At 43.5% G+C, this 60,948-nt stretch overlaps 3 protein-coding genes across 5 annotated transcripts; 2 read left to right on the forward strand and 1 right to left on the reverse strand.

The window, feature by feature from the left end:
• Positions 1 to 12,282: 12,282 nt before the first annotated feature.
• FAM210B (family with sequence similarity 210 member B) lies at positions 12,283 to 24,953 on the forward strand. The gene is made up of 3 exons (XM_035123047.2): positions 12,283 to 12,962; positions 23,245 to 23,420; positions 24,566 to 24,953. Exons 1-3 carry the CDS (start codon positions 12,498 to 12,500, stop codon positions 24,780 to 24,782), a joined length of 858 nt encoding a protein of 285 aa, XP_034978938.2. The 5' UTR covers positions 12,283 to 12,497; the 3' UTR covers positions 24,783 to 24,953.
• A 1,885-nt stretch (positions 24,954 to 26,838) lies between these two features.
• AURKA (aurora kinase A) lies at positions 26,839 to 40,382 on the reverse strand. Of its 2 annotated transcripts, none has more exons than XM_035123044.2 (9): positions 40,206 to 40,382; positions 39,446 to 39,505; positions 38,703 to 38,964; positions 36,698 to 36,776; positions 33,311 to 33,502; positions 32,025 to 32,163; positions 30,683 to 30,831; positions 29,164 to 29,338; positions 26,839 to 28,602 (listed from the first exon to the last, which is right to left on the reverse strand). In XM_035123044.2, the coding sequence occupies exons 2-9, from the start codon at positions 39,497 to 39,499 to the stop codon at positions 28,411 to 28,413; spliced, it is 1,242 nt and encodes a 413-aa protein (XP_034978935.2). In that variant the 5' UTR covers positions 39,500 to 39,505; positions 40,206 to 40,382; the 3' UTR covers positions 26,839 to 28,410. The 2 variants fall into 2 exon arrangements, with proteins under 2 accessions (XP_034978935.2, XP_034978934.2); XM_035123043.2 differs by having other exon boundaries at positions 40,127 to 40,382.
• Positions 40,383 to 43,228: 2,846 nt separating this feature from the next.
• Positions 43,229 to 60,713, forward strand: CSTF1 (cleavage stimulation factor subunit 1). 2 transcript variants are annotated; one of them, XR_009557958.1, is made up of 6 exons: positions 43,229 to 43,477; positions 43,946 to 44,141; positions 45,392 to 45,669; positions 46,771 to 46,968; positions 48,054 to 51,178; positions 60,024 to 60,151. XR_009557958.1 is itself a non-coding variant. In XM_035123664.2 (6 exons), exons 1-6 carry the CDS (start codon positions 43,301 to 43,303, stop codon positions 60,281 to 60,283), a joined length of 1,500 nt encoding a protein of 499 aa, XP_034979555.1. In that variant the 5' UTR covers positions 43,231 to 43,300; the 3' UTR covers positions 60,284 to 60,713. The 2 variants fall into 2 exon arrangements, 1 of the variants encoding a protein (XP_034979555.1); XM_035123664.2 differs by having other exon boundaries at positions 43,231 to 43,477; positions 48,054 to 48,444; positions 60,024 to 60,713.
• The last annotated feature ends 235 nt before the right edge of the window (positions 60,714 to 60,948 follow it).

Here is a 60,948-nt window from a genome sequence, read left to right on the forward strand (position 1 = left end):
TCCATACATCACTACAGTACTGAATTAAATGGACCAATGACTAAAGCAGCTTCCTAGGTTTCTATGTTCATTGGGCCACCATACCAAGAGGAAGAATTAAACATATTGAGTGCTGTCTTCTCCCCACTCCCTGGCATTTATTATTTCCTATTGAATTATTCCAAATTACCGTATCCTACTCTGACATACAAGATGGCACCGTACGTTTCTTACTTGCACAATTGCTTCTTGAATCATATGTCGCCTGGAGAGTTTGAAGTAAATACAAGTTAATCCTTAAATTGGTCTCCTTCATTTTTCTGAAGTGTTAGTTCTTTGATTGAAAGGTGGGGAGGTTTCTCCTACTGTGTAGGAGGCAAAGACGTAGATTGTTATTTAACGGGCTCAGTCATTTCCAGACTTTGGGGGGATTTTAGCCTTACCTTAGCAACCTGTTTGTAATCAGATTCTGATTGGTATTTCAGGCTGAGTTAGGGCTAAAGTTGCTGCAGAAATCCATTAATAGGTTATTTCCCCATGTTTCCAGCAGCTGCAATGGGAGGGGGAGGATATAAGAATCAGGACTGTACTGCTTTAAATCCTACCCTTTTGTAACAAAAAGAAAGTTATAACATACAAAAAGAAAGAAAAACAAAAGAACAAAAAGTTACCTCCCGTTATTTACAGAACGCTTTCCTTTCTCTTGCTATAACTCTTACTTCCCATGTTTCCATTTCTTCACAATGCCTATAAATTAAACCTCACCTCTCATGTTTTCATTCCAAGCACGCCACTAGATTATTTTTTGTAATTTCACTTTCCAAGTAGTTTTGTACATATTCCCATTCCTTCATTATTTTCTTCCTTGGTACATATTCAGTTTTTTTTCTGTTTTGTATGAATGTGAAAATTTGTATTAGTTGATTATTCTATCATATGATTTTGGGATTGTGTTTTCTGTTAAGTTATTTGATGTTTTGTTTTTGTTATATGCTTTTAAATCTTCTTTTACTTTTACTTTTTTGTTAGTATTTTGAGAATTTTGTAACTTTTAACATCTAAATAAAGCTTATTTTAAATTTTAAAAAATTAAATCCTACCCTTTTGAAGCCACTAAGTGAGGTAGAAAAGGTAATGGACCCCCCCCCTGGATGGTTAAGTCCAGTCAAAGGCGACTATGAGGTTGTGGCGCTCATCTCACTTTTAGGCTGAGGGAGCCGCCGTTTGTCCACAGACAGCTTTCCAGGTCATGTGGCCAGCATGACTAAACAGCTTCTGGCACTATCAGGGCACTGTGACGGAAACCAGAGCGCATGGAAATGCCGTTTACCTTCCCGCCACAGTGGTACATATTTATCTACTTGCACTGGTGCAGTTTTGAACTGCAAGGTTCACAGAAGCTGGGACAGAGCAATGGGAGCTCACCCCGTCATGGGGATTCGAACTGCCAACCTTCCGATCAGCAAGCCCAAGAGGCTCAGTGGTTTTTAGACAACAGCACCACCCGCATCCCTAAGGCCACTAAGTATCCTTTGCAACACACAAGTATCTCTAGTGGTTCCCTCTAAGAGCTAAATAGCTCAATAGTTTCATTGCAAAAAGGCAAAATAAAAAGGTGATCGGTTCCCCCCGGCATCTGATCACAGCCCAAATCAAACCCCCTCTGTGGCAGCTTGAAATCATTATGATTTTAAGACTAGCTCCATCGGGCTTTCACAACAACTGCCCCACAGGGCTCTTGTGAGACTGTTTGTTCTTCTTGCTCAGTTCCTGTTCGCGCTGGCTCAACCTGACCATGCCCACATTTTATTGAATAGCAGGACCGATACCCACCCTCACAGCTGTTGTGAACAAAGGACAGGTGCAAATATCTTATTTCTCTTGCGGGCTCAGGCACAGTTACCTTTCACCTCATGCTTTTTAGGCACAGGTCTGCATTTTAAAGTGCTGTGTCAGAGCACTTCCGCCCCCCCCCCCAGCGCTTTCCCAGCAAAATCCCACTCTTTAACACTGAATCGGAACAAACAGTCATTTGGGTTTTCTGTGGGTTGCTGTTTGCTTCGATTTAGCCTCAAAGAGTGGGTTTCTGCCGGGAGAGTGACAGAACCAAAAAAAAGTGCTCAGACATGGCAAATTAAAGTAGGGTTACCATTTTTTCAAATCCAGGCACAAAAGGTTTTGGGCTTCTTTTTTTCAAGATCTCAAAAAAGAAGTTTTTGACCTTTTTTTAAAGGAAATTCACAAAAAATATAGACATATAGGCTGCCATACGTATGGATTTTTCCAGACACCTCAGCGATTTCTGCCTGGTCACTGTTACTGACTGCCATATTCTGGCTATGTCCAGGAATTTCCGGACATATGGCAACCCATAAACACAAAAGGAAGTCTGGATGAGCCCTACGTGAGTGCACAGTTGCTGAGGTTGGTGCATTTTGCAGGAATTGTCTGGGGTGCGGAGCAGCTTGCACTGTGAACTGATGTACCGTTATGAGAAAGGGAATAAGAGAGATGTTACGTACTGAGCTGAATCCTAGAACAATAGGATCCAGAATGCAGCAGTCTGATTGGTCTGCAGGAGCCACCCAATCCAGCTCCAGGTGGAAGTGAATCAGCAACCTGTTTGGCCTGCAGGAGCAGCCAATCAGGCTGCTGGCAGAAGTCAATCCGCAACCTGATTGGCCTGCAGGAGCAGCCCTGAAGTAGCCAATCACGCAAGGCCTATTGTGTAAATAATGTATATAAGCAGACGTTTTTGGGGAAAGAGCCATTCTTCTCTTCTTCCTCTATTGCTACTACAAGCTGAATAAAGAGAATGAAAGTCACTCATAGACTGCCCATCTTGCCCTGACCTCTGTTGATCTTCCTTCAACATTGGGCTGATACTCCTAGGGTTGTTGACCTCATGCCATATTTCCTTTCCTTCTTCCTTCATGTTTCCCTCGTGAGAGCAGCCATGAGGGCAAGCATAGCTTATTGCATCTCCATTATAGGATGATAGATCTGGGGAACTTTCCTACCAACATGGATTTCCAATAATAAAGATTAGCTTTCTTGTTTTCTTAAACCTGGTGTGTGATTGTATCCAGAGAAAGTCACAGAGCTACGTTCTCAGAGTTCCCTAGTAAGGCGGGCCAACTGTTAAGCCATTCTGAGAACTGGAGCTCTGTGAAGAGTATAGGGGTCTCGGAACTCTTGTCACCCTTAATAAACTACAGTTCCCAGGATTCTTGGGGAGGAAGCCATGACTGTTTCAAGTGGTAAGATGCTGTTTCGAATGTGTAGTGCAGATGGAAGCTGAGAAGTAAGAATTTGCGTTGCGGCTTATCTGCACTTAGCTTTCCTCTGCTGTTTCCAGACATGGTCCATGCTTAAAAGCTCCAAAGCTCAATCCATGAAAAACCACAATGGATGTTTGCTTCAACTGAGCACTAAACAGGGTTTTCGCAGGGAAAGCTCCACGGTAAAAACAAAAAAACAAAAATGCTAGAATTGGACAGAGAGGTTTTAAGTGTGTGCAAAGAGCAGGGCAAAAGGCAAGTGTGGCTAAGCCCTTAGTCTTTCAGCAAGTGAAAACACACACACACAAAAAAAACTCCTGGCCAGTGGTGGCTGTGGCTCATTGGGACTAGTAAGGCAGAAAGCCAACAGCAGGCAGAGTCAGAGCCAAGGGGAAGCAGAGTCAACCAATCCTACTTTTCTCTCCATCCTCTTCCCCATGAGTTCGGCAAAAGCAAATCTGGGACTAAAATGAGGGAGTTGGTCATGTACCCCCTCAACTGTGGACATCCCAGAATTACAGAAGCCATCCCGGCTTCTGGTTGGATCCTGGGGTGTCCTGCTTTGGCTCCCATGAGAGAGCAGCCCCCAAAGACCTCTGTTTTGGGGGAGGATGCTCTTGTGCGAGTCACCTGGCTCCAGCAAGAGCCCAGCTCCAAAAAAGATATATGCCCAGGTTCCCCCCCTGCAGCATGTTGGAGAGTATGTGATAGGTGGTGCCCCCCCCCCTGGAGTAAGAAAGCAGGCAATTGGAGGGTGGTGAAGAGCAGACTAAGGTTGGGTGGAAATCAGGCACCCCATTCACCCTAAAGGACCAGTCTCCCATGCCCAAGAGTGCAATTGTCATGGGTTTTCGGGTGTAGCTGCTCCAGCACCTGGAGCGGTGGGGACGGGGCGATCCGCACACAGGGCTACTGTAGCGACCTGCGAACTGGGGTGCCGCGGCAATCCGTGCACAGGCGCCATGGCAATCTGCACATGGGGGCACCGCGGCAAGCTGCCCATGGAGTCTGCCTGGCAGACGCAAGCCGCATGCTGCCTTTTCGGGGACCACGGGGCCCCAAGCCACCACGTCACTCCCAGGAGAGACACATGGCTCGGGTGCGCTGCAGACCAGGCCCCGCGGTAAGTGCCGCCCCCCGCAGAATGCCATTTTGTCACCCCCCTCAAGGATGACACCCGGGTGGACCACACTCCCCGCACACACACCCTTCCTATGCCCCTGTTTGAGTGGTCATTTTGTAATGTATGAAGAAGTTCTTGCTGGCCTCTTCTGGCCACTCAGAAGTCTGCGCTGATCGTTCCTGGCATCTAATCATTCCGAAGCAGAGGGCACCCAGTGGAAGAAACCCTCCCCCCCCCCACATGCCCATAACATATTGGGCTAAGCTGCAAGCCACTGATCCACCAAAGTGCTCACTATCGCAAATCAAAGGAGAGACACGGTTGTCAGAGCGCCCATGAGCCCTGCCTTTTTCTTCCAGCACGGATGCTCCAAAGTCACTGGATCTCCTACGTGAATACTTGGAGGAGAAAAATAAGCAAGCACGATTTGAACTTTCTACAAATGTAGATTAATTGGCTAAATAGAATTCCTCATCAGGCTCAGCCGCCTACACCAGCTAATCGGAACTCTCTGTAGCGAGAGGTTGTTTACTGCTGCTTCAACAAAGATCTTACTACAGAGACTGGAAGGGGCCTGAGCATAAGGGAGTGTTTGTTCTGCAGTAATCGGTCCCCAGATGTCTCACTGCAGTGCCAGCAAGTGGAGAGTTTGCTTCTGAGCGCCAGGCTCCAGCTGCAGAGCAAAGTAGCAATGGAAGGCAAGATGTCTCCCTTTCATTCCAGATTGAATTAATATGGGGCAAATGGAAGCCAATCATCACAGGGCCTCGAGCAAGCCTGCAAAACCTGTGACCCGCGAAGTGTGGAGTGTGGCCTGCCTGCTCCATTTTTCCAATTATATTCAGGCAGCAAAGATGTCCCTGGCAGGCTGCCCTAGATTGCTGGTGGTTTGCATTCACCTAGGTAGGCTCACAAGCTGTATTTGGAGGGTGTATTAAGGGGCAAGCTTAATGGACCAGCTGAGCAACTGGTCTATGGAATGCCACAACAGCATACCCTGACGTCTTATTCAACAACAACGTCTTATTCAACAACAACAACAACATCAACAATTTAAATGTTATTTATATTATTTATTTGTGTTGGGGGGTTCTCCAGATTTGGAGGCAGTGAAGGAGACATGAAGGGAGAGGAAAGGAAGAAGACGCTATTTGCACAACCGGAAGCTGTTTTGACTTAACTCAAGTCAGCTCTCTGTTATTCGGAGGGCAAGTAGTACTGTTAAACTTCATTTTTTAATCGTGTATATTTCTTGTTCCAACAGGCTTGGGGGAATGGATAATTTTTAAGTTGTAGGCCAAAAACATCTGGAGGGCCGAGGTTGAGGAAGCCTGATGTAAAAAAATATAATAATCATAATATGGTGTGAGTCTCCAGGAGATGTTTTATATTTGGCAACAGATGATTTGAATTAAAACAATGTATTTACTCCCAGCAGCTGGTAGCAAGAAAGCAAATAATCTAAGATCACAAATAATGGATGGATGGACAGAAGAAATAAAATAAAAATTCTAAGATCCTTCCATACTGCATTAGTGGAACCTCATGCAACCTCTTGTCACTAGGTGGCACTCACCTATTAAAGGTAAAGGTAAAGGGACCCCTGACCGTTAGGTCCAATCCCAATCCCAAACTTTGGGGTTGCTGCTCTTATCTCGCTTTATTGGCCAAGGGAGCCGGCGTACAGCTTCTGGGTCATGTGGTCAGCATGACTAAGCCGCTTCTGGCGAACCAGAGCAGCACACGGAAACGCCATTTACCTTCCTGCCAGAGCGGTACCTATTTATCTACAGTGGTACCTCTACTTACGAATGACTCGATTTACGAATGTTTCTACTTATGACTGGAGCTCCGTCCGCCATCTTGGATGCTGTTTAGATGGGATTTTTTTTTACTTATGAATTTTTAGATAGGGTTGCTTCGACTTATGAATTTTTTCTCCCTATGGGATTTGACTTACAATTTTTTTCAACTTACGAATGTGCGTTCGGAATGCATTAAATTCATAAATAGAGGTACCACTGTACTTGCACTTTGATGTGCTTTCGAACTGCTAGGTTGGCAGAAGCAGGGACAGAGCAATGGGAGCTCACCCTGTCGCGGGGATTTGAACCGCCGACCTTCTGATCGGCAAGCCCTAGGCTCTGTGGTTTAGACCACAGCACAACCCGCGTCCCACTCACCTATTAAATGTGCCTAAAAGAGTTAAGACTCATCTGCACTATATATTTAAAGCAGAATCACACCACTTCAGTCATGGCTTCCCCAAAAGAATCCCAAGAACTGTGGGGTGCTGAGAATTGTCGGAGGACTCCTATTTCCTTCACAGAACTACAATTCCCAGGGTTGTAAGGCAAGAAGGATGGATGGTTAAAACACATTGTAGCTCTGCAAATATGGAAGGCGGGTTGGTGGCATCATCATTACAGCATTTCAGTACTGTGAATTGATGGCCAGTGCTCAAATGAGATAGACCTATTTCCTCCAAGCTCAATCTGGAAGAGAAGGTGATACATCTTGCGGAAGAATAACACTATTTCCTTGGAGCATTTCCTTGGAGTTGGTTTTTTTGAGAGGGGGGGGAGCCTACCATTGAAATGATTTGTGCCTGTTCACTAGGCTTGCCGTATTTCAAAATGTGAAAATCCGGACACAAATGTTGCAAAATCTAAAAAAAAGAAGTTGTTTTTTAGCTCTTTTTAGGGAAATTGGCCAAAATCTATACTTCCAACATTGGTTGCCACCAGGAAAACTGGTTGCGATTTCTGACCAGGACACTGTTTCCAACTGCTGTGTTCACACTTTAGCACGGTTCCTTTTCTGAAAATGCAACAAAGAAGAGGCCGCATCTGCTGTCTGGTGCAATTGCCAGTTTCAGTGAGTTATTTTGCACGAATCAAACTTCTCTGAACCGCTCAAATAAATAACCTAATAACGAAGTGCATCAGCCCTTAAGCTGCAAACATCTGAGCCTTGAGAGCAGCACCTACCGATTTATCATCCATCTATTTAAGGGTGGGCATTGTATTCAAGGAGCCCAGTACCTACCTTGCAGCTATACAGAGGGTCCTGAAAATATGCCCTCAGTTTCTGTTATGTACTGAGCTGAATCCTAGAACAATAGGATTCAGAATCAGCGGGAGCTACCCAATCCAACTCCAGGTGGAAGTGAATCCGCAACCTGATTGGCCTGCTGGAGCAGCCAATCAGGCGGCTGGCAGAAGTGAATCTGCTACCTGATTGGCCTGTAGGAGCAGCCAATCAGGCTGCAGGCAGAAGTCAATCCACAATATAATTGGCCCACAGGTGTAGCCCTGAAGTAGCCAATCACGCAAGGCCCATTGTGTAAATAATGTATATAAGCAGATGGTTTTGGGAAAAGAGCCATTCGTCTTCTCTTCTTCTCCTTGATGAATATGAGCTGAATAAAGAGCATGAAATTCACTCTCGACTCCGAGTATATTTCACTGGCGACGAAGGTGGGATCCTGCTGAGCTGACCGCCACCACGCACTGCACGACTCCGAGTATATTTCAGTTTCCAAACCTTTCGGAAGAGCTGGAGTAACGTATTTTCACTGAAGATAATCACCCTGGGAACCAGAGGATCATGTTTACCTTCATGAATATTCAGCAGCTAGTACATCCATCCACCTTCAGGTCTGCAATTTGAATTCCATGTTTCCCTCTGGGACCTGTACCACTAAGCCTGGTAAATACTTTACACGTCCGTGGAGAGACTCTGAGCGCAAAGGAGCAGCATAAAAGCTAAACAGAGATTAAATATGAATGGGCTGAGCTGCAGCATTTAGTAGTTAAAAGCCGCATGCTGTGCTTTGTAGCGATATGGCTTTCTCACTGGTGTCCTGGGATAATGATTCCAAGTTAAGGCATCTATAGATGTTACGCAAGAACCAGTACAGCTTGCTATTTCACTTTTCCAAGCATGCAGAAGCTTAAACCAGATACAAGGTTTGTAAAGACCTCATAATACTGGCACAATTGCCTGAAGTATTTATTTGTTTAAGTTATTCATTCATTCATTCATTCATTTATTACATTTATATCCCCAAGTAGTTTAAGGTGCCACACATGGTTCTCCCCTCCCCATTTTGTCCTCACAACAACCCTGTGAGGTAGGTTCATCTGAGCGACAGTGACTGGTCCAAGGCCACCCAGTGAGTTTCATGTCTGAGTGGGGATTTGAACCCAGCTCTCCCAGGTCTTGGTCCAACTACCGGTATCTAACCACTACACCACAGTGGCTCCCATCCTTCTGCTCAGCTATATCTGCAATACAGCCTCATCCCATACCAGCCGACTCCATCCTTAGGAGTGGACTCTGTTCATAGTCCCCACGAGAATCTGTGGTGAGGGGACTCATAAAATGGCCTTCTCTGTGTTGGGGCCTTGACTCTGGAATGATCTCCCCCCAGAGGTGAATGTCTCCTTTGTGGTTGGGGTTTAGATGCCAACTAAAACGGTTTCTATTTCCCTAACCCTTTCAGCCTGAGATGGTAATAGTTTCCCTGAACAGCAATGTGTGGGTTGTGTTTTTTTTAATTGCGATTACATAATTAATGCTTTCGTTTTATATTTGTTTTGTTCCTTAATCCTTTGTCGCACACAGCCCTTTGCTCTGTCCAAGGAAGGGTCATTTATAAATACAATAAAATGAACATGTAGCGTGATGCAGGTTGTTTTTTTCTGCTTCCGTTTTTTTTGTTTCAAAGCAGGCTTAGCAGAATCTTGCCCTCCTCCCGCCAACCACAAAAGGGAACTGTACGGCATACATGCTCATCATCTGAGCAACAGGCTCACCGGCTCCAATGTGGCGGGTTTAGATATCACTTCTTAGGCAAACCCAACAGATGTTGCCATCAGCAGAAATTATCCCTGCAGACAGAAGGCCAATGTCACCAGAGCATTTCCCCCCTCTGTGAAAAAAATACCTGGAAGCAGTGTTACATCAGAATATGTAACACACAATGGAGAGCTGCTGTGGCAAAGTGCTTCTTACAGTGTCGGACCAGGACCTAGGAGACCAGCTGACCTTGGGCCAGTTACTGCTCCTTATCCTAACCTACCTCACAGGGTAGTTATAAAATGAAAATAGGGAGAGCCATGCATGCCACCTTTTGCTCCTTGAGATATAAATTCAAGAAAATAAAGTGCATATGAATATTATGGGTGATATGAATGAGGAGTTGTTCAGATGAATCAAATCTCCTGGGATAGCTCAGTCGGTGGAGCATGAGATTCTTTATCTCAGGGTCGTGGGTTTGAGCCCATTGGGCAAAATATTCCTGTGTTGCAAGGGGTTGGACTAGATGGCCCCCAGGGTCCCTTCCAACACTGCAGTTCTATAATTCCTGCTCGTGGAGCCAGTGGAGGTTGATCCATTTGGGCAACTGGGGTGGGTGCTGCAAACTTTGTACAAAACTGCAAATTGAGTTATTATGTACTTATTTCAGTTATGGAAATAGATGCATTTAAGAACCAAATATATTACTATTACCATGGAAATAATAGGGGTCCTAATATAAAGTCAACTCATTTATTGCAAACTGAAGACATCCTACCCTGTCCTCTTTCATTGTCACACTCCCATTGTGACATTCCCATGTCCTTCACCTCTGGTACCCAATGATCAGGATAAAATATGAAACTCTGGGACAAAACTAGACATGTTGGCAGAGAGATGTGATTGCATCTCTGGGATTTGGTGTGGCTTTGCTATTATGGGACTGGAGTTCAGCTTGACTCCTAGCCAGGTGAGGCTTGCAACAGCAGCAGTGCCATCCTGGGGCCTAAGTTGTGGGGTGTCCCGGGAGAGCAAGGCAATGCATCAGCCCAATGGGACTTGGTTGGTATGTTGGCCCCAGCAAATGCCCAGGTATGCAGGGGATTGAAATGATGGTGAGTGCTGTTGAGGGGGCAAGACTCCAGCATGCCTTAGAAATGTCACACAGTATTCCAGGTCCTGGAGCTGAACCCGACAGCCCTACACATCTCTTTCTACACAAAAGCCTTGATTCAAAGGACCAGCTCATACAATTTCTGAGAACCGGCTGTCAGCGAAGGAATGCAAAGCTCCCTTGAAGATGCTCTTCTCAAGACCCATCTGTTCTGCTGTGCAGTTTTATCTCGAATGTTCCATCTCCTGTCCGCACACATCCAGCCCATGCTCCTTCTACAATGCTGCTTCGCCACTGTATCATCTTGGGCCGATCCCTGCAATTCTCTTTCGCTCCAAATTTGCATGGCTTCCCAGACAGGAAAGCTCTTGTTTAGGTTATGGCCTGGAAGTCTACAGCACTATAGACGTAACAAAACAATGTGCCTAAGGAAGGGTGGAAAATTAGAGATCAAAGGGATCCTTTTTGATGAGAGAGAATGCCAAACATCAGCCCTGCCGATACTGAAACAGAAATCCCTTTCAAGTCAAAGTTTACAAAGGCCCCCTCTGCCCTCTCTTACTTGCAATTCCCAGATCTGCATTTTTAAAGGATGCGCCAAACAATTTTGCTTATTTAGTTAATGGGAATCTTTTCAAACAACACAAAAGGGAAAGTGCAATAGTTTTGTTGCAAACTGATCCCATTCCCACCGATCCACCCGTGGCATCCAACACAAGACAAATCGGAATAAGTGAATAAGCTTTGCACCTGTGCCATTTATAGACCTCCGTGTTCAGAGTACTATAGGGCAGCCGCTTGTAAGTATTTTCTGGTTGCTCCTGTGATTTGGAATGCTCTTTCCCTCAGTGACCCACAAGGCAACATCATCTATTTTAGGTACCTCCTGAAAACACACTTGGAAAAAAAATACAGGCTGGAGCTGGTTTTAGACCAGCTTGTTTGAGCAGGGGAGTTGAGAGGGTGATGGGGGCACAACTGCAAGCCTTTTGGGGGATATATGGATTATCTAGACCAGGGGTCAGCAAACTTTTTCAGCAGGGGGGCGGTTCCCTGTCCCTCAGACCTTGTGGGGGGCCAGACTGTATTTTGATTAAAAATATGAATGAATTCCTATGCCCCACAAATAACCCAGAGATGCATTTTAAATAAAAGCACACATTCTGCTCATGTAAAAACACCAGGCAGGCCCCACAAATAACCCAGAGATGCATTTTAAATAAAAGGACACATTCGACTCATGTAAAAACATGCTGATGATTCCCGGACAATCTGCGGGCCGGATTGAGAAGGCGATTGGGCCGCATCCAGCCCCTGGGCCTTAGTTTGGGGACCCCTGATCTAGACCCATTCCAATCTGGGTTCCAGCCTAGCTTTGGGGCTAAATCAGCCTTGGTCACCCTGATGTATGACCTTCATTTTGAAGGATAAGTGAATTACTCTACTGCACTCCCTCTGAAACACCATGCAGCCTTGGTGACTTTGAGAGTGCTTCTTACCAGGCTTTGGATACTATTTTGGATACTTTTGATACTATTGTACAGCTGTTTTATTGAAATTATTTGTATGTTTTAAACAGATTTTATATAATGAGTCCCATCAAAGGAAAAAGACGGTGCATTAATTAATAATTAAGCCATTCCCTGCCAGAGAAAGCTTGACTAGAGCAGCTACTCTGCGGATTTGTGGTTGAAGGCTGGAGATGGCGCACCTATTGCATTCAATACTGACTTTTAATTACATTTTTAATCGCTTCTTTCAATTCACCGCGCATTGTAAACACGATGTAAACAAGAACCGAAAGAAGCGTTTGGAAATGCGTGGGGAAATCGTGCAGCGAATTAGGGCAGCGCATCGCAATTGCTACCCAAAGGCGGTGGTGGGGAGACATTCATTGGTTCCCCGCGTCCCCCCGACAGAGAGCCCCGGCGATTTGCAAGTGCTCCCTGCCGAGAGGCGAAAGTTTGGGAGGAAGAAGAAGGCAGAGGCCTGAACGACACAGCGGCTCTAAGCAGGCTCCCTTGCCCTGCCCAAGACAATCGGGGCGCTGTCCCTTTAAGGAGGAGGGTGCCTGGCAAGGCGGTAGGTGGCTGTTTTGCGCTCTCTCTCCGGGCCTGATCAGCCGCCTCCCTTGGCCGGGATCCGTCGGCCGCTTGGGCTGCCAGCCGTGGGAAGCCGGCGCAGCCCCTCTGAGGCCATGCTGCGGCTAGGCCGGCCGTGCGCTCTGCACGAGCTCTGCCCCGGCGGGCTGTTGCAGGTCTCCAGCAGGAGCGTCGCCTCCGGGGAAGCGGTAACCGGCAGCCTCCCGGCGGGCGCGGGACTCCCGATCGGCCAGGTGCAGCCCAGCCCGGGAGTCGAGAAGCGAGCGCCGCGCAGGACGCACTGGAGGGGCAGCCGGAGGCTCCTGCGGGAAGCGCTGCTGCTATTGCTGCAGCAGCAGCAACCTCCAAGCCCCGGGCGCTTCTGGTTCCCGGCCGCCGGGGCTGATCTGCGCCGAGGAAGAGAGGGCGACCCGTTGCTGCTGCTGCCGCTGCTGCTGCTGACACGTCCTCTGCCACAGGCAGAAGGGGAGGCGGGCGGCCCCCGCCAGCTGCTCTCCGAGATCACCCTGCATGCGGTCGGGGGCGGCGGAAAAGGCAGCGGCGGCCTCGGATCCAGGAAGGTGGGTGAGTCAAGCAGCCAGCGCGAGCTGTGGGTGGTTAAAACTCGGGAGAAGCCGCAGTTCAATGGGATCCCCCGCAAACGTGGGCAAGAGTTCCACTGAGCACGAGCAGAGTGTCCTTTCCTAGGATCCAAGACTGGCAGAGGCCTGGTTTAAGGCCTAGGCACCTCTCTCTCTCTCTGAGGGGCTTTTCTGCGGTGGCTCCCCATTTGTAGAATGCTCTCCCCAGTGAGGCTCACCTGGAACCATAGCTGCCAAGTTATCCCTTTTTTAAAGGGATTTTCCCTTATGCTGAATAGGCTTCCTCGTGAGAAAAGGGAAAACTTGGCAGCTATGCCTGGAACCTTCATACATTTATTTAGGCACCTCTATAACAGGCCCTTCGGCCTTTTAAATGTGCTTGTGAGAGCTGGTTATTGGTTTTGTTTGACTTTAAGTAGTCTGCCTTTTCATTTTGCATTTTTATGCTGTAAAACCGCCTTGTAATCTTTGGATGAAGAATGATACGTGCGTTTAATTAATAACAATGACAATACTAATATTTGTAGTACTGTTGCCTTATTTGGTGCCTGGGAAATGACACTTCATAAAGCCACTAAGAATCTACATAGAAGTACTGCATACATATACAGTATTGTTAACCCAGTACAGTGGGGGGGGGGCCTGTCTGTGGACATTCAGACTGCTACTCCCATGGTCCCTGGCCATTGCCCCTTCTGGCTGGGGCTGATGGGAGTTGGAGTCCAACAACATCAAGAAGGCCAGGAGGAGTTGCTCAGGCCTCTTGCACAACATTCCTTAGGACATGAGAGAGGCTGAGGCTTGCAGAAGGCCAGGTGTTTAATAGCAAAACTTCGTCATTTGCTGACAGTTCGCCCTGGTGACTGCTCTATGCTGCACTAGCTCTGTTATTTCTTCGTATCCATCAGAACCAGCACTTCTCTCTCTTATTTTTATTATCTGTATGACTTGCATATTAATGTTATTACTTGTATAACTCCTGCCTTCCCACTGCAGAGCAAAGCCTAGGCGGCTTTAAACTAACATGATAAAAACAGCACATGATGCACTTTAAAAAAAAATGGATCAAGCAAGGCAGAGGGGGGCAGCATCAAAATACAAATTACAGTAGATGGTGGTGATATCTGAAAACAAGATCGAGCTGAAGAGCTTCTGAAACGAAATTGTTTTTGCATGATGACAAAATGCCATTGATGAGGCAAAGTAGATATTCTGGGGTGGGGAGTCCCAAAGCCTGAGTGCCACTACTAATAATTGAACTTCTGAAGCTCATGGGAGCAGAGAAGAGACTTCTCCAGTTGTATGAGAGGAAGGGAAGATATCTCAGTCCTAAATGGTTAGGGCTTCTGTGCTCTTTGCCTCTCTGTTGCCTACCGTATATGCCTGTCCTGTTGTTATCAGTCTGTTCTTATTGTTCAGCTGCTTCATTTCACTCTGTTGCTCTGCTTCTGTACAGCATCTGGAAACCATTGGTGCTAAATGTTAAATAACAATGGCCAGGTACCATGTAAGATTATGTCATTGAGCACTGGCTTCATTAATCCAGAATCTTTACATGGACGCCTGCAGGATTTTTTTTAAAGAGAGGGCCAAAGTAAAATGCTGAAAGGGGGAGCCAGCTAATTTCCTACAAGTAATTAGAGGAATAGCATCTGTATATTTTGTCGCACATTTTAGATTTTTGCAATGTTAGACACTTACTTTAAAAAAGTGCGGGGGAAGTATTTGGGAGTTGTGGTTCCTCTAGTGAGGAGGGGCAATTGCCTGGCTGGTCATCACTCACCCTTCACCCTATTTGGCCATCCAAGAATCATTACCTTTTATTGGTACTTTGACTTGGTAGCTAATTTAATTGGTAGCCATTGCAGATCCCTCAGCACCAGCGTTACGCGTGTATGGTAGGATATGACACTATGATAATAATGAAATAAATAAATAATAATAATATATTACTTATATCCCACCCATCTGGCTGGGCCTCCCCAGCCACTTTGGGCAGCTCCCAACACAATATTAAAAACAAAATAAAACATCAAACATTAAATACTTCCCCAAACAGGGCTGCTTTCAGATGTCTTCTATAAGTCAGATAGTTGTTTATTTCCTCTGACATCCACAGAGAGGGCGCCACCACCGAGAAGGCCATCTGCCTGGTTCCCTGTAACCTCACATCTCACAGTGAGGGAACCACCAGAAGGCCCTCGGAGCTGGACCTCAGTTTCCGGGCTGAGCGATGGGGGTGGAGACGCTCCTTCAGGTATACTGGACGGCGGTGGCCTTATTTTTCCTACCAGCAAAAATAATCTCATCTAGCACAGCATCCTTTTCTCACAGGGGCTGACCAGATACTTGTGGGAAGCCTGAAAGCACTCTGCCCACCTGTGATTCTCAGCAACTGGTAGCAACAGTAGAGGCAGAACACCACTAACAGGACTAGTAGCTTTCCCTCCATGTTCAGTCCTCTGTTAAAAACATTCAAGTTGGTGGCCAGCACTGCCACCTCTGGGAGCAAGTTCCGTAGTTTTACTATGAGCTGTATGAATTAAGTGTTTTCTTTTATGTGGCATGAATCTTCCAAAATTCATTGGATGTCCGTTCAGTTCTAGCGTTTAGGAAAAGGGGGAAAAGTATCCATTTTCTCCATGCCATGTATAATTTTATAAACTTCTATCATGTCACCTTTTCTCTAAACCAGGGTTTCGCAAACTTGGGTCTCCAGCTGTTTTTGGACTACAGTTCCCATCATTCCTGACAGCTAGGGGTGATGGGAGTTGTAGTCCAAAAACAGCGGGAGACCCAAGTTTGGGAAACCCTGCTCTAAACTAACCCTTTCTTCATTGGGGAGTTGTTCCACCCCCTTTTTTCCATTTTGGTTGCCCTTTTCTGAACCTTTTCCAACCTTGCAGTATCCTTTTCGAGGATGTTTCTTAATTCATTTTCCGATGCATTTGTTTATATTTGTTTTGTGCTGGAACGGTTCAGTTTAAATGTTGCAATCAAACTTCCTTTTCTAGAGATGCTCTTAACGATCCTTGGAAACTTGCCTGGCATTATATGTGTATTTTTCTAGAGCTGATGACCCTAGCCATGAACTGCCCCTTGTGTTCATTATTGACAGAAATCAAAAGAAGCTGTAAGGCTCATTGTCCCTCTCAAATTGCTGGCCTTTTTTTCAGCTGGAGGCACTTGATGCCGTTTTGAGCAGAAGTGTTGGAAGAAGAGGAGCATAGTGATGGGGAGCTGAATCGCTGCCAGTTCCCATCACTTCAGGTCCTTGACAAAAGTTCCTTTCTCTCCCTATTTTTTTTAGACCACCTACAGACTTCCAGGCTTTTATCCATATGCCCTTTTCTTGGTTGGGTTGAAACACTTCATTTGCACCCATTATATGGCCTTTGCCTCTCTTAACATTTTCTAATATTACCATGAGTATTTTTAGGGGGCAACATGAGATTAGCAAAGTTTCAAATGGCATATTTGGGGGGGGGGTTGCAGAGGAAGAAACATTCTCCTGTTCAAATTTGCATTTAATTTTTTGGTGTATCATGATAGGCCTTTTGCACAACATCACAGTTTTAAGCCAGCCCCTTGCCCCAAAACAAAACATAACACTTAGAGGTGCCAACGAAGAAAGATCAGTCTAGGCTGCTACCCTATACCAAGTAAGCCCATTAAACCGAATGGGACTTATCTGTAAGAGGATGTATATGGGATTCTGCTGTTCGTTGATTAATTTTCTTTCTTTTAAAGGAATGTACATATTACAATTTTTTCGATATAATACACAAAAGTTGCCAAGCATTGTTTGGATGAACTTGATATTTCCTTTTTTTTCCATTACATGTTACGGCAACACACCAAAATACCCTCCTATCAAATCAACCTGTTTTTCATCCTCATCTCCGCCATGTAAAACTGGCTTTTACCAATTAAATGAAAAGCTTCAGTTGATCGACCTATTAAGGGCCGCAGCCCCTATAAGCAAGATTAGCTTGCAGGGTAGGCAGCAGAGATCACGGCACTTTCAGGAGGGCGTATCTTCTAGGTATCGTCTAGCAAGTTCAATGGGGCAAAACGATATTCGAAAAATAGATGTGGGCACGGCGGGTTTGCATTTTGGGTTAGGTGGACACGGCAGGGGGGAACAGAATGGCATAGGGCTAACAAAGGACTGAAGGTGGTGAAAGGGAGAGCAACGGCTCCTTTTGAAAAAGAGGCTCTGGGATCCAGTTTGCTAGAAATCCACACGCGGAACCATAAGAGAGTCCTTCTGGATCAGACCTAAGGTCCGTCTAGTCCAGGATAGGGGATGTAGCTCACTGGAAGCATCTGCTTTTCATGCAGAAGCTCTCACACTATTATTATTATTATCATTATCATCATCATCATTTAAAACCTGAAGGAGCGTCTCCACCCCCATCATTCAGCCCGGACACTGAGATCCAGCACCGAGGGCCTTCTGGTGGTTCCCTCATTGCAAGAAGTGCGGTTACAGGCAACCAGACAGAGGGCCTTCTCGGTAGTGGCACCCGCCCTGTGGAACGCCCTCCCAGCAGATGTCAAGGCAATAAGCAACTATTTTACTTTTAGAAGACAACCGAAGGCGGCCCTGTTTAGGGAAGTTTTTAATGTTTAATGCTGTACTGTTTTTAATATTTGGTTGGAAGCCACCCAGAGTGGCTGGGGAAACCCAGCCAGATTGGGGGTGGTTATAAATAAATAAATTATTATTATTATTATTATTATTATTATTATTATTATTATTATTATTCTATTTATTTATTTCCAGCCCATCTGGCTGGGTTGCCCAAGCCACTCTGGGCGGCTTCTGACACATATAAAAACATAATAAAACATCAAACATTAATAATAACAGTCTGATCCAATACAAAAACAAGTTCAAACTCAAAGGTTCTGGAGACTTTCTGCTGGTCACTGAAAACAGTACTAAGCTACATGGACCAATGGTCTGTCTTGGTGTAAGGCAACTTCCTCTGTTCATGTTCTCACAGTGGCCAGGCCAACCACAGGTGCCTGTGAGATTCCCACAAACAGGGCTTGAGGGCCACGGGACTTTCCCCACTTAACAGTTCCCAGCTACTGGCAGCAAAGGCATATTCAAAGACGGAGCAAGCTTGTTTCCTACTGCTGTGGAGGGCAGGACTCGAACCCATGGCTTCAAGTTGCAAGAAAGGAGATTCCGACTAAACATCACCAAGAACTTTCTGACAGTAATAGCTGTTCGACAGTGGAATGGACTCCCTCGGAAGGTTGTGGATTCTCCTTCCTTGGAGGTTTTTAAGCAGAGATTGGATGGCCATCTGTCACGGATGCTTTAGTTGAGATTCCTGCATTGCAGGGGGTTGGACTAGATGACCCTTGGGGTCCCTTCCAACTCTATAATTCTATGATTCTACTGCCTCCAACAATGGAGATGGAGCGTAGCTATCATAACGAGTAGCCATTGAGCTAGTGTTGCCTCTGTTATACTTCATTCAAAGGTGACCTTAACAGCAAGAGAAATGTAATCTGTACACGCCCGGGGAGTTGCAAAATGCCTACCAAAAAGACAAGGCATGGTTTGGGGAGATAATACGAGGAGAGGGTGAAGTAAGAGCTCTTTCTTCTGGCTTCCTCCTCTCTCTGGCCTGCCTGCCGGTCATCATCCAAACAGCAGCCAACGAGCACACACAGAACAAAGGTCCCAAAACAAAATGCACAACATTGTATTGATTTTCCCTGCTGAGCAAAAGCCAAATTGTGTCCCAGTCGGGCGCTGCCACAGCCAGTTTCATTGTCAAATGGGAAAGCATTTTCTCTCGCTTCATGCCTCTCCTCGTGACTGCTTTAAGCGTCTGCAAATTATCCCAGTCTCCTTTGTTTGTGTGTGCTGTTTCCTTTTGTATTTTTAAAAAATTATTAGTCCAAATCAAAACAAGTTAGCTTTTCTCCAGTTCTCTTGGCTAGGGCTTTGTTGCTAACCAAATGCATAAAAAGCTCGGGTGCTCAGAAGTGAAAGGGAGGAAGGAGCACGGCCTGTTGTCGCCTTGCAAGTTATCCACCAAGCTGAACGTAGCCCAGGAGCTCACCAAAGAGGTTCACCAAGTGCTTCAGAAGATAGGAAGCTGCCTTAAATTGAGTTAGAGCATGGTGCCAATAACGCCAAGGTTGCACTTGCAGTTATGATCCCTGTAAGGGACAGCTGCATATTCCTGCATTGCAAGGGGTTGGACTAGATGTTCCTCAGGGACCCTTCCAATTCTATGAATTTATGAGTCAGGCCATTGGTCAATCTAGTAGAAGGATAGGGAACCTCAGGGCTGGGCTGTGGTAGGGTCAAATGCAACCCTCTTTCTGGCCCTTGGCTCCCCAGGCCGCATCCCCTTCTCAACCAGATACCCCATCAGCCCTTTTTCATACCCTTCCAGGGGTTTTTTTCCCCCTGGCTAGAAAATGTCCTTGAATTGTGATAATGCTTCTTGATTGCCTGGATGGAAGACAGAGGTGTGTGTGTGTGTGTGTGTGTGTGTGTGTGTGTGGGAGCTAGTTACTGTACAACCGTTGCCCACTTTTGCCTTTGGTCTCACCCCCCACTGGCATTTGGACCAGTTAGGAATGTGGCCTCTGAGGGGGAAAAAATTCCCACCCCTGATCTATCCCAAAATATACTTCAAAGAGTGCCCAAATACCTTGAAGAGTGCCTCTCCAATATGTTCCAGCCTGACCATTGAGATTGTCAGAAGGGAACCTTCTTAGGGTGCTATCATATAGTGAGGACGGGGAGCCTTCTCAGTTGTGGCACCTTCCCTGTGGAACTCTCTGCCACTGGAGGTCCATCAGCTCTCTTCAGTTTCATCAGGTGCCAAAGCTATGCCTCTGCACTGTGGCCTACAGGCCTTCCTGACAGATGTCACCAGCTAGCTTCAGGAAAATTTGGTTTGGATGGGATCATTTATGTCTTGCTGTTTTAAGGCAGAAGTGTTTCGATTGTATTTTGCTCTTCACGTATCCGACAGCCTGGGACATGAGAACCAGGCCACCGTGATCCAGGACCTACTGTTTAGTGTGCAGTCGACCTGTAGGGTGAGCTGTCAGAAGCACCTAGAATGCTGTACATAACTCAGAGGTGGTGTGGTCCCTGGAGTCCCAGCTGGGTCGCAAAAACAATCCCCTTGTCAATCTCTTGCCTTTTAAAAGGAGTCCTCTCCTATCTACTCAACATAATCTCTTTCCCTGCACCATTTGGGAGGGTGTGGAAGCGATCCACTCTGGGCACTCAAGGTCTACTATATTTCCTGTTTTCCTGGCTCCCAGTAAATTGTTTCCTCCACCACCTTCTCTCCCATTTAAAAAAGGGCAGGTTTGTTCTCTCATCTCCACTTCTCCTCCCCGCAAATTGCTTATGCAATGGAGAGGCAGGGCCGCCTTGGGAATTTGCTCATGTCCTCCCCCTGGGACCTGGGAGTTCTAAACCTGTTCTTCCAGCAAAACAAACAAACACACTGAACCTGTAGCGCCATTTTAAGGTTCACATATTTGTAACTGATTTACGGCAAATGTTAAGCCAGTCTAAGGTGCCACAGCCTTTGTTGTTTTCACTGCAGTACTAACAGAGCTTCCCCTCTGGAATTTGTTCTCCCAGATCTGCTTTTATTAGTTGCAGTCGTTTCACCAGCCTAGCAAAGCATATTGTCAGCAAGCAATTGCCAGCAATTCCCCAGTGGGGAATTTCCTGAGTTTTCCCGAGTTTTTAGTACAATATTTTGTTGCAAACATGCATATTTCACAACATCATGGGAACTGAAAATGCTGGTCTTTATACTGGGATGAATTATTTCAAGACTCTAAATAGCTTTCTGCTTGCCTGCAGCAGTACAGTACACCTAGGATTTGCACACGTCAGCAGAGCCAGCTGAAGTTGAACTGAAAGTTACTATGCCATAATCAACATAGATTCAGATTCTATAGCTTAGAACAGGCATCCCCAAACTTCGGCCCTCCAGGTGTTTTGGACTACAATTCCCATCATCCCTGACCACTGGTCCTCTTAGCTAGGGACCATGGGAGTTGTAGGCCAAAACATCTGGAGGGCCGCAATTTGGGGGTGCCTGGCTTAGAATCATTGAATTGCAGCATTGGAAGGGACCCTGATGGTCATAAAGTCCAACCCCTGCAATTGCAGGGATCCTGCCCACAGCTGTCCCTGGGGCAGGGGGCCCTCAAACCACCAACCTTCTGATTAACAGCCAAATGCACTGACTGACCCATTGTGCCACTGGAGTCTCTCTGAAATCTGACCCGTGTGCTTCTCACTTATAAAAGTAGGGTTAAAGACTTAGAAGTTACTGTGGTTTTCAGTTTGTGATCCAGTTGCCTTACAGAGTAAGGTACATAGACAAGGTTCTTTAAACTCTCTGTTTGTGTACAGAGGCCTTCCAAAGTTTGGACAGAGGTCTTTCCCAGTGTTGCTACTTAAGATCCTTTTAATTGAAGATTGGACCTTCTTTTTGCAAAGCACACATTCTTGCCACTGAACTATGGCCTTGGAGCATAAACAATAATGTCTTATACCAAGTCAGGTCATTGGTTCATCTTGCTGGGTTGGATAGCTCAGAAATGTATGTGAAGAATGTGCTCTTTTCTTCCAAATGATTGTCTGCCGCCATATTCTTGTGGGTGTTTTACAACACCCCTGTAAAAAGGTCATGCATTTTATAGACCAGTTACTACGTAGAACTGAAAGAGGGTGAATTGTTGAAGAACACACAGTGAGTCTGGGCCAATTCTCTATATACTTTATCCATAATCATTTCCTTCTCTCATTAGAAGCGTGTCACCATCTCTCAGCTTCATGTTCTCAGTTGCATTATGCGAATGACCATCAGTTTTGCAGCATTAAGAAGACTGTACAGCTACACATTCACAGTGTGTCCTTCTTCTACAATTGACCATCTTTCACATCCTTTTACTCATTGCATGTTCACATCAAAATACAGTGTAGTACCTAGTTATGACTATTTTTCAAAGAGCATTATGGTATCTTTTGAGCATCAACAAATGTGTGTAGTACTCTGCAGTAGGTACTCTTCACTGGGATAAGAGGGTGGTTGTTCTGAAGCAGCAAGCTATCAGTAACTTATAGCATCTTATTATACACATTGTTTGAAATCAGATAGTATAAACATTGCTTGAAAAGTTCCATTGAAAAAAGAAACTAGTTCAACTTCATCCTATCCAAAAAGGTACTCGTTCCAGTTTGTCCTTTTACAAAATAATTTAGTTCAAGTTCATAAAAAGTTTATCCTTGGCAAAACAAAGAGTGTTCTGAATGTTACAAGCTGAAATATAGGGTCCAAATGGAAGCCAGGGGGCACACATAAGTAGTAAAGTGTCTGACAGACAGAATGTCAACAGGTGAAAGTTTTCCTCATAAATGTATTTCCATACTAGGTTTACAAGGTAAAGGTACCCCTGACCGTTAGGTCTAGTCTCAACAACTCTGGGGTTGCTGCGCTCATCTCACTTTATTGGCCGAGGGAGCTGGGGTTTTCCGCAGACAGCTTCCTGGTCATGTGGCCAGCATGACTTAGCCGCTTCTGGCGAACCAAACACACAGAAATGCCGTTTACTTTCCCACCGGAGCGGTACCTTGACTTGCTTTCGAACTGCTAGGTGGGCAGGAGCTGGGGCCGAACAATGGGAGCTCACCTCCATATCTGCCTGATAAGCCTTAGAACATTGTCTCCACACTTTGCTTTCTAACTTTGTCCAAGTGTCTTGGTTTTCTTTCCCTTTCTTTTGCTCAATTTAAAAGAAAGAGTCTGGGCCTCCTTCTGAGGGGTGGGGTAATTGGCTGTGAAGATGAAGTAGAAATCATTCCATGTTCTACCTCCCAAATTAATTCATCTGGTAATTATGGGAACTACTTTCAGGTGTAGTGCAATGAATTGTGTTCAACTGAAGTAGTTCATTCCAAGCACTGGATAGGCATGATGAACATCACCATCGTAATTTTTAAAATTTGTATACCGCCCTTCATCCGGAGATCTCAGGGCAGTTCACAACATAAAAATACAATATAATACATATGAACAATGCAGGTAAGAAATAGGAAAACTATGGTGCACACAGATTATATTGTAGCATTTGAACAGAGCACTATGAACTAAACTTCGAGCGTTTCACTAAAAATAAAAGTGCAATCACTCTAGAAACAAAACTACATATTTTAATGAGCACCCATTCCCCCCACTATACATAGGAGACTAGTGAAACTGCAGGAAACGACCATGAAGATCCTAGCCAGGAGAATGGAAAGAAACCTAACAAATCCCAGCAGCTGAAGAAAGTTTTTAAGGAATATGGAGCTGTAGGAGTTGTATTCCATGTTGGGATTTCTTTGATGTCTCTAGGAATGTTCTATCTAGCCGTGTCAAGGTAAGTTTTCCATACTATTTGTAATTGGGTTTGGTGTGGCGGGGACTTGATACAATGTCACATATAACATGGGAGAAATCTTTATGGCTGTTGGATATAAAAATTGATTTGCTGGATCAAAGAGCGATCCATCCAGTCCAGCATTTGGTTTCCAACAACAGCCAGCAAGATCCCTGTAGAAGTTCTTAAGCATGGAATTAAGATGGCTATTTCTTGTAGTTTGTCCCCAGCATTTGGCATTCAAGAGACAATAGGCTGTGTCGAGCTAACTTTTACCCAGAGTGGAACCACATAAATTAATGAACCTGTTTGTCATGCTCATTTTCAGTAGGTCTACTCTAAGTAAGACCTGCATTGGCTATAACCTACTGCTTTTTGGATATTATGCACACCCATCGATTCCCCTCCCCCATGCAGAACATCTCCTTATAGTTGTCATTTTTAAACAATTGTCTAAACCACTGAGTCTAGGGCTTGCCGATCAGAAGGTTGGCGGTTCGAATCCCCGCGACGGGGTGAGCTCCCGTTGTTCAGTCCCAGCTCCTGCCCACCTACCGGTTCGAAAGCATGTCAAAGTGCAAGTAGATAAATAGGTACCACTCTGGCAGGAAGGTAAACGATGTTTCCATGCGCTGCTCTGGTTCGCCAGAAGCAGCTTAGTCATGCTGGCCACAAGCTGTCTGCAGACAAACGCCAGCTCCCTTGGCCTAGAGCGAAATGAGCGCTGCAACCAGAGTCGTCTGCGACTGGACCTAACGATCAGGGGTACCTTTACCTTTTTAAGTCTCCTTAAGAGGTACAATTTGTTGATCAGCCCCTTTACATGTTCTTTACCTGTAAAGTATTACTTTGATCAGGTCTTTGTAATAGTTGTACTGGCCAACTTGTATGTGAACAGAAGCAACTCGAGTATAAAATTGTACTTTGAATACAAATTGGGTCCAGCTTCTAAGCCACCACTTTGTAGTGACTCCGATTGATGGACCTTGGAGTTGATACGACACAAATGATGTCTGCCCATCCCTGATCTAAACTGGTGCCCATCATGAAATCTTGCAGTAGCGAAGAATATAACTTTGGAAAATCCATGCTTGTTTTTGTAATGTTACTAAGCTAAGTTGTGGTTTGTTTTCACCCCCTTTTAGTGGAGTGGACATGACTGCCATCCTCTTCAAGTTGGGATTTGATGACACTCTTGTGCAATCAAAGTTGGCCGCTGGGACGAGTACTTTTGTTTTGGCCTACGCTATCCACAAACTGTTTGCTCCAGTCCGCATAAGCATCACCTTAGTCTCTGTGCCATTACTTGTGCGATATTTTCGGAAGATAGGTTTCTTCAAACCTCCAGCTCCAAATCCATGATTAACCACTGGAAGAAAACAAGGCTGCCACCTCAGTTAATATAAAATGTTTTTTAATTGCTGCACCCTGGTGGTGCCTGTGCAGATTCCTGTAATACCCCCTTTGCATTCTATATTCATGGTGGAGGGAGGGGAAGTGTTTTTTCCTGATAAACTACTTCACAAATACTGATTACCTATGTTTCTTCAAGTCCTGTGCCAGCCTAGAGGGGCAATGCTCTAATAACAATAATATGGGTACTTCTAGGAAGCTAGGAAACTGCCTTATTATAGAAACTTAGACCATTGCTCAGTATTGTCTGTTTGGACCAGCAGTGCCTCTAAGACAGCAGTCTTTTTACCTCACTTTCTAGCTGCTTTTAACTGGAGTTGGCAGGGGTTGATCTTGAAACCTTTTGCAAGAAAAGCACATACTGATACAGTTGAACTTTGGTTCCTCTCCATATACAGATACCTGTATAAGCTTAGTGGACTAAAACCTCATCTCATTAAATGCATGACATCTTCATTGGTGGGTGCATGTATACATATGCATATAAACACATATGCATTCACACATAAATGCAAATGGGAGATGGCATACATCTAACAAAGTGGGTTTTAATCCACAAATATGTGTATATATATGCACATATGCGTGAGCACGGACACATGCAAAGATGGAAAATTTAAGACAGGGGTTACCAATCCAGGGGCCGGATAAGGCCTGAGGGACTCGTTTATCCGGCCCCCGCCACCATCTGCTCTTAGCAGCGCGGGGACCAACTTCCAGGTCGGAGGAGCATCGGAAACAGCTTCTGCATGCACACAGGCCTCCTCTGACCTGGATGTGCACCGGAAATAGTGTTTGCACACGCATATGGGTGCATGCTCCCCGCCCTCCGCGCAATCATCGCTGAAGACACCGGCCCGAGGCAAGGAAAGCTTGGAGACCCCTGATTTAAGATGTCTGAGGACTATAATTCTAGTGTTTAGTGCCAACATGAATGTAGGCTAGAATGGGCTGCTAGGTAATGAGGTATCGTCACACCTGGAGGAATTCCAGGGTTTTCAGAAATACAAAAACTTTTTAAAATTCTGAAGCGGTAGGTCAGTAAAACTGGGCCTAGGCAGTAGCCACATAATGTTGCCTGTCAACTGAAAAAGACTAGGGTAAGGGGCAGGGGATCACCCTATTTAAAGGGAAGGACTGGAAGGAATGCTGAACTCGTATACTCTTCAGGTGAGGTGACTGTTACCAATAATTGTATTTGATGAGATCGGTTTGTTTGTATTTGCATTGGGTACTTAATTTATCTTTCCCAGGTGTTCTCCCACTTGACAAAGTCTAAGATTCTATATTGCCATCACTAGTAATAGTCAATGGTAATAGACTGGACCTGATGGTCAGGGGCCCCTTTACTCGGGACCCAGTTGGCGCTGTGGGTTAAACCAGAGTCTAGGGCTTGCTGATCAGAAGGTTGGCGGTTCGAATTCCTGCAACGGGGTGAGCTCCCGTTGCTCGGTCCCAGCTCCTGCCCACCTAGCAGTTCGAAAGCACATCAAAGTGCAAGTAGATAAATAGGGACCGCTCCGGCGGGAAGGTAAACGGCGTTTCCATGCGCTGCTCTGGTTCGCCAGAAGCAGCTTTGTCATGCTGGCCACATGACCCGGAAGCTGTCTGCTGACAAATGCCGGCTCCCTCGGCCTATAGAGCGAGATGAGCGCCGCAACCCCAGTCGGACACGACTGGACCTGATGGTCAGGGGCCCCTTTACTAGTAATAGTCAATGGTAAATTTATCCTCCATCAATTTGTTACCCTTTTAACAGCCATTACATTTTATGGTAGCAAAATCCATGTGATTAATTCTGTGCTGCATGAGGAACTGCTTTTGTGTCCTGGATATACTGCTAATCTACAGGAGTTGAGAATTGAGAAGTCAGATTTGTTAGCAGGCCATTCTAGTGGACCCAAACACTACAGAAACCGACCAAGAATTGCCATAATCATTTGTTGTTTTCCAGGCCCATATGAAACAAACCAGACACAGGACCCACAAATGTTTCAACTCATATTTTATAGTAGCCTTACATCCTTGCACACAGCATTGTAGGAATGCCGCAGTGAAATATGAAACTTATTGCTAATGACAATTTTAAAAAATCAAATGCCTTTATTTCTGCCTCTTTAATATTTTAAAATTTAGGCTAAAAAGCAGTTAACAAGTTCATCCCCAAATTTAATTCCTTGCAGAAATTAATCCAAATCACTTCCAATTAGAGTGGTGCCTCAGGTTAAGAACTTAGTTCGTTCCAGAGGTCCACTCTTAACCTGAAATGGTTTTAACCTGAGACGTGCTTTTGCTAATGGGGCCTCCCGTTGTTGCTGCTGCGCCGCTGGCGCACGATTTCCATTCTTATCCTGGAGCAAAGTTCTTAACCTGGAGCAACCACTTCCTGGTTAGCGGAGTTTGTAACCCGAAGTGTCTAACCAAGGTACTACTGTAAATTTAAGTTTTGAAGCCATACACAAATAATCCAACAATAAGTTTAAGTTTTATTATTTACACCACTTAAATAAAGATGCTTAACCCTGTAGCTTTACAGAAGTCTCTCTTCCCTCTCTAATATAGTTTTAATAATCAAGAACACTAGTTCTGTCTTGATTTCTAAGACTAGTTCAACTAGTGTATTTATTCCACCTGGACATTTAAGCAGTACATTCTTCAAGGTACTGTTAAGTCAGGAATGGGGAAAATCTACCTTGCAGGCCCCATACTATTCCCAATTTGGCATGAGGCAAGTTTCCCCAAATGCCCACCTGCCCCACACCTCGTGTGATGTCAGATGTGGGATAGGTAGATACACAACTGGAATGACTTACAAGCAAGTTCCTATTGGAGAATGCCAGGTGTTTGACAGGTGGATCATTCCATGGGGCTGGGAACCAATAAGGATCTGGCCTGTTAGGCCAGAAAGGTTCCCCACCCTGGCATAGGCAGATGTGAAAAAATCCAGAACAGATTTAAGTATCAAAGGCAACTTCAAGTAAGGTATGCAGAATCAGTGTCAGATTGCATTTTATAATGGATCTTTGCTAGCCAGTAGGCATAGTTGTAATATTGGCAAATTTGGTACACCAATCAGAATGTGTGGGTGCTTAGAATGACCACTAAACCGACCATTTTGGTAGCAAAAATAAGTCTTGTTATTAAAAAAAATCTTTATTTAAAACTTTTAAATGCCTCACCTAAGGAAAAGAACAACTAAAGAATACAGTTACACTCAAAGACATATTTCATTCATTGCTTATGTGTTTCAAATGTTATCTTGTGAGGACTTGCTGCTTCATAAACTGCTTCATATTGCACAATAATCCATGGCTCAGTTTCATGATGCTATCAAAAAGGGGCCAAAAGTGAAATGCCAGCCATGAACATGAGACGATCCTCAACCAACTGTGCCTCAGAGTGACATGTGCAAAGAGGACTTCCAAGTAAGTTAGATATTGACAAACTGCTTTATAACCTGATTTGTAAGGTTCATGATCAGAGCTTACAATGTGATAAGCTCTGCCTTTTGAGTCCAACCAGCCTATATTGGGCTGGATTACCACATTGGAACTACTTTGTTCCTGGGAACTACATGCTATGACTGAATATTCTTAGCAGTGGTAGTTTCAGAAATTCTATGCTTGGGAGTTTTTGTAGAGCTTGCAATAATCCATGGATGTTTGAGCACCTCCTCCAGTGGCAGCCTGTGGAATGGATTATGCTTCAGCAGCTTTGAAATCAGATTCTGAGCACCCTCTGCTACAAATGGAGGAAATTTGTACTCTACCTTTAAACCAAAGAAATAGTCATCATTAGACATGTTGCTATGAAAGCATGCATTCAAGGTGCATGAATTATTAAGTATAACCATTAGACTCCCCCCCCTTCACTATACATTAGTAATCATGGTTTTTCTTTAGCCTTTTTGCTTAGCAGTCCCTTTCTGCGTCACTGTGGGTTCTATTTAACTAGAGTTCTCCCATACTTCAATTTTTGAACTAGCTCAGAGAAATTGTTCAAGCCTGTCTGTCCTAGGCTGCTTTTCCACGGTGGACTACAAGTGGGAAATGCAAATTGAGCAGGTAAGTGTGCCATAGGATTGCACCTCAAAGCTTGCAACTGAACCTGTTGGGGAGGACAACCTGGATTTACCAGAATACAAAAAGATACTAAGACAACACATTTAAAAAGCAGAAATTCTAGTTCTTTAATTGAAAACTCCTGAACTAAAGTCAATATTAGGCCCCAAACTTGGAAAGTACAAGTTCCATAACAGCTAGTTGAGAGTTAATTCCTATACCATGAAACGCTCAGATTCTAAATCAAGCAGCGTTATAATTCAACTTACCTTTGAAATGGCTCTGTATGTTTCCTGGTATGTGTCTGCCTCAAAAGGAGGCTTTCCTACTAGGAATTCGTAACACAAGACACCAAGACTCCATAGATCAACTTTTTCATCATGTGTTTTCCCTTCAATCATTTCAGGTGGTAAGTAGTCAAGGGTACCACACAAAGTCGACCTCCTAGAAAACAAAAATGATGCACAGACTAGCAACTGAAGGTTGGCACACACAACTATTAAGATATTTCCCCATGCACTCATCTAGATCTGCATTCATGATTTAACACTTTCTAAAGCACTTTGTCCATGAATAAAGCTTAGTATTAACACAGATGGGATTCCATCCAATAGCTAATTGCTCAAAATCACAACCTCTTACCTTTGTGACTTTTTTAAAAAAAAGACAATTTATTGAATTTTCCAATTAAACACATTTAAACAAAAACAAAACAATCACAAACACAACACATAATAAACACAAAAAAAATCTTCTAAGTATCTTATCAATTATTACAATTTTCTTTGCTCTGCTGAGCTTTGACTTCCCTCCATCCCCCCCCCCCCAATCGGTATTCTTGTCCATTCCTGTCTCACAGATTCTTTATTCCTTCTACCTAAAGTCAATTCGTAGGATTTATTTCAGTCCTGCAAGTGTCTTTAAACTTCTACAGTTCTTCTCCATATAGTCCACAAATTTACTCCAATCCTTTTGGAACTTTGACTCTCCCTGGTTTTGGATCCTGCTAGTCAGTCTTGCTAATTTTGCATAGTCCATCATTTTCGTCTGCCACTCTTCAATCGTCGGGTAACTCCTGGGTTTTCCTTTTTTGGGCTAACAAAGTCCTAGCCGCAGTTGTCGCATACATAAATAATACTTGATCTCCTTTCAGTATCTCTTCTCCTATAAGTCCTAATAGAAAAGCTTCTGGGTTTTTTGGGAAAAGTATATTTAAAAATCTTTTTCAGTTCATTATATATCATTTCCCAAAATCTTTTGATTTTTTCACATGTCCACCACATATGATAAACTTTTAATTCCTAAATAGCAGACTCCGGTGGAGAGTGCTGACAGAATCACAGCTAAAATGAGGCCACTAAGAAACAGGAATGTATTGGGATGCTTTAGGAACACTGAAGTTTGCAGAAACATTAACAAACCTTTAAACACACCAAGAGGGCAAAATACATGATGAGACTTGAGCATGTTCAGTAACCATGCAATATTGAATGTCAGTTGCACGGAAAAAAAGTAATCTGAGGTAAACGGGGTGGGTGGGGTTGAAATGTCCTGTTTCAGCTCGTTGCAGTAGTATACAGTATACTGGAAGATGGCATGACTGATGGTCAACCTGAACAAGAGCATCCCTTCTAGGGATATACTACAACACTTGCTTGATACCCTTGTAATTAATCTCAGGATTGTGGATCTGAGTCCCACATTGGCCGAAAGTTTCCTGCATTGTAGTGGGTAGGTCTAGATCATCCTCTGGTCCCTTCCAACTCTACAATTCTATCATTCCCTTACCTAGAGGATGGAGCATGCACAGACCATCCAAAGTCAGCGATCTTTAGCTCTCCATTTGATCCCAGCAGCAGGTTTTCAGGCTTTATGTCTCTATGAATTACTTTTTTCGAGTGGCAATATGATAACGCATCTGCCAGTTCAGTGATATACTGTAGAACAAATGAAGATTACAAATATAAGGAGTTCAATCTAAGCATTGTTCAAGCTATGCAAATGCCTAAAATGCATGGGTAAAATGGTAGAAAATGGTTCTCAGTGTATCAATAACATGCTGCATCATTGATGCAAACAAGTCCTTAATATGGGACAAAAACCTTTAGACACACCTAATTCAAGACTTTCTTTCCCACAGCCAAGTACTGTATGAAGAACTCAAAACATTGGACGCCAAGCTCCTGTCTGCATGGGGGGGGGAGGGGATGGTGGAGGCGGGCTGTGTTCCTCTCTCTCTTACCAGCCTTGGGAGAGAGGACGGGGGACTACGCACAGGGTGGGCACCGCTTTGCCGCGCTCCTGGTGCTGTTTGCCCCGTACTCCTGGCTGCATACCATAAGGTTGCGAATATAAGCCGCACTAACTTTTCAGTCGGAATTTGGGGGAAAAGTGACGCTTATATTCAGGCCAATACAATAATAGACACTCCTGCCCCAACCAATCTTGCTCCAACAACTCCATAGGCTTCATCTGCATGCACACCAAGCACTGTCCTGTATCATGCAACCTGCCATGTAGCCTTGCCAAAGACTGACACATATAAATGTCCTAATTGTTCCAGTGAAATTCCTCCCGTCCTATTTTGGGATATTCTTTACTGGAAAAGCCAACCTAGCAGTTCGAAAGCATGCCAAAAAGTGCAAGTAGATAAATAGGCACCGCTCCGGTGGGAAGGTAAATGGCGTTTCTGTGTGCTGCTCTGGTTTTGGGGTTCCGTTGCGCTAGAAGCGGCTTAGTCATGCTGGCCACATGACCCAGAAAAACTGTCTGCAGACAAACGCCAGCTCCCTCAGCCTGTAAAGTGAGATGAGTGCCGCAACCTAAGTCATCTGCGACTGGACTTAACTGTCTTGGGTCCTTTACCTTTACCTTTTTTACTGGAAAAGCTATGAACTTCTCAACTCCACAAAACTGAGGAAACATACCTTACTCTACCATTTATACTGATATTGTTTCCCACTTTTAGACCAGCAAAACAAAGCTGTTTAGTATAACCCTGGCTCAAGTCAGTGAAAGAAGAATCTACTCTATCATGCCCTTCTCTAAGGAAGAGTTTGGTCCTAAAAGTGCAGTTTTGGCTTCAAATGTACACAGTTCTGAAAAAAATATCCTCACAAGGTCAACATACATTAGCAGTCCGCTCCTCATCAAATTTAGTAAGCCTTTGGAGTTCTTTGTACACTTCTCCACGTGGTGCATATTCCAGGATTAGGTAGACTCTTGTTGCATCATGGAAGTAGCCATAAAGTCGGAGAATATTTGGATGCCTACAAGTAAGTATATGCATATTTAATAATGATGGCTTCATTTATAAATGAAGTGCACATAATTCTCCATGCCTCCCTAAATCTGCCTACAATTTACAAAATAAATAAAAGTATCATTTGATAAATTCTGTAACCACCACCAAGTTAGTTAGAGCAACTGTGGCTAGGAGTGTGCTTTACCAGCTTTGTCTGGTTTGCCAGCTATGGCCATTCTTGGATGAGGATAGTATGACCAGTGTGACCCAAGTGTTAGTAACTTTGATGCTGGATTACTGCAGTGTACTCTATGTGGGGCCACCACATAGAATGTGGCAGCCAGATTGATAATGGGGGCACACTGCAAATAAAATGTGACACCATTTTATAAAACATCTACACTGGGTGCCTATCTACTGAGCCAGGCTCAATATCCTTTTATTTACACAAACCTGAAGAACTTATATTCAGGATACCTTAGGGGCTGCCTAAATCCGAGCTTGATCACTGGAAGCAACGACAGGAGTGTCATTGGTTATTCCCCGAGTAGGATAAAGTTCATTTGACATCAGCATGAAATAGACCCTTTAGCGTCATCAGCCTAGTCCTATGGCAAATTCTGCCAACAGAGATTCAGCAGGCACCTGTTTCAACTTTTTAACATCTGCTTAAAACTTTTCTGTGCTGCCAGGCATATGCATGCAATTAAGAAAACGTCTTTCCATAATAGTTGATTGCCTCTAAATTTCTACTTGCTTTTATTACCGTGTTTCTCATATTATAAGACATGTCTTATATTTATTTTTTCCTCAAAAAAACACACTATGGCTTATTTTCAGGGGATGTCTTATATTTTTCCTCCTCCTCCTGCCATGGCCGGTATTGCTGCTGTGCCTATCACTATGTCTTATTTTCGGGGTATGGCTTATATTCCTTGAATGCTTAAAAATCCTGCTATGGCTTATTTTATGGGTATGTCTTAAAATATGAGAAACAGGGTATATATTCTTGTAAGATGGATTGATTTTTATAATATAGCATTTTGTGTGTATATCTCTGTGTGCGCGCACACACAACACAAACAAATGTGGAAAGCCTCTAAAAATAAAAATCTGCTAAAGATAGCAAACATATAAACCCATTCAAAATGGCCATTTAAAATCAATCTTACCGAAGATGAGACTGTATTTCTACTTCTCGCCGCAGTTGATGTTCAACACCTGCTTTTTCCAGCTGTGTTTTAAATAAGACCTTCAGAGCCAAGATGAATTTGCTCTCCTTTTCACGAGCCAGATATACATTTCCAAATTTTCCTTTTCCCAGAGGACGACCAATTTCAAAGTCATCAAGAGACCACTGTTTTCTATAAAACAAAGCTATTATTTAGGTTGCTGCAAGGTAATACAGCTGCCTCTCTGAAGTGAGAAGTTACTTTCATGCATATGGTCCTGTCCCCAAATAGTAAACTTGCTGGTAATTAGAAGGCATTCAGTAGCATAACATGCAAAAGTTTTTTTTTGTTTCCAGTATTTTTGCTTACCCCTGTATTGTGCAAGCACTTTGTTTGAGGAAGTATATTGACAAAGCCCACCTTCCTCATATTCAGATTACTGGTATACCACAATCTAAGCTTTACTAAGTCAGACCAAGGGCTTCTCTAGTCCAACATTCCTTTCCAACATAGGGTGATAATTTATTTACTTGAGTATTTCTAAACTACCAATTCTGGAAATGAATTCCACAAGTAACTTCATACAGTTTACTTCACACAATACACTATTGAAGAAGACTCAGAAACAGTCAGACGACTGGTTGCAATTCCATTTGGCTCTTATAACCCATGTTTTAAAACAACAGCATTCATTTTGCTTGTTGGTTCCAGGCTCAATTCAAGGTATTCACAATAGTACTTAAAACTCTAAACTAGTTAGGCCCCAAATATGTGAAAGATCACTTCTCTCCTTACAGATTCTCCCAGGTCTTAAGACTGGCAGAAAGAGCCCTCTTGGTAGCTTCATCATCCTCAAAAGTACATGGGTAGCTGCCTGGAAAAAGGCATTCTGTCACAGCCCTTAAGCTGTGGAACTCCCTCCCCACAAAGGTGCATCTGGCAGCTTTCTTATGCAGCTCTTGTTGGAACACACCTCTTTACCCCAGCATTTGCGATCTCTGGTTACAAACGCTTTGGGTTACAAACTCCGCTAACCCAAAGTAGTTACTCCGGGTTGCAAACCTTGCCCCAGGACGAGAATGGAAATCATGTGCCGGTGGCGTGGCAGGAGCGGAAGGCCCCATTAACGAAAGCTCACCTCAGGTTAAGAATGGACCTCCAGAAGGAGTTAAGTTTGTAACCCGAGGTACCACTGTAAATATTGTTTGGACCCACCCCATTCTTCTAATTTGTTTTAAACTAATTTCAATATTGTATTTTTAAATTGTTGTAACCTGCCCTACGTACTGGACAGGTAAGAAATCATATAAATTATAAATTAGGTATTACTACTATGAATTACTGTACACTTAAAGCCCCATCGTAGCTCTAGTGTTTATCTACCCACTTTTTACAGCATTCAAAGTTGTATGAGTCTTTGCCCATGTATCCCCAACTCAAGTCACTTTTTTAAAAAAACCAACAACTTCATTCACATCAGTGTGGCTTTATCTGTGACACTATACCCAGCTGACATTTTCATCAAGCTAGGCTCCATGACCAAGTTCCTCAAATCTTACCAGGTTCTGAGTGTGGTGCTGACAACATCAAGATTTCAGGTTAGATACCCATATGGGACAGCTGCATATTACTGCATTGCATGGGGTTAGACTAGATGACTCTCAGGATCCCTTCCAACCCCACAATTTTATGATTATTCAGAGTAGGTAGGTTTATTTTCTGTCCTTCAGGGCATAATGTGCAGTACTTAATGCTTCCTTATTATATGTAAGTAGCTGGCCCTGCCACGCGTTGCTGTGGCTCAGTCTGTTAAATGGAGACTCAAGAGTTCCCCTTCAGACTCCCCTCACCTTCAGAGTCCCCCTATTTTACGTGTGTTCTGTTTACGCAGGCACATCCCTGTGACTCCCCCCCACCCTGTGCCAATCCATGACAGATCCTGCCCCCCCCCCGGCTCATCCCTCTGATTCCCCCCTGTGTTTTGCAAAAATGCAGGGTTAGTCAGCATACATTTCCCCTTCTTTACTTAGTCTGGAATTCCTGCTAGTTCGAATTAGCATATTGGTTAATGTTGTTTCAGAATTCCAAGGTTTCTGAGACAGGACAGGACTTTTCTCATTTTCTCAACTGAAGTGTGGATTAATCATGCCTCCGTCTTCGATGATTATTCTGCATTCTGCCTATACTCTTTATTGTTGTTATTATTTCGGCTGCGTAGAGGCTACAGGGAAAGGGGTGAGCAGAAGTGAGAGAGAGCCCTCGATTCATCTCCTTCCTCTTCTCTATGTGTGCCATTTCCTAACTGGCATTCGAGGGTGGGTGTTTCTGAGGTTGCTGCCGCTGCCAAGCAAGAGCAAGCTGGCTTTCAGGGGTTTGCCTCCTGTAATTCTAGCTGAGCACAACCTGGGTTAAAAGTCGTGCAACTGTAGCCTGCTTGGCCAGGGTGTGCATGTGCAAAAGGGGGGTGGGATGGGCAGCTGGGGGAGAGCGGAGGAAAGAAAAGGCGAGAGTGTGGGGGAAAAGAAGAAGGGAGGATGCCGAGCCGGCCGCATTCCCTCTCCCGGGTAGCCCGCTTTGCAAACACTCCTCTCTCCCCCCACGTGCTCTTCTGCCACTGCCTGCCCTTTTTCCAACCCGAGCAGAGGGGGGGGGAGAGAGAGAGAGAAAGGGAGAGGGAGAGAGTCTGCCTCCCTCCAGGGCTGGCTGAGGGACATTTGTTGTTGCTGCTGCTGTGCAGCTGGCAATAAGGCACCAGGGCTGCCCGAGCGGAGGGAGGGTGAGAGAGCTGCTTCTGGGCAACGTGCGCGTGTGGGGCTGGCTGAGGGACATTTCCCCCTCGTGCCTTCCTCGCCTCCGGAGCAGGAGGGGGGAGAGAGAGTCTACCTCCCTCCGGGCGACGTGCCTGCGCGGGGCTGGCTGAGGGATGTTTCTCCCTCCATGTCTTCCTGGCTGCTGTTGTTTTGTGGTTGTTGTTGTTGTTTGCTTTACAGCCAGGAGAGCAAAAGCCGCTTATAGGCTGTGCGGGTCTTCCGCTTTGCCGCGCACAGCCTGTAAGCGGCTCTGGCTAGTGCCTTCGCTCCATAACACACACAGAGATTTCTCCTTACTCTTGAGGAGGAAAAAACTGTTATGGAGCTAAAATACGGTAATTCTTCTTTAAGGATATATTACCAAAATGTTGTACATTTGATCAACACATCCCATAATAATTATCTGAGAGACCATCAGTAAGACTGGGAAAAGGAAGCAAGCTTAGAAACCAATTTAGAGTAATATTTTTTAATCTTTTACTATGTGATTATAAGAGATTTGCCAAAAGCTGCAGAACAATACATTTGTATTTCATCTTCCTACAAAAAACAACAACATATGAAGTATATAACTTACTTTTTGGTCTCACTTTTTGGATTTGATACCCCTTTTGCCTCTTTCTTCTGATTTGATACACCTGGTTCAGTTTTCTTTCCTGCATGTAGAAAAATTCAATACTCTTAATAAGCTCAGACTTTATGAAGCGACACTGCTCTCTAGCAATTTGTGTTTTAAAATGTCCCTCTCAGAAGGTGAACTTCGTGCTTTATATCCAGCACACAAAATAAAAATCTATTTATCTTCACCTGAAAACCATGCAGACAGATCAATATTCTGAATATAAGCAGCTTGGGTAGCAATCCTCTGCTTACTTGCAACATATGTACCCACCCCGGAAGCTGGTGAAGCTCACACAAAAGCTCCTTCCAATCTGTTTCCAAGTCCTCCCACCTGCAAAACAAATGACTGCAGATGCTTTCTGCAGTATATCTAGGTCATTTACGCCATTGACTAAGTAACACTCCATGCCACCATCTCAATGAATTGGAGCCTAAGCTTCTACTGGAAAGTACCCCAAGACAGGGCCTTACCTAGGGGTGCCAGGCACCCGGGCGCCAAATTCTGAGGGGCGCAAGGTGCTTGCCACTGAAGCTGCCTAAGATAAGGGTGCTGGCAGCAAAGGTGGGTGGCGAGGCAACGCCGTTCAGCCTCCTGGGATTTAAGGTGGGGTGTGTGTGAGAGAAGTTAGTTTATTTGCAGCACGTTAAATATAGTGGTTCTTCTGGGACGGAGGAAGAAGGGTTTCACCAGAGACAGAGCCGAGGCATGGAAGGCAGGAGGCATCTGGAGGCACCTCCTGTGGCTGCGATGCAAGCATCTCTCTCCCTTCTTTCCCCTAAGGGACGGGTCAGTTTGGGGGTTAAACTAAATTTGGGGGCACTGGGCGAATCTTTGCACCCCGGTGGTGCATATGCTAAAGACTGCCCTGTCCCAAGATCAGGTTCCTATTCATATTACACTCCAGCTAATGACCACAAGGAGACATTCAACAATTTCTCGTTTCTCTGGAGCCACTTGAGTCCCTTGAAAATCTGCTCTGGAATGTTAAGGATCATGCCATGAATTGGCCTTCCCTGGATCAATTATACAAGTGAAATGGTTGTTTTTTATGAGACATCCACATATTAGCTGCCAGCTGGGCATTCTAGGAACTGAGAATAGGGCCCCAGTGCAAAATGTAATACAGGCAACCCTCGTTTTGGACAGGGGCTATGTTCCAGGTCATAGTGCATGTCGGCAGAGGGCACATAAGCCTACCCCACCCCCCATCACTCCCTCTTCCAGATTTGAAAACGGCCTGCATGTACACCAAACAGGAGTTGCCTGCACATATTACAATTGAATTCTTGTTTCCTATCAAAGAGACCTAAATTTCTAAGCTTAATTTAAGGTACTTGCCTTGATATTAATGCTTTACATGATTGGGGTCCCAAATACCTTCAAGAGCATCTATGTGCCAATTAGGACATGACAAGTTGCAAACAAAGCTCATCTTATATGGTGCCATTGCCTTTGGAAATGCAGGGAGCTGATGGTCTATAGAGGTGCATCAGGCAGTATCTCTTTACAGCTTTAGGTGCACACTGGAAGGCATACCCCTTTTTGACCTTTGACAGTTGAAATACCATCTGGTTTATTATGTATGTATGTATGTATGTATGTATGGCACATCATTTTGGGGCGAGACTGTTTTATTGCATTATATTATCTTTAAATGTAACCCACCTTGGGACCTTAAGGTGAAAGGCAGGTAACCAACATTAATCAGAATCTCAGCGTCATCCATGAACAGAAAAAATCCTTTTGTTCGGATACCTTGTTAGCATCCAAGCCTAAGTTGCTACTCGGATCATTATGCAAAGTGGTTTTTTTGCAGTAATTTGGTTTCTCTTATGAATTTATAAGGCCCTAAGCCACCAAACAACTTCTTGACTTTATAACCATTTACTATGAACTTTATACAGAATAGCAACCAGCACATTTGTTATAGAGGTGGGCACATTTGAACAGCACTATTTACCAGACACAGAGGGCTGCTGAGACGTGTCAGTGGCTTTACTTGGACCTAGACTCCTAGATGTTGGTTGAACAAGAAGTGTTGGATGATGCGGAGTTAACTGTTTGGGACGTTTTGCACTGGCAACAGGTTTCTGTGCCTGAGGCTGAATAGGCACCCGCTGAGCAACATTGAAAGCAGTCAGAATACGCTGCTGTTGGACTTCAATTCCAGGTGTCCGGTTCTGGGTCACAGGAACTCGTCTTGCACCATCCACAATAGCTGCCTGATTTAAAAAAAAAAACAGGAAATATAATCATAGCAGGCTAAGAGATCTCACATCCTAGTTTGTCTGAACTGATCAATGAGAAAAAACCATAGCTTCCCAAGGTGGAATCTAAACACATAAAAATGCTGTGAAAATGCTTTTTAAAAAAAAGTTTTGAAAAAGACATTGAATTTGGCATAGCTCACTCTTGCCATCTAGTGTCACATTTGTATATTGCACTTTACAACACATTTAAAACATTTTATTTGCAGCTGCATAGCCATATCCCAAGTTTGGACATAACAGTAAACTGCATTTATGCAAGCATTCATCTAGACTTGGCCTTAAATAGATGGGGAACATTACTCCATGTGTTAATTATTCACTCCAGCACTATATGTATAATGTCATCATCAGTATTGGTCACATACAGCAAGAACTGTAGCTCTGATTATCAAAGCCAAGATTTACAATGCTCAGTATCTGAATATCACTTTACCTTGCCATTATGAGCCGGATGAGCATTCATATTCTCTATACAAGCTGTGTCCATTATTGCCTGGAGAAAATGAAATTCAGTTATTCAACATGTGTAAAACCACTGGTCCTTTTAGCTAGGGATCATGGGAGTTGTAGGCCAAAATATCTGGAGGTCTGCAGTTTGGGAATGCCTGCTCTAACAACTCTTCAAAACTGCCTACAACCCATGCCACAGAACCTTGTTTCTTTGTTCTGATGAAACTCAAGCTCATAAAACATAACAAACAAAAATGGAAGATTACAGTTGATCCTTGGGGTACCTCCAAACCAGTGTGGTTTTTTTCAGGGGGAACTCATGGGTATGCAATATCGGCACTTTTTCTAGGGAAAAACATCACTGCTTCAAACTCTGGTTTTTAAGTATCTTGCACCCCCACCCCCCAAAAAACCTGGGAGCTGCATTTTACATCTCGCATAGCTACAATTCCCAGCGCCCTTAACAAACCAGTTCCCAGGAATCTTGGGGAAGGGAAAAAGATATGCTTTCAATGTATTCTATGCAGAAGAAACAGGGCTTTCTAGAAGTTTCCTTGGTGCTGGGCACCTATCCCACCCCAGAGCCATTCAAGCCATTTATGAGCTCACAATTTTTAACAAAAGCGCTACGGCTCTCTGGGATGCGCCTTCCCCCTTTACTCACGCGTGCCACAGCTCAAGGTCGTTACCACTTTCCTTAGCGACACCCCGAAACCAGACTCCGACGCAGGCAGGCCGATTACCTCACGATTCCTGCGCACTCCGAGGTCCAACAGCCTCCGGAGCTATTTGAATTCAAACCTTAGCCCACCTCCTCCGCAACGCTCTTTAAACCGCCGCCGCGCTCCTATTGGCGGAGCTCACCCAGTTGTCGACGTGACTACCGCTCCGCCCATTCGCGGGCTTCTAACTGTCGCCTTTGAAGGAGAGCGCTTTCCTCGCGGCTTGCGATCAATTTGCCCATGCGCAAAGGAAGGGCACTGAGCGGGGCGGGGTTTTGGAAGGCTGCTCTTTTCCTGCCGGTGTCTGTTGTTGTGAACCGTGAGCGAGCGAGAGAGAGAGGGCTAAGCAGGATACGCTCTCAGCGTAGCTCGCGAGCTCTCTTTTAGTAGGCGCGCGATACGCTGGTTGCTTAAACCCGTCGCACAGGGCTCTTTGCTCTTTTCCCTTGCGCATGTGGCGCATCCCCTCACCGCGCAGCCCCGACGGTGGCGAGGGCAAAAATCTCGTATTCGCCGCCTCATTACAGTGTGACGGACTCAGACTAAGACTGAGAATTGGGTCTATTCCTACCCCCAGTCTCTATATTTTGGGGCAGAAGCCCCCACTTTGAAAGACTTGAGTGGGGCGGCTCCTGTGAGGGCAGCTGCCAACACTGCAGGGCTGGTTTTTTATTACAATGAAACTCGCTTCAATGTCCAGAGGGAAACTGTGATCGTGGTCAGATGCCACGACATATTTTCAGGGGGAAACGTGACAGGCCAGCAGAAGTGCAGCTCTGCACCTTGGCAGCGAAGGGGAAAAACGGACAGTAGGGCCTGCCATTTTGCATGAGGCGTGACTCCCTAAAACCAAGCGTTTACCACGCCAAATTTGAAAGACCGTGAAATGAGCTAGCTTGCTGCAAACTGTCAGGAGCAGCGGGACTGCCCAGCCAAAGAGGGCCACAGCCTTCTGGTCCATTGGTGACCTCCAGTAAGTGGTAGCATTTGCCCACAAAGAATGCATGGGTCACATTCACAGCAATATTTTGTTTTGTTTTTGAAGAGATGCTGAGTGGTTGTTTTCTTCCAGGTGGAGGTCACCAGATTGTTTTTAAAACCTATGGGCCCAACAGGAATAGGCGGCACTGGGTGGGTGAAGACCAATGATTCTGGTATTCTTAGTTTTTCAGCCTGTGGCATCAAAAAAGTGTTTGTTTGACGACAAATTTGACCACATTTTATCAGAGCCGTGGTGGTCTATCAGTTCAGGTATCAGGCTGCTAAGTCAAAAAAGAGCAACTTGCCACGGGATGGACTTTCTGTTAACAAATGTGATACAGCATTGTACAGTACCAGACTAGATTTCCCATAATGCTCAGTTCTGTATGATGGGCATTGTGCCTCTCAAGCAGGCAGCTGTGGACAGATGTGAGTGTCCTCTGTCCATGTCTTTTGAAAAGCTACCATGACAGGATTATGAGACTGACCTTTGGGGACCAGGGCAGACATCAGATTAATGTGTGCTTCTCAGGTTGAAGGTCATCTTCATTTAACTTAATTCTTGACGACAAGTGAGAGGATTGAAGAGGTAGTTTGAAGGATATACAGTTGTGAGGAAGAATGACAAGTCGTCGTATCACGCCGCCATGTGATAGGCGACAGTTTCCATGGGGCATGAGTAACATGGCCTTGCCTACCAATGAACCACGACCAATGCGACTGTCATTTCTTGAAGCTGATGTGAGTAGAATTGTTCGATAAGATTGGGGGCATGAGGTATTTGGGCCTGTTGCAATGTAGACTGTCAAAGCAAACATGCCCAATGTCATTCTTCCTATCTTTTGTCACTGAACAGTGCCCATGTACTTATGCACCACTTGTCTAAGGTTGCAATCCACTGTACACTTATTTGACAGTAAACCCCCTTGAACTCAGTGGGACACCCTGAGTAAACATGCAACGGATCAGGCTGCACAATTGCAACTCTACTCAGTTTTAAAATAAGTCCTATTAAACTCAAGTGGGGTTTATCTCTGGGTAACTGCCTAGGAACTGATTGTGAGGTTACCAGGTAAATGCTTTATTTAAGAAAGGCATCCCCAAACTCAGCCCTTCATATGTTTTGGGACTATAATTCCCATCATCCCTGACCACTGGTCCTATTAGCTAGGGATAGTGGGAGTTGTAGTCCCAAAACATCTGAAGGGCTGAGTTTGGGGGCGCCTGATTTAAGAGGAGACCCCGTATTTCACTATCTGAGCTACATGGCATTCAATAGGAAGCTCAACCATCTGATTCCTGCCCTTTAGAATGGTTGCACACCTCTAGATATGAAGAACTGGTCAGGGAAGAGTTTGGGACTTTTAAAGTCAATACTGTATACTATATATTATCCCATTTTTAGCCAGAAAAAAGAACCCAACAGGTCAAGTAATCAGGCCCATTCTCAATATTTTTGTTAAAACTTTTTGGAAATTCCTAAAGGCCTTATATTAGTAAGAAGTTGTGTACACACATTTTTAGGATATCGGTGCTTAAGGTTGCAATTCTGTACGTGCTTACCTAGGAGTAAGCCACATTGTGGGTGGGGCTTACATCTGAGTAAATGCACAGCAGTGTACTGGAAGTGACAACAGAATTATGAATCAGGCTTAGCAGAATTTACTGCCCCTAGAAGTAAATCCTACCGGTATCTACCGTATCACACTGCACATTTTTAAATACGTATAGTGATTATGGGCATAGCCAGGAATTTTGTTAGGGGGGCAGGCTTTTGTTAGGAGGGGCAGAACTTCAGGTTTGTATTGATGTTTATTGATGGGGGGCAGCTGCCTCCCTCTTGGCTACGCCCATGATACCTCGATTTTCAACTAAGTACTGTATCCTTTTTTGTGTGTGGCAAGGCTCCTGTGCCTCCACCGTTTTATAGTAGCCAAAAATTTAAGAATACTGTACTGTAAAACATTTGCCCCCAAGAGGGAGCTACAGCGATAGAGAAAACTTGGCATGCCAAATTCCTTCCCACTATCCATCTTCACGTCGTATTTCGAACAGACGTTGCTTTACTGGTGGCGCATGCGCACAAGTGACCCTTGCTTGCGCTCCTTTTCTCCTCCCAGCTGCGGCTTCAATCGATGTGCGGAGGTTCGATGCAGCAGCCTGTTCGACGTAGCGGCCCTCGGTCCAGGTTGCTGCCGGCCCCTCCGCAGGCTCCGCTCCCGCTGCCTTTGCCGCCGCAGTCGCCCGCCGACGTCGTCGGGCCCCCGGCAGCCATTTTGAGCGCAGATCGACCCAGGCCGAAAGACGGGCTGGTAAGAATCAAGTTCCGCTTTCCGGGCCCGGCGGTTTCGCCAGCTCTTCGCCTTGGCCGTTTCTTGCACGTGGAGAACCGCCAGAGTAGCTGCCGCTTTCCCTTTAATGGAAGAGCCGCCCAGCCCCACAAGCCTTTGTCACGATAGGCTCGGTGTTGTGGGAGGTGGGAAATAAGGATTTCGGCGCGGGCGGAAGAGCGGCCGGGGAAAAGGCTGCAGGAGGGATCTATCAAAACCCTCGTCAATTTCCAGGTGGCACGTGGGAGAAAAATTGTGGGAGCTATTAGGTTATATTACTTAATATATTTTTTCCTTGGTTGCTTTATTTATTTCTGCTGTGAAAGCAACCTTGGGCATTTTACTAAAAAAAAGAAAAAAGGAGGATACAAATGCTTTCAAAAAGAAAATTAAACACAAATGCCTTCTTCCTGTACATGCAAGTATTATTTTTTTCCTTCTTCGTTTCAGACTTCTGGAAGACAGCCCTTACTCACAATGTATAGACCAAAAGTAAGCCTGAAAGACAGGCAACAACTTTACAGACTCATTATTAGTCAGTTGCTTTATGATGGATATATCAACATTGCTAACGGTCTGATAAATGAGGTAAAACCACAGTCTGTATGTGCACCCTCTGAACAACTATTGCATCTTATTAAAGTGGGTAAGTTGTGATGTGAAACAAATTTAATATGCTGTGTTTAAAGCCAGGTATGCACTATTGCCGTGGTTCTGTTAAGACTGTTATTTTACATGGCATGTCAAAACATCAGTAATCAAAATAGTTCTTTCGTCTCTGGATATTTAAGCCATTAACATTATCTGCAGCCACTTAAGTCTTCTAAAATGATAGCAAATAGCACTGATAGTTGCCCCAGATCAGCCCTTTCTAGAGAAATGTATAAAATGAGTCATTGTATCCTGTGATCCTGCTTGGAATAGGATGTAAAGCAGCAAATACATGTACATGATGGCTCTGTTGCAGCTATTAGTGTATAAACTAGGTCAACTTCCCTATCTGTCCAGTGAATTTGCAACTATGCTACACCTTAGCTTCCCACCAATCTCCATTTTATGCTTTGGAGCAGGGGTCAGCAACCTTTTTCAGCTGTGGGCCAGTCCACCGTCCCTCAAACCATTTGGTGGGCCGGGCCGAACTATATTACCGGTATGAAAAATAATAATGAACGAATTCCTATGCCCCACAAATAACCCAGAGATGCATTTTAAATAAAAGCACACATTCTACTCATGTAAAAACACCAGGCAGGCCCCACAAAAAACCCAGAGATGCATTTTAAATAAAAGGACACATTCTGTTCATGTAAAAACACGCTGATTTCCTGGACTGTCCGTGGGCTGGATTGAGAAAGCGATTGGGCTGCATCTTGCCCATGGGCCTGAGGTTAACTATCCCTGCTTTGGAGCAAAGATCAGTTGCTGCTCACCTACTTATGTGGGTGCCAGGTACACTAGAGAGGCACAGTTGTGAACAATTGCATTTCACCTTGTGAGTTTTTTAGGAAGACTTTATTTTGCACAGGTAAGCACCTCATATAGAGTAAAAATGGTTGTTAACGGTATGAATTATTGTGACAGTTTACCTTCCACAAATTTTCTGATGTTATGCTTCCAGTTAAGTTATAAAAACCTTAAACAACACCCCAGTCCAAGAGTCCATTCAGCAGCCTCAGCTTTTGTAGCTGGGGTCAGTCAGGTCCCCACCCTTCTAGACCAGGTGGGGAAAGGCCTATAAGGCAGGGAACAGGTTTTCTAGGACTCACAGCTTAATAAGCATTCAAAAGATCAAAGGATTAGGTTTGAGAACTATTGTCATAACAGGTTTTTCCCTGTTTATAAAGTTGGGGCTTCTTACTTTTGGAAGATGAGCTTTTGTAATTTCTTTTCTTCCAGGAATGGAAAATGATGATAGTGCAGTTCAGTATGCAATTGGGCGCTCTGATACAGTAGCTCCTGGCACAGGGATTGACCTGGAATTTGATGCAGATGTGCAGACCATGTCCCCAGAAGCTTCTGAATATGAGACCTGTTATGTAACATCTCACAAAGGACCATGTCGTGTAGCTACATACAGCAGAGATGGACAGTTAATAGCTACAGGATCAGCTGATGCTTCAATCAAAATTCTTGATACAGAGAGAATGTTAGCAAAGAGTGCTATGCCAATTGAGGTAAATGCTCAAATAGTAATGAATCAATAAATGTTTGCATTTTCCTTTTGCAGCTTTAGGGTCCTCTGGGAATTATCTGCCAAAAGAAACTGGTCATGCTTCTATCTGTGAGGCTGTTTTCAGAGAGTAGCTTTGAATGACAGCATCTCATCACTCTGCCAGTTAAGCTGTGGGGTGCCAGTGCTATTTACTAGTCATATGAAGCTGTTGGGAGCAGTCTCAATTGGGAGAAGCCTAGACGCAGTTGTGGGCTGGGTGAGGATCAATAAACTGAGCCTCCTCTGATAATACAATAAGCCTGTGGGTGGATGGTTCCTGAGTCCAGGAACTGGGTTGCTTGAATTTGCTTTTAAGGCACAGGTATACAAATACTGGCATTAGATGCCTAGGTAGGCATAGAGAGCCTACATCCAACTTAAGTTGGTATGTCAACTGCACCCTTTCCTAGACAATGATAGCCTAGTCACCACGATCCACACATTGATAACCTCATAATTAGATTACTGTAATGTGGTTTATATGAGTCTGCCTTTGGGCTTTGTTCAGAAGCTTCAGCTAGTGCAGAATGCAGCAGCTAGGGTTCTGAGCAGAGTACCTAGCTTTGCATGTATTATACCTGTGTTTAAAGAACTGCATCAGAAGAAAAGGAGGCCTTTTTTATTATTTCCCCCCCTCTCCCTACAGCCACCCACATCTTCTCTCTCTCTCACACACACACACACAGAGAGAGAGAGAGAGACACTCACATTCTGTCAAATTTTGTGGGTTACAGGAAGCTGCGGGGGAAAGGAAATTGGTGACTGAATTCAGTGCTAGCATAGCCATGGACTTGCAAAGTTTGGACCAGTCCTGATCTCTCAGAGTTCCTTTTTTCATTTGTAAGATGGGCTGTTAATGACCCACTAAAGAGAGTTATTTGGACATATACGAGAGATTGTTTCATGCTTTAAACATCCTGCATAAACAGTTGTGGGAAGATGCAGGTCCACTGTGTCCACTATGAAGGGAGCACCATCAGATATGCAATAGACAGCATTTGTGTCTTGGTGCCTGCAGTGAAAATTCTATGCTTACTGTGCTGTGTTTAAATGTATTTTTCAGGTCATGATGAATGAAACAGCTCAGCAGAACATGGAGAACCACCCTGTTATTAGAACTCTGTATGATCACGTGGATGAGGTGACATGTTTAGCTTTCCATCCAACAGAACAAATCCTTGCCTCTGGTTCAAGGGATTACACACTTAAATTGTTTGACTACTCAAAACCATCTGCCAAAAGAGCCTTCAAATATATCCAGGTTAGACACTTAAATCAAAACTTTATAAGGAATAACAAAAATAACCAGAAAAGCATGACTTTGGAAGCCTTGTTGATGCTATTAAATGGTGTGTACAAGTGGGATTAAGACCATCCTGGTGTCCAGTTTCTAACTTAGTCATAAGAGTACAAAACATACTTTGGACATTGCCATTCAAACGCCTCCTAACTTTAATTGAGGGGCCAAACTAGCTATGAAATGGTTTTCATTCTTTCTTCCCCTGGCTTTTTAAAAAATAAAAAGCAGTATCAGCTGCTGCAGTTGAGTGGAAGAACAAAGAAGTAGAAGACAGGGCTGCTTAATTTCCCCCCCCTTTCAACTGACATTTTATATGGGAATAATGTGCGTGATTTTAAATGAGTGCCTGGGAAGGATTTGTATTCTGAAAGGTAGGATGTAAATAATTGTAGCAAATAAATAAAATTACCACCAACACCCAAAGTTGTGTTTTTTTGCTGGGGAAATCCCCCTATATTTCCCCCCTTAGGAAGGGCAATCAATACTGTATAGCTAGAAAATTCCCAGGGGAAGGTTTAAGTGGCTCCTCTGTCCACATACTGACAATCTCTCAAGAAGAAATTAACATGGAACACCATGATCATCATCCAATCTGCTAGAGAAGGGGGGTGGAATGCATGGGGTAGATTACAATAGATCTGAAGTAGTTTGTGACTTCTTTAAGCATAACTACCAGTAAATATTTCTCTTCCCTAACAGTAGCTTAGTTTTACCAGTTGTTTCAGAGCATAAATCCAGCTTGCAGGAAAATGAGAGTGGTCTCTGGGGATCTACAAAGTAGGTGATACTGATCTTGAAAAGGTGTGACTTGGAGGCAACTTCCTTCAGAACCTTTTTTCTGACAAATAATAATCTCACCTCTTTTATGAGGTCCTGCTTTCCCACACTTTGCTTAGAAAAATCTGTTCTGCTGTGTCCTATCTGGCTTCTTTAAATAGCAATGTTGTATGTTTTATACAGTAGCTGACACAAGCTTGGTGTTTAGGTGGATCAGTGTACTGGGAAGATGCCTTTTAATGTTAACTTCCTATTTTTCAACTAAACAGGAAGCAGAAATGCTGCGTTCTATCTCTTTCCATCCTTCTGGAGACTTCATTCTTGTCGGTACCCAGCATCCTACCCTGCGACTGTATGATGTCAATACTTTCCAGTGCTTTGTATCTTGCAATCCTCAAGATCAGCACACTGATGCCATATGCTCAGTTAATTACAATCCAAGTGCTAACATGTATGTAACGGGCAGCAAAGACGGTTGCATCAAATTGTGGGATGGCGTTTCAAATCGTTGTATCACTACTTTTGAAAAAGCGCACGATGGGGCTGAAGTCTGTTCTGCCATTTTCTCCAAGAATTCAAAGTATATTCTGTCTAGTGGAAAAGACTCTGTAGCTAAACTGTGGGAGATCTCTACAGGGAGAACACTAGTAAAATATACAGGTGAGTAGATGTTGACCAATATAATAGATATGTATATATTTCTCTCCCATCCTCCATTACATCTAGTTAAATGTAATGGCCTTCCTGGATGTATCGTGAGGAAAAATGTAAATTGAAAGTTCTGTACAAAGTATGCAATAGTGGCATATAAATCCAGACGTTTTCCCTTGAAATTTTTAACAAATAGTTCATTATTGGTCATAAGGAAATAACCTCATGATCAGTGACCTAGGAGAAAATCAGGTAAACTCTGCAGTCATGTCCAAAATCATACGTGTGTTTGCACAACTCTTACTTAAAATCACTTGGGTGTATTTAAGAGAAATCCTTGGGGTTCACACAATGATTCGTTTCCTACTAATACTTCTTAATATACGAATGATGTTGCTTCTTTTTTTTATCTTGCTGAGCTGGAAACAAACTACATCAACATGTAAGATTGCAATTTTCTTCTCAATGCTTTCTCTAATACTTCCAGTGTGTGAGATGCTACGGAAATTGTATGAATTAACTTCTCTGGAATAAGTCCTTTTCTGTAGAGGCATATTTTGTAATACAAATTTTCAAGTTTCTAACATGCTAAACCAGCAGGGTGCAGTCAAGTCTTGGCATACCTCCGCTGTCAGAGACACTCTGCCTTTGAATGTCAATTGCTGGAAGCAAGTGAGGAGAGAGCTGTTGCACTAGGGTCTTGCTTGCAGGCTTCCCATGGGCATCTGGTTGGCCACAGTGAGAACAGAATACTGTGCTAGATGGCCTGATCTAGCAGGGCTCTTTCTCCAGTTTTAAATAATGTATTGTTCTTCCTTTACAAAGAAACAAGGGCACTGGGGGGGGGGCATAGTATGCATCCTCTGCTGTAGTTGGAAAGCAGTACATTAGCTTGATTTAATGTTTGTGGTTGGTTATTTTCTCACTAGATGAACTCTACCAATCCAACTAGTGCACTACTGGGTTTCTTTCTGAGAGAAGATTTTCTGTTGCTCTTGTATGCTGTGAGCAACAGCTGTTTTGGTTCATGTGAATGGCACATGTTTTAATAATGCTTTCAGTCATTTTATGTTATTAGTGTCTTTGAGATTTTTGGAATACAGTGGTACCTCTACTTACGAATGGAGCTCCGTCCGCCATCTTGGATGCGGTTTAGATAGGATTTTTTCTACTTATGAATTTTTAGATAGGGTTGCTTCTACTTACGAATTTTTTCTCCCAATGCATTCCTATGGGATTTGACTTACAATTTTTTTCGACTTACTAATGTGCGTTCGGAACGCATTAAATTCATAAGTAGAGGTACCACTGTAAATATTTTTTCTACATAGGCATCATTTATTAGAATCTAATGCATGGGTCTTTAAATATATCTCTATATATCAAAACATCAGGCTTTGCAATAACTTTCGCCATGTTTAACATTTCTATCCCTATTAGGAGCATTAGTGTCAGTAAGTTTTAAGGCTCTTGAGAATACTTGTCTCAAAATTGTTGTACCAGCTAATGAACATATATAGTTCGTATAGATACTGAGAACTAAAGGCTTGCTACATTACACTGGAGTAAGAGTTTGGCATTTAAGACAAGGGTACTAACCTGTTAAACCACAGAGCCTAGGGCTTGTCGGTCAGAAGGTCGGCAGTTCAAATCCCCGTGACGGGGTGAGCTCCCGTTGTTCGGCCCCTGCTCCTGCCAACCTAGCAGTTCGAAAGCACAAAGTGCAAGTAGATAAATAGGTACCGCTCCGGCGGGAAGGTAAACGGCGTTTCCGTGCGTTGCTCTGAGATGGGTATTTTGAAACGGCAAGTCATCTCTGATATGACATCTCTGACATTGCAAATTATGATCTGTTCCTGGGATCCTCATGTTTCCATAAACAAAGTTAAAACATCTGTGACAGTAAAATTGGAGTATCCTTTTCCTATAGAACTATCTAATATATGGCTTCCATTAACTTCCATCCACCAAAATTGTAGAGACAGATTTACCATTAAATATTTGTAGTCATGTCAAAGAGAGCGCTCAACCTAAACCCCAAGAAAGGTGGGGGGGGGGAGATCTACTCATTTCATTTGAAAACTTTTCCCTCATCCCTAAAAGACAAGATGAATAATCTTTCAGATATAACTTTTTTCATTCCCAACTGGGAATAAATTTATTTTATATCATAAATAATGTATTTTAGGTTTGAACAGATTCCCTTTCTGCCAACGTGGAAATAAAGGTGGATAGCTGAGATTTAGAAGACAGGAAATGTGGTACAGGTGTGATCTGCAATACAATATTTTAGCATTGGACTGGGTGTTTTTGAGGAGGAAGTCCCTGCCTAGGATTTAAGGTTTTTGTACTTCTGCAAACTTTGAGGTTTTCTGAGCCTGCTGATAATCTGTGTGTGTATGTGGTGCCATTTTGGCTACATAAATACCATCACTTGGAGAATTGAGATCTCTTTAAATATATGTGATAATAGATCACAAACAAGTCCTTGCCCTCTTGGATGTAAAGTTTCTTTAGTGGCACTTTTCAAGACAGAGACAGCTGTTTGGATTAAAGATACTTCAGTGTCTGCTAAGATCCCAGCAAACCTTTTGTAATATCCTGATACCAGTCTTGCTACTCGTAAGTTGACTAATGGTCTCTCTTACTTTCTTTACTCTAACTAGTTGGTTCAACCTATTCTTTTCCTCATCTGAAATTTTAGGAATCTGGACGTTAGAAAGAAAGAGCTCTTTTTCTTTGGGTGAGTCAGACCTGTGTAACTATGAATAGTATTTAACCAGTTCTGCCATACTTAGATTAATTTCCATTTCTACCCTGCCCCAGTACAGCAAAATAAATTTGAAACTAAAAATAATATAAAAGCTCATGCTTAACCCTAGCAATGAGAGCTCATCTAAACAAATTTACTGTGAAATATTTGACTCTTTCAGGCATTCATTAAGGGCAGTCCCACATAGAGCGCATCACAGTAGTCTAGCCTCAAGGTTATGAATACATGACAGTTGCTAGGTCTTGATCTGATAAAAACCTTAAAACTAAACCTACCTTTCCCAGTTTTCAGGTAAAAATCTACAGGCTCACAAGGCCAGCCTCAAAATACTTGATATCCAGGTATGCCTGGAGCTGTAGAGCAAATACTCTCTGTAACCTTTCCAAAATGAAAGGTTAGAAGTGTATCAAAGCTATGTCCAAGGTACTCCCGCCCACCTTTTAAATAGGAACAAAACAATGGCAGACACTGCCCTATCTAAATGGGGGGGAGTACTGCCCAGCAAGGAAACCCAGCTTCTCCCAGTTTTGTTGGACAAGTCATAAGGCCCTTACATCCCTGAAGACTCTTATGTTTGTGTATTAGATACTCAGTCTTCAAAACAGACAGTAGATGTATATTTCTCGAAGTAGAGGCAGCCCATGTTCACTCATCACCAGAAATAGCTTTGGATGATATTCTGTAGGTATTATGGCAAATGGGGAGGAATTACTTGCCACAGGCTTTAGCAGATCTTCTTAACCAAGATCTGCCAGCTTTGTTGCAAGTAAAATACCATCTAACACTCTTAATCATCTTGCACTTCACTTCATCTCTTTTGAGCCCTATGTAAAGTTGTGACTTGTGCCAATGAAGTAGTGAAGATGACCCTTGGAAGCAACTGTTTTAGAGGTTGACATCCACCTCCTGTTCCATTAGTTAGCAAGGTCATTAACAGAGCAGAGGATTCTGGGAATCCAGTCAACTCTGAAACTGCAGAGCCAGGCCAGACTGGCTCATTGCTCCATTAGCAATTTTGCTTAGAGTTGTCTTGAGAAACACACCCTTTCTAACTAATTTTCACATTATGGTCTTTAGAAATGAATATTCAAAACCACAATTTTCTGCTGATGCCAGCCTTCAAATTCCTGTCTAGCTTGGATTGTTGCTGTGGAAGTAGTGCTTCTCTTAACCTCTAGGATGCTTCCACACTAGGCCTTGAGTGTGAAATTTACATGCTTCATTTACTTTCCTATAGTGGGCATTCACTCAGTCATCCAAACCAGTATTTTCCCTGCGGTTTTTGCATCTTTTCTCAGACCAGAAGAGCAGCACAATCTCTGGACAGAGGTTTCCTTTCATGCCATTATTCCATCTTTTTATGTAAAAGCTAGGGATTTATGTGGGCTGTGACTTACTGGGAAAGCAAACCGATTGCAATTCAGCACACATCGGCTTTAATGATGGGTATCAATTTATGATCTCATTTGTTTTTCTTGGGGGGGGGGTGGCAATTTTATCTTGTTTATTAGTACAAAACTACTTTCCAGCCACCATATTTCTTTTAAATTAAAAAAGCTTAACACCTTAATAGTAAGGTTTTTTTTTAAAAAAAGAGTTTTTAAAAAAAACAACAACAATGAATGGACAAGTAATAAGGGGTGAGTGCTGTGCCACCATAGGTATGTCATGTCCACTTGTGTTGGCAGAACATAGCAAGATGTACATGTAGAGAAAGTGCAATACTTCTGATAGTGTGGAAGTCTGTCACAATTCCATTTGCCGTTTCAGCAGTATAGCAAGTGATTGGGTAGTGCTGTTTATAAACACTAGAAAATGCAACATGTTTGTATTCACTTGAAAATCTGTTTTTCTTACATAATGTTAAACTTTGAACAACAAAATATTATTGAAATGCCTGAATGCTTAATTTAAAATGGGAGTGTGGAACCTCAGACCTGGGGGCTGAATGTTGTCCTCCTGGCCGCTCTAGGGAACTCTTCTTAGGCCATAACCTTCAACTGCACCCCTCTTTGCTTTTGTCTGACTGGAATACTACTAATACTACTAATAATAATAAATAATAATTTATTATTTATACCCCGCTCATCTGGCTGAGTCTCCCCAGCCTCTCTGGGCGGCTCCCAATTGAATATTAAAACAATACAGCATTAAATATTAAAAGCTTCCCTAAACAGGGCTGCCTTCAGGTGTCTTTTAAAATTAGGATAGCTGCTTATTTCCTTGACATCTGATGGAAGGGCATTCCACAGGGCAGGTGCTGCTACCGAGAAGGCCCTCTGTCTGGTTCCCTGTAACTTCACTTCTCGCAATGAGGGAACCTCCAGAATGAGTCTTTGAATGAGTCTTTGAGCTGTGATATTGCATCTTGATGGTCTGGATAGAGAGGGATGTGGATGTGTGTAGAAGCCTCTGACTTCTGTGTGTTTGGGATGTAGTTTACTATACAAAGATAAGTGTCACATCCTTCAGCCTGCCCACTTTTGCCTCTGGTTCCATTTACCACTAACTTGTGGCTCCCAGCATTTTGCCCTCAAGGGAATGCCGTCCTTGAGCTAATCTAATAACCTACCAGTAATCTAAATAAATGGTACTCGGTTGGCTAGACTTGGGTTCAAATTGCCACTCAGCAATGAAGATTTCTGGGAGAATTGCTTTCTTAGTCTAACCATCTTTGAAACGTAAAGAAAAAAGTGGAATATTCGTTAGATGGGATCCAGAGGGTAGTAGCCAACTAACTTGAACTCAGAGCACACCCAGTGAAATCAATGGACTTGAGTAACTGATGTCTGAATAATTTCAATGTGTCTATATCAAGTCATGTTCAAAGGTAGACCCATTGAAATTGGTGAACATCAGGTTGTTGTTGTTGTTGTTGTTGTTTAGTTGTGTCTGACTCCTCGTGACCCTATGGACCATAGCATCAGGTAATCATGTCTATTGATTTCATTGAATCTGCCCTGAGGGTGACTTGATTGGATCCAACCAAAATGTGGTACATTTACCTAGAGCAGGGATTACCAAACTGTGGTACCTTTTTTCCTGCCCAATTTTGATGGTGACCATTGAAAAGTGCAATCATCATAGGAAGCATAAGACACTCAATTATCATCTACATCAGGAGTGGCCAACTCTCAAGAGACTGCAATCTACTTATAGAATTAAAAACTGGCAGTGATCTACCTCCGTTTTGGGGGGGTTCAGCTCAAAGTTGTTAAACTTTTTTAGGGAGAAGAAAAGTTGGGGGGGGAGTTCCGTTTTTTGGGGGGGTTAAAGGCAAGGGACAAAGGTCACTCAAAAAGATTGCTGTGGATCAAAACAGAAGCACAGAGAAAGCTCCGTCTTCCCTTCCAGAGATCATACAACAATGGAGGGCGGGGCGAGGGGGCGGGACAGGAGTCAGTTTTAGCAACGCTAAGGAAAGGGAGCCAGAGATCGACCGCGATCTACCAAAACCTCACGGGGATCTACAAGTAGATTGCGATTGACTTGTTGGACATCCCGGCTCTACATTAATGCAATTCTCTTAGATGGAAAAGCCTTTGTAAAAACAAAATCTTTTTATTGTAATTAAACTTCTCTTGTGCTTTGAGCATTCAAGCACCATATTTTCTTTTGCTAACAGAATCTTTTGGAGCATTTAACTAGCTAAGTGATCAATCTTTTCTTTGGGCATTTTTTCTGTTCCCTGCTGAAATCTCCTCCTCCTAACATTTACTCTTACAAGCCTGCTCCTTGGTCTCTTCACTGTGGTTGGGCTGCTATGAAATGTTACTTGGCACATTTTGGTCAGATATACAATCTTTCCAGTATTGAGTTCAGGGGAATCTAGGCCTGTCAATTTGTAGGAAAAGATGGCTTATGCAGTGCTGATTGGCTAAGAACTTGTGACTTCGCAAATCCACCTCTTCTCTCAAGAGCAGTTTTTCAACTTTGGGAGGGGGGGTAGGGTTTGATAAGATGCCAAAGTAACTTATGTATGTATAAACCTTCAAGCAGTGTTTTCAATAGTTAAAAAAGACAAATTTATCCGGAAGTGCAGGATGAGGACCAAAAGTGAAGCTTAATTAGCAATCAGCTTGAAAGCAAAGTATATTTTGTTTGTAGTGGAAAGATGGGGGCGGGAGGAGCTGGACTCAGCCTGCACCCCCAAAAGTAAAATAAATATTTTTTTAGATGTGTCTGTATATGCCATTAGTGTTGGTTTTAGCTTTCTCCCCAAGTGTGTAACAATTCTCTCTCTAGCTTCCTTTTAATTTTTCAGTTTCACATTGAATTTTGAGAATTGCTTGTGTAATCTTGTTCTCAAACCTTGCCCTACATTCTATAGCTGAGATTTGACTAACAAATTTCTTTACTTTGGCCATTTTTTATTTTGGGGGTTTTTTTAGATGGGGAGACTAGTATACTTCTATTATTATTTTTTAAGAAAGTTATATATAATGTGTCATTGTACTAACAGAGAAATTTTACTAGAAAAGGGGAAGGAGAAATCTGTACCATACTTGCTTGTGTAATCTTGTTCTCAAACCTTGCCCTACATTCTATAGCTGAGATTTGACTAACAAATTTCTTTACTTTGGCCATTTTTTATTTTGGGGTTTTTTTTTAGATGGGGAGACTAGTATACTTCTATTATTATTTTTTAAGAAAGTTATATATAATGTGTCATTGTACTAACAGAGAAATTTTACTAGAAAAGGGGAAGGAGAAATCTGTACCATACTTAATGCAATTTCCAAGCTGTGACTGCTTGCAGTGGGAGGAAATTGTGACTGTTCTTGATTCCCTTCCATTGCCTCCAATGGGAGGAAATTATGCCAGGTCTCAGGCTGGTGTAGTTTCTGGCTCTTTTTGGAGATATTTTGGGGGAATGAAGGAGCCTTAGGATCCTGTGTGCCCTCAACTGCCCCAGCATGCTCCCAGTCAGCCAGTGGAGCAGCCATGATGTTTGGAAACTCCAGCTCTGTCCCAAGATTACCTCTAGCCACATGGCGAGAGAGGTCAGCAATATCTTATGGCCCCCAAAATGGTATTACAGGGGCCATAGAAATACACCATGAAAGTATTGTTTTAACTATTCAAATGTTTATTTAATCTAACCAGTAATTTAGCCCTAATTTCTCCTCATATCCATTCAGTGATCATAGTGATGTCAATGCTGTAGCTGCTGTTCTAGTCTAAACTTCTCAGATTTATTGGGTTTGGTTGTGGATAAATCATTACCTAGTAACAACACAGATCACATGCTTACACAGGGGTGAAAAACCATTAAGATGTGCCTATCAGATACTGATGCATCCTTTGGTTTTTAGAATTCTTTCTAGGAGGATTTATTGGTGGTCATCTATAGCTGCAGTTAATTACCTTATTGCAGGGGTCCCCAGACTACGGCCCAGGGGCCGGATACGGCCCAAAGGCCTCATTTATCCGGCCCCGCTGCCAGCTCTTACCGGCGCAGCGCGGCTGCCCACTTCCGAGTTGAGGAAGGACCAGAAATAGCTTGTGTGCATGTGCAAGCGTCATTTCCGGCGCACTTTCAGGTTGGAGGAGGCCCGTGCGCATGCGCACAAGCTATTTCCGGTGCTCCTGTGACCTGGAAGTGTGCCAGAAATAGCGTGTGCGCATGCATATGGGTGCACACTCCCCTGCCCTCCGCACGATCGGCGCTTTGGGCACTGGCCCGAAGCGCGGTAAGTTTGGGGACCCCTGCCTTATTGCCTTCTGGAATGACAGGTTGACCTATTGACCTCTCTGGTATAAGGCACTGATAAGCACAGCTGGCAAAGGATGTGCAGCCATAATCAGAGTGAAGTTTTATGCAGTAATGTTGCCAAAGAATACCGTACTTTCCTCTGCTATTGCTGTATTGCAACTTCTCATAGAGCTGTTCAAGTTGGTGTGAGAGGTCCTGACATGGATTATCCCGCCCAGAGAAGGAAACATGTACAGACTGCTGTGGCATGCTAAATATAAAATTGAACCTGTAATGGTGCCACAGAGCAGAAGCTCAACTGGAATCATCATTGGCAACCTTTAGCCGCAAATGCTTGGATTACTTTTGGCCAATTTATTCCTCTTCCATGATATTCTGTGAACTTCATATAATCTAAGCCCTTGCTCAGCATACTTGCTGAAAACCGCATGGAAAAGGCTGGTGTGAAGCTTCTGTTAAAGGTGGATGAGCTGGGTCAGTTTTTATTTTTAAAAATGTTATTTTTAAAGCTCATTGCAGTTGAGGAAAATTACTTCTTTCAATGAGATGAACATAGGTTCTCTTTAAAAATCTTTCTTGATGTGCCAATCCTGACAGGAACTGGTTATTCCTACATTTTTGCCTTTAAACTGGGAAGGTGATTGAATTGACAATTGCACCATACTGTCTGCTTTCTGGGATGAATAAGAAACAGTTTTCTTAAACTCTGTTCTGTCTGGCTTTCAGCATGGGCTCAGGACAAAGACTCCCATAATATCCCTAGTAGCCAGTCATTTTATTAACATGGCCAAGGGAAGTAACACTAGAGTTGTTCCTATTAGTTGTCCCATTTACCTTTGAGATTTTAGATGCCTGTAATAAAATCTTGTTCCCTTTGGGGCTTTGTAAATGTAGTGGTCCGGCCTGGTTCGATTTGTTTGTGGATGTAAATTTTGAGATTGTAGATAGGCAAGTTTGTAATAACACTGTAGAAGCTGGCTTGTAGAGTGCCACCATTCCATTCTATCTCTGCAATTGCTTAATACTGTACTTGTAAGAGGCTGTTGGGACTCATCACCCTAGGAAGATAGCTCCTATAGGAAAAAGAAAACTGTGATCCTGACCCTCTTCACCTTGTGGAATATCATCGGGATAAAATAAGTCTAATGTGTAAGCCCTACACAAATCGGAGTGGAGTCTAAGATGGTTGGGTGGCGCCTTGTATGCCTCCCGGCAACTCCTACAGCCAAGCTGGTGCCAAATGTATTGCTCTGTTTACCTTTGGACCATCAGCAAGGCCAAGAGAGAGGTCTTGTCATCTGGCCAGCTCAAAATCTCCATACACACTGCCCAGGCCTTTGCTCCAGGGAGGTCACTTCAGTGCTGCTAACACAGTGGTTTGACTTTACCCCCGGATGTGCACTCCATTGTCTTCCAAGACAGACAAACGCCAACAAAAGAGGCCATTAACAAGATCATACATAACTCTTGGAATGAGGTGTGATCAGGATGGTGGTACCCTTCTATTTTTTCTTACTCATTTGATTGAGTGGCCTCACTAATGGTCATTGTGCGTTTGGTTAATTGGAAGAGAACACATAGTCTGAAAACTGAATCCAAACAAGCTTGAGGGGTAGTGGCTAATATTCCCTGAGTTTTTGGGAAAGAGGGAAGTGTCTATTGATGGATGTGATCTATCCCTCTTTAATAATCAATGGAAAGTCTGAGAAGAGTTATACATAAAGCAAATGAATCTAGTGGCATAAGCTTTTGTAGGCAAAATAATAACAAGAATATGCCATATTGATTTGTTAGTCTTTAATATGCCACAAGACTTCACTTCTGCTGCAACAGATTAACTCCGTAACCCTTCTGGAAAGAGATAATCAGGTATCAGTTGAGACCCAGAGAGTATGCTGCCACTTGGCATCATCTGCTCTGTCAACTGTTTCCTTAGCAACCATCAATCTTTTTTCTTCAGCCTCCATGTTTGATTACTGCAATGCGCTCTACATGGGTAGTTCTTTTAAGAGCATTCAGAAGCTTCAGTTGTGCAAAATGTTGCAAACTGTTTTCTGTTACAAATAGAATAGGGGAAACATGGGCACTAATCAACTGTGCTGCCTTGTAGCTTCCAGCTACAATTCAAAGTTTTGAACTCCTAAATGGCCTAATCCTTTTAGGTGTATCCCCCTACTTTTGAGTCAGCCCTGATTATCCTACTCCCATTAATTGGGAATAGAGCACTTTTCTATGTAGAACTAGAGCTGTGGAAGACTCAAAAGATGTGTCACTTTGTGCAGGCTTTTCTAAAGGCAAGCAAGGATATTTATTTTATGAAGCATCTCGCTGAATTTACTAATAAATATTCTGTTGATTCTTAGAGGAATATTTGATTATTTTATTGTCTTTTTTCTGATATTTGCTGATGTTCATTTCACCCATTACCAGTCAAATACACATTACACACAGGCCCTGCTATCCGAACACAATGCATTCTCAGGAAATCATTTTGTTAGGCAAGCGTTTGAATAGAAAGTCAACACTTTCCATTGATTTCCTATGGGAAAGTTTCTAATGCATGCCCAATCAAGGAATTTGACCTCAAAATTATGAAAAAAACAGGAAAACCTTCTGAAACCTTGCAAAAGGCAAACAAGGAAGGATAAAATGCTGCATTATTTGTCTGATATGGCCTCCTTTCGCCTCTCCCTTCCATGGTTTCTAGCGAAATGGCTGCCACAGATCAGCAAAACACAAAAGAGTAAGGCTTGTTTAAGGCTGCTATATGTTTACAGTATTACACACACATCTGAATCTGTGGTGTACATAGGGAGGTTTGGATACTAGTTTCTCGTGTTTGAGTACCATATTTTTCCATGTATAAGACTAGGTTTTTTCCCCTTAAAATTAATGTCAAAAATTAGGGGGCGTCTTATACGTGGGGCCATCTCCCTCCATTTTCTTAAATCTGAGTCCCCCAAAATATGGGGTGTCTTATAGACGGAAAAAATACAGTAAGTGAATTTTGGTATGATGAGCATTTGGATAGCAGGACCTGCATGTACTTTCCTTTATTATGTATTTTGATACTGAATATTTATGTTGCAATACCTGCAGGAGCTGGTTTGAGTGGACGCCAAGTTCATAGAACACAGGCTGTCTTCAACCACACAGAAGACTATGTGCTGCTTCCTGATGAAAGGACCATTAGCCTCTGCTGCTGGGATTCACGAACAGCTGAACGAAGGAATCTTCTTTCCTTGGGGCATAACAGTATAGTTCGTTGCATTGTCCACTCTCCTACCAACCCTGGCTTCATGACTTGCAGTGATGACTATAGAGCTCGATTTTGGTACCGAAGGTCAACCACGGACTGAAGCTGCAACTGCAAAAAAGTTGTCTGAATTTTATTCCTTTTTTTTAAAAAAAAAATTGCTTTTACCATTTCTGAATTTAAGTATTTGGACTGATTTCTCTGCACTAGAAATAACATCAATCCCTACTGAATGGACAGTTTTTTTTAAGTTGGGTCCATAGTTGAAAACAGCCAAGACAGCTGAAAATATTTTTCCTCACCTAATTGTACAAGTTTTGCAGGACAGGTTGCCCATATTCAGTAGCAAAACTTGGCCTCCTGTTTTTTAAACCCCTTAACTCTCTTTGCTCTATTTCATTTGATGCACATGTATTGCATTGCTGCTTGTTGTATGTGCTTTTTTCCAGTTCTCTGATGGTCTTTTTTCTTATTTGTAGATGATGTAGATACTTAAAAGTTCTCTTATTAAACTCATTCTGAGAAAGGTGTATCTAATTTTTCTCATAATTGGCTTTTACCCTACTTTTGAAGCCACCTAGTTTGGTGAAAATCACTGAATCTTGTAATGAATTCTGTGTTTTAACTATACTGTGAAAACAAGTATTTAATTTTGTTGTCCTCAATCTCTCACCATTAAGCTTAATTAGATAGCCTTAGCTTCAAATAAGAGGGAGAAAACCTCTATATTAACTTTGTCCACACCATGCATAATTTGAACAAACCTCT

Source organism: Zootoca vivipara, chromosome 7 (assembly GCF_963506605.1).
Source record: "Zootoca vivipara chromosome 7, rZooViv1.1, whole genome shotgun sequence".
Taxonomy (NCBI): domain Eukaryota; kingdom Metazoa; phylum Chordata; class Lepidosauria; order Squamata; family Lacertidae; genus Zootoca; species Zootoca vivipara.

Coding starts and splice junctions, on each gene's coding strand:
- AURKA (XM_035123044.2), bottom strand. CDS start 39,499: ATGGACACAGCTTGTATAGAGAATATGAATGCTCATCCGGCTCATAAT. Junction 29,339..30,682: donor GTGCATGCTCCATCCTCTAG/GTAAGGGAATGA, acceptor TTTGTTTTCTAG/GAGGTCGACTTTGTGTGGTA. Junction 28,603..29,163: donor CATACAGAGCCATTTCAAAG/GTAAGTTGAATT, acceptor TTTGGTTTAAAG/GTAGAGTACAAATTTCCTCC.
- CSTF1 (XM_035123664.2), top strand. CDS start 43,301: ATGTGCGGAGGTTCGATGCAGCAGCCTGTTCGACGTAGCGGCCCTCGG. Junction 43,478..43,945: donor CCAGGCCGAAAGACGGGCTG/GTAAGAATCAAG, acceptor TCTTCGTTTCAG/ACTTCTGGAAGACAGCCCTT. Junction 46,969..48,053: donor GAGCCTTCAAATATATCCAG/GTTAGACACTTA, acceptor TCAACTAAACAG/GAAGCAGAAATGCTGCGTTC.
- FAM210B (XM_035123047.2), top strand. CDS start 12,498: ATGCTGCGGCTAGGCCGGCCGTGCGCTCTGCACGAGCTCTGCCCCGGC. Junction 12,963..23,244: donor GCGGCCTCGGATCCAGGAAG/GTGGGTGAGTCA, acceptor CACTATACATAG/GAGACTAGTGAAACTGCAGG. Junction 23,421..24,565: donor TTCTATCTAGCCGTGTCAAG/GTAAGTTTTCCA, acceptor ACCCCCTTTTAG/TGGAGTGGACATGACTGCCA.